Genomic DNA, 72,089 nt, shown 5'->3' with positions numbered 1-72,089 from the left:
TTTTTTTTTTAATTATTATTATTTTTTTTTGAGATGGAGTCTCACTCTGTCGCCCAGGCTGGAGTGCAGTGGCCAGATCTCAGCTCACTGCAAGCTCTGCCTCCCAGGTTTATGCCATCCTCCTGCCTCAGCCTCCCAAGTAGCTGGGACTACAGGCGCCCGCCACCTTGCCCCAGTGTGTCTATTTTTAAAAATATAGCCTCAAATTTGACGTAAACTAGGCAATCTATATTTCTCTAAATAAGACAAAAATGAAACTAAATGTAATTTGATTTTTTTCTGAAAATATCTCTAGCTAGTTTCCTTTGATTGTCTCTTCCTTCTAAACTTGCATTACTGCATTTCAAGTGTGGAATTTACAGAGAATCTAGGCCAGGCGTAGTGGCTCATGCCTGTAATCCCAGCACTTTGGGAGGCCTAGAGAAGCGGATTGCTTGAGCCTAGGAGTTCAAGACTAGCCTGGGCAACATGATGAAACCCCGTCTCTACAAAAAATTACAAAAATTAGCTGGGCACGGTGATGTGCCCCTGTAGCCCATTATTCAGGAGGCTGAGGCAGGAGAATTGCTTGAGCCCAGGAGGCGGAAGTTTTAGTGAGCTGAGACTGCACCTCCACTACTCCAGCCTGGGTGACAGAGTGAGACCCTGTCTCAAAAGTAATTAATTAATTAATTACTAAAGATAATTTATGGAGAGTTTATTTCACAAGCGTTTTCTAGCCCCCCTTTGTTGTTGTTGTTATTTACATATTCTATATCAAAGACCTTCTTTGTTTTTTTTTTGGTTTTTTTTTTGAGATGGAGTCTCGCTCTGTCACACAGGCTAGAGTGCAGTGGCACGATCTAGGCTCACTGCAACATTTGCCTCCTGGGTTCAAGCAATTCTCTTGCCTCAGCCTCCTGAGTAGCTGGGATTACAGGTGCCTGCCACCATGCCCGGCTAATTTTTGTATTTTTAGTAGAGATGGGGTTTCACCATGTTGGCCAGACTGGTCTTGAACTCCTGACCTCAGGTGATCCACCCACCTTGGCCTCTGAAAGTGCTGGGATTTAGATATGCATCTATAGATATAGATATATATTATGTAGCATGGTGGATTTGAGTGGCACTTTTCCAGGTTCTTTCCCAACTAATTTGTAATATCACAAATGTCTAGATCTATATCCTAAGCAACTTTGTTATCCCCTCCACAGTGACAGAATAGCAATGCAAATTCTACAAACTATAAAAGTTCTTGCCAAAACATTTGTTTGAGTTTAAGTTTTTTTTTTTTCCTGATCTTCAGCCAATTCAGACTTATTTTTGATTTTTGTGTTTAAGATGCTGCAATGAACAGGACTCTCAGATTATTGAATGTCATCTTGAAGAGAAAATAAAAACATCTTCACATATAAGGAAATATTTCAGTTGTAACTTAAGGGTTAAGCTGTAAGGTTTTGGCTGGTAAACATAATGGGCTGGCTCAGATTTCAGAATGCTTTGAAATGCATTTATATGATTGAATGAACCTGCAAAAGGGGATTTGCTTCTTGAGGAATTCTATCTTACTGCTATATTAAAGACCTTTTCACTGGATGCATACAGAGCCCCATACAACTTAAAAGTTACTTTGAGCTTTGCAACTGCTTTTGCCAAGAGAATCATTAGCAAAACAACAAAAGTGAGCATATACATAAGAATGCTAAATTTAATCAAGTCTCTAGTGCTTTTTAAACAACCTGGATCATAAATTACTTTTGGTAAAAGCCTAATAACTAATTTGGTTTAGTTAGAACTTATTTAATTGGAAATGATACATGAAGTAATTGAATGTGTCTATTGTGAGTTTTAAATCTTCCGTTTAATTCTTTAATGCAGAATAATTGTATAGCAACAGAAAATACAGTCAGTATCTAAACTCATTGATTCCTTTTCTGCTCAAGGAATGATCTTTCTTATTTTGTAAAAAAAAAAAAAAAAAAAGAAAAAGAAATGGTTGCCATTAAACATTCATCTCCTTGGGGCATATTAAAAATCATTACAAGGCTCAAATGGATGCCATGCTTCTATAAAGCTAGGTCTTTTTATTTTAACTCTAAAGTGGTGTTGTCAAGTTGTTCAGATAACTAGAGAAAATAAAGAGCAGAGGAACTGGAAATTGACTTGAACAACTTAAACTTCCAGCCTTATTTTTAGCTCGAAAGAACAATTTCCAAAGTATTTTTCAAATGCCTTAAAGAAAGTCATTAACTAGAGTGCAGACTTATAAATAAAATGGCTTGTAAATATTAAATCATATATATATATTAAAACTTAATGGTGCTGGGTGTGGTGGCTCACGCCTGTAATCCCAGGACTATGGGAGGCCAAGGCAGGTGGATCACCTCAGGTCAGGAGTTCAAAACCAGCCTGACCAGCGTGGTGAAACCCCATCTCTACTAAAAATATAAAAAAAAATTTGGGTATGGTGGCAGGTGCCTGTAATCCCAGCTACTCAGGAGGCTGAGGCAGGAAAATCGCTTGAACCTGGGAGGCAGAGGTTGCAGTGAGCCAAGATCACACCATTGCACTCCAGCCTGGGCAACAAGAGAGAAACTCTGTCTCCAAAAACAAACAAACAAAAACAAAAAAAACAAACCAACAACAAAAAAATTAATGGCTAGATGAGTTCATGACCATGTTAGAAAGAGTTCATTTCTCAGAATACACAAAAGTCTATGTCATTAGTAGAGTGTCTTGTATTTGGCAATCATGGTCAGTAAATGAGTAGAAAAGCTATCTTATCACTTGAGACTAGTAAAATAGAGAGATATTTTACTCACTGAGCAGACTAAATTGATTTATGGCTTATACTTGCATTGTGATGCAATAAAAGTTATAATAAAATAAAAACTGTTTTTTTATAGATGTATAGATCAAAAGCTATATTGTGGACTATTCATATGCATTGTGGAACCTATTTCTCCCTCCCATACCTTGGAGGATTAATTAATTAATTCTCTTATCAACAAATACGTAATGGGCTTTGTATTAGTCAGGGTTCTCTAGAGCGACAGAACTAATAGGATAGCTATATATATTATATATATACACATGTATATATCTATATATACATCTATCTATAAAGGGGAGCTTATTAAGTATTAACTCACATGATCACAAGGTTCAACAACAGGCCATCTACAAGCTGAAGAGCAAGGAAAGCCAGTCCAAGTTCCAAAACTTAAGAACTTGGGAGTCTGATGTTCCAGGGCAGGAAGCACCCAGTATGGGAGAAAGATGAAAGATGTAGGCTAGGAGGCTAAGCCAGTCTAGTCGTTTCATGTTTTTCTGCCTGCTTTATATTCTAGTTGCTTTGGCAGCTGATTAGATGGTATGGACCAGATTAAGGGTGGGCTTTGGCAACACCCTCACAGACACACCCAGGATCAATACTTTACATCCTTCAATCCAATCAAGTTGACATTCAGTATTTACCATCACCAGTCCACCCCTTGTCAACTTGAACCCATACACTTCTCCTGAGATCATACATAATCTTTAAGTAAAGATAATAATAAGGTCATAATTACTCCTAACATAATACAACTATTCTTTGTACAACCAGAAGTGCACCAATCCCCAACCCAAATACTATTCCATAAAGTTAACAATACTTAAATACTGATGTGAAGTCAATAAATCTTATGTCCCATGATAAAGGAGAAAGGAAATAAAATGAAGATATTTTCTTAGTGCAAGTATATACATGCACAAACATGTTTTTAACAAAAGAAGGAGGAAATATTCATGACAATTACAGTCCTCGTTTCTGCAGCTGGTCACATGGTCATAGCTGTTATTGATTGTTGCGGGAAGTCAGGGACTCCGAACAGAGGGACCAGCTGAAGCCACGGCAGAAGAACATAAATTGTGAAGATTTCATGGACATTTATTAGTTCCCCAAATTAATACTTCTATAATTTTTTATGCCTGTCTTACTGCAATCTTTGAACATAAATTGTGAAGATTTCATGGACACTTATCACTTCCCCAATCAATACCCTTGTGATTTCCTATGCCTGTCTTTACTTTAATCTCTTAATCCCATCATCTTCGTAAACTGAGGAGGATGTATGTCGTCTCAGGACCCGGTGATGATTGTGTTAACTGCACAAATTGTTTGTAGAGCATGTGTTTGAACAATATGAAATCTGGGCACCTTGAAAAAAAGAACAGGATAACAGCAGTGTTCAGGGAACAAGGGAGATAACTTTAAACTCTGACTGCTGGTGAGCTGGGTGGAACAGAGTCATATTTCTCTTCTTTCAAAAGCAAATAGGAGAAATATCCCTGAATTCTTTTTCTCAGCAAGGAACATCCCTGAGAAAGAGAATGCGCCCCTGAGGGTAGGCCTATGAACGACCCCCGTGGGGGTGGCCATCTTTTACGGTTGAAGCTGAAGGGATGAAATAAGCCTTGGTCACCTGTAGTGCTCCCAGGCTTACTAGGATGAGGAAATTCCTGCCTAATAAATTTTGGTCAGGGAGCATCATGGAACATGCCAACATGTGATGTCTCCTCTGGACCCCCAGCTTTAAAATTTATCTCTCTTGTACTCTTTCCCTTTATTTCTGAGACCAGCCAAGACACTTAGGGAAAAAGAAAAGAAGCCACGTTAAATATCAGGGGTGGGGTTTTCCATGATATCTGGTGCCCACAATCATCTTTCTTTTTACCTAAGTGCATGTGGGAACCTGAATCCCTTTGGCAGGTGCGGAGAAACGACATTGGTATGGTCCACAGATACATGTGTTCGACTCCCTGACAACTGGTGAGTAGTCTGTGTATGGTCCGGGTTAACCATGGGTCACACGGAGTATAAAAACTATACCTATCTCTTCTATATTAAACTCCGGTTAAAACAGGAAATGGTTCGAGTGCCCATGGAAAATACGGTCACTCTATTCAGGGCAGTGGTAAAATTCTGTCCTTGGTTTCCTGAAAAAGGAACCTTAGATGTAGACCTGTTAAAACAGGGAAGAGTCCAAGTAACCATGGAAAATATGGTCACTCTATTCAGGGTGGTGGAAAAATACTGTCCTTGGTTTCCTGAAAAAGGAACCATATATGTAAAAGTATGGGATCTTGTTGCAGCATTCCAGGAGCTGGTCTCGACAGGGAATTACGTTCCCGTCACTGTTTGGGGTGGCTGAGCCTTTTTGTGTGCCGTCTTGGTGGCATGCCGATCCTGTGACCCCCTGCAGTTACTGCAGTTTTCTGGGTCTGGTGGCCCTCTGCCTTTTCCTCAGCCTTCCTTTCCCACACGGCCTTTGTTATCTGATCAGCCTCTCCCTTCAGCTACTCTTCCCCCACCTAAGGATGCTGAAAATTCAATGTCTAACTCTGGTGACTTTGGCTTAACGTTACCTGCTAATGATCTTACTTCTTTTCACAAAAAACCGGTACTTGAAGCTGCGGTGGCCACAACTCACACAGCCTGGGACCATATATATGCTAATTCTTCCCTTTCAAACCTTTGCAGCATTTGCCTCTGGGCATCACCTAATGGCTCCGGTACCAAACTACAATTTACCTGTAATTCTACAGTCCCTCCCTGTCCACTTCAGCCCCTCACCCTCCTGTCATTTCAGTTCCTAAACTGGTCACTTTGCTATCCACTCAGCCTGCTTCTCTGTACCCTTCTTCACACATGGACGCCCGTAATCACTAGTATACTTCTGCTTCTTCTACTCCTTCAATTCCCCTTTCTCACACTCTCAACCAGTCTGTGTCGATATGTGCCACTCAATCTTACTTTTTTAAAAAAAATTTAAGGATGCTTATACTCAATATGGTCCTACTTCTCCTTATGTTAAAATGGTATTACAAACTGTTCATACAGAGGTCACTTTACTTCCTTAGGACTGGGACCTTTTGGCAAAAGCTGTTCTGACCCCATCTCAGCATTTACAATTTTGTACTTGGTGGTCAGAAGAGGCTCATTTGCAGGCTGAACTAAATCAGACTAATGGCATTCTGATTACTCAGGCTCAGATCACAGGTTCTGATAGTTTCTCTGAAACTTATGCCCAATTAGGCTTTGATACTCTTACCATAAAACAAGTAACAAACGTGTGTATGAGACCTTGGGATAAATTACATGCCCCAGGCCAAGCTCCTGTTTCTTTTACTACTGTTAAACAAGCTCAATTGCTTTTACTACCTAATATCATTTTAAACAAAGGAGACAAGACACGTGGCCCTGGGATGGGCTCCAGCAGTGAAAAGGCCGCTTATTGGATTAATGTAATTTCTAAACAACAGCCCACCTACACCATACACATTCAAGGAAGAAAGTTTGAAGGCCTAGTAGATACTGGTGCTGATGTTTCTGTTATTTCCTCTAGTTTATGGCCTTCCTCCTGGCTTAAACATCCCGCTAACATGGGACTAGTACGTGTTGGAAAAGCCAAGGAAGTTTATGAGAGCACATTTATCTTGCCTTGCACTGGCCCTGATGGTCAAAAGGGTACAATTCAGCCCTATATCATGCCAATTTCCATTCATCTTTGGGGTGGTGATTTACTGGCACAATGGGGGGCTGAAATTAATATTCCACATAACTCTGATAGTGCTCCCAGTCAGCATATGATGGAAAACATGGGGTTTGATCCTAGGCTCGGTCTTGGTCCAAAGCGTGAAGGGATTACTAAACCCCTCCCAGTTACTGTAAAACAGGGTTGTTTTAGTGGTGGCCACTGCCATGCCTCCTGATCCTATCCCTTTACAATGAAAATCTGACACACCCGTTTGGATTCAACAATGGCCACTTTCTAAAAAAAAAAAAAAACAACTGGAGGCTTTAACTCAATTGGTTTCTGAACAGTTACAACTTGGAAATGTGGAACCTTCTCTTTCCCCTGGAATTCTCCTGTGTTTCTAGTAAAAAAGAAATCAGGCAAGTGGTGGATGGTAACCGATTTAAGGGCCATTAATGCTATAATTAAACCTATGGGAACCATCCAACCCCGCATGCCTGCCCCTGTTTTAATACCTAAAAATTGGCCTCTCATAGTTATTGATCTTAAAGATTGTTTTTTTCATATTGCTTTACATAAATCAGATTGTGAAAAATTTACTTTTACTGTACCGTCTATCAATAATCAGGAGCCTGCAGCTTGTTATCAATGGAAAGTACTTCCTCAGGGAATGCTGAATAGCCCTACAATCTGCCAGCTTTATGTTGGACAAGTGCTTTCACCAGTTTGAGCCCGATTTCCCCAGGCCTATATTCTTCATTATATTGATGATATTTTGATTTCTGCGCCCACTGATAAAGAATTAATTGACCATTATCAAATTTTGAGCTGCCATGTTACAGAGGCTGGATTACACATCGCTTACGATAAAATTCAACAGACCACTCTTGTTCAATATTTAGGAATGGTGATTGATAAACAATGCATTCAACCTCAAAAAGTTCAAATTAGGAGAGATTCTTTAAAAACTTTAAATTGGACAGGCTCAGTGTAGAATACTTCAAATTTCTGGATTTCATCCAAATTTAATTGTAGTTCCTTTAAATCAGCTTGAAGTTCAAGCTGCCTTTCAACATTCCGTACTGTGGCAAATTCACTTGGCTGATTTTATTGGCATTATCGACAATCATTATCCAAAGAACAAATCATTTAATTTTATAAAAATAAATAGCTTGGGTGGTCCCTTGATTAACCAAAGATCAGCCCATTCCTGAGGCCATTACAGTGTTCACTGATGACATCAGTAATGGTAATGCTGTCTATGCAGGTCCTACAAACAAGCTTATTTCTCTTCCCTGCTTTAACAGGTCTACATCTAAGGTTCCTTTTTCAGGAAACCAAGGACAGAATTTTACCACTGCCCTGAATAGAGTGACCGTATTTTCCATGGGCATTTGAACCATTTCCTGTTTTAACCGGAGTTTAATATAGAAGAGATAGGTATAATTTTTATACTCCACGTGACCCATGGTTAACCCGGACCATACACAGACTACTCGCCAGTCATCAGGGAGTTGAACACGTGTATCTGTGGACCATACTGATGTCGTTTCTCCACACCTACCAAAGGGATTCAGGTTCCCACATGCACTTAGGAAAAAAGAAAGATGATGTGGGCACCAGATATCATGGAAAACCTCACCCCCGATATTTAACGTGGGTTCTTTTTGTCTCGGCTGGTCTCAGAAATAAAGGGAAAGAGTACAAGAGAGATAAATTTTAAAGCTGGGTGTGCAGGACAGACATCACATGTCGGCAGGTTCCATGATGCCCCCTGAGCTGTAAAACCAGCAAGTTTTTATTAGCGATTTTCAAAAGGGGAGGGAGTGTACGAACAGAGTGTGGGTCACAGAGATCACGTGCTTCACAAGGTAATAAAATATCACAAAGTAAATGGAGGCAGGGCGAGATCACAGGGCCACAGGATGGGGTGAAATTAAAATTGCTAATGAAGTTTCAGGCACGCATTGTCATTGATAACATCTTATCAGGAGACAGGGTTTGAGAGCAGACAACCTGTCTGACCAAAATTTATTAGGTGGGAATTTCCTCATCCTAATAAGCCTGGCAGCACTACAGGAGAACGGAGTTTATTTCATCCCTTCAGCTTCAACCGTAAAAGACGGCTGCCCCCACGGGGGTCGTTCATAGGCCTACCCTCAGGGGCGCATTCTCTTTCTCAGGGATGTTCCTTGCTGAGAAAAAGAATTCAGGGATATTTCTCCCATTTGCTTTTGAAAGAAGAGAAATATGGCTCTGTTCCACCCAGCTCACCGGCAGTCAGAGTTTAAAGTTATCTCCCTTGTTCCCTGAACACTGCTGTTATCCTGTTCTTTTTTTCAAGGTGCCCAGATTTCATATTGTTCAAACACACATGCTCTACAAACAATTTGTGCAGTTAACACAATCATCACAGGGTCCTGAGGTGACATACATCTTCCTCAGTTTACAAAGATGATGGGATTAAGAGATTAAAGACAGGCATAGGAAATCACAAGGGTATTGATTGGGGAAATGATAAATGTCCATGAAATCTTCACAATTTATGTTCAAAGACTGCAGTAAGACAGACGTAAAAAAATTATAGAAGTATTAATTTGGGGACCTAATAAATGTCCATGAAATCTTCACAATTTATGTTCTTCTGCCGTGGCTTCAGCTGGTCCCTCTGTTCGGGGTCCCTGACTTCCTGCAACAATTGATGACTACCTTCTTCTACCACCATTCTGTATTCCCTTTGCTTTCAGCAAGCACCTCAGCAGGTCATGGTTTTTTTCCTGGTGGAGTGACCCAAACCTTCATTCCTGAAAGGTCTGGGCCATTTGTAGTCCTGCCTGGATTAGACTGTTGTAGTTTCCCATTAACCTTAATCACAGGACATGGTAATACTAAGAGATGCCCTAATGGATCTCCTGTATTCTATGTGTACTCTTCCTTACCTCCATTGGGGAGTAGTAGACAGATTTCATCTTGATAGTCCAGGTCAATCATCCCAACCAACACTGTAACTCCCTTCTTAGCCTGTTGACTAAAAGGTAGGAGGAGCCCAGGCCGGGCATGGGGGCTCACGCCTATAATCCCAGCACTTTGGGAGGCTGAGGTGGGTGGATCACAAGGTGAGGGGATCGAGACCATTCTGGCTAACACGGTGAAACCCCGTCTCTACTAAAAATACAAAAAATCAATATGCACTCACCAAATAGTTACTGAACACTTAACTTTTTAAAAAACAAAACAAAACAACAGAGAAAAATGGAGCCTTGCCCTGTCACCCAGGCTGGAGTGCAATGGCCAGATCTTGGCTCACTGCAACCTCCTCCTCCCGGGTTCAAACCATTCGCCTGCCTCAGCTGCCTGAGTAGCTGGGATTACAGAAGCCTGCCACCATGCCCTGCTAATTTTTGTATTTCTAGCAGAGAAGGGATTTCACCATGTTGGCCAGACTGGTCTCAAACTCTTGACCTCAGGTGGTCCACCCACCTCTGCCTCCCAAAGTGCTGGGATTACAGGCATGAACCATTGCACCAGGCCACACTTTATTAATAATTGCTGTGCCTTGGTGCTAAGGATCAAAACAGAAAATCCTTGCTTTCATGTTTTCAAACTATATAAAGGTAATTATGTTAATTTCCTATTGCTGCTGAAACAAAACACTTTAAATTTAGTGGCTTAAAACAACTCAAGTTTCTTATGTCACAATTCTGTAGGTCAGAAGTTCAGCAAGAGTTGGCTGGTTCCTCTGTTCCTGGTCTCTTAAGGGTGAAATCAAGGTGTCAGCTGACCTGAGCTTTTGTCTGGTACCTCTGGGGAAGAGTGTGCTTTCTGTTTTATTTAGGTTGTTGACAGAATTCAATTCCTTGTGGCTCTGTGGCTGAGGTCTCCATTTCCTTACTGGCTGTCAGCCAGGAGAAGCCTCTCTTGGTTCCCTATGGCCACCTGCATTCCTTGCCAAATTGTTCCTCTCATTATCTTGAATCTCTCTGACTTTTGCTTTGCCACATCTGTACTGCTTTTAAGGATTTATGTGATTAGATTGGGCCCACAGAGATAATCCAGGATTATTTTCCTTTCTTAAAATCTGTAACTTTAATTACATCTGCAAAAGGTCCCTTTTGCCATGTAATGTAGCATATTCACAGGTTCTATGATTTGGGCGTGGGCATTTTCTAGAAGGCCATTCTTCAGCCTACCATGGAGATTATTCTTCCAGAATTATTTTCTGGCATGTCCCTCCCTTAGGTGATCTGGAGAAATATCTTGCACCAATATGGCTTAATTTATTTTGGTTATAACATTAGGTTTTATTTGAACAATAAAGATATTGGCAGTTCTTTTAAAAAGCTATGAACCAGACCAGAAAGGAGTCACTATGGATGTAGAAGAGCTAAAATAAAGAAATCAATAATAAACCTTATAAATAGAATGAGCATAGCAAGTAACTGATACAGGGGCAATGTGATGTCTCTTTTACCCAGCTTCCAAAGAATATAGGGTTGAACAATTACTGTTATTTAGCATTATTTCAAGTATAGATTATTTCCTGAATGCATTAGTCTGCTATTATACACAAGATAATCTCCAATTTTGCATACTACCGAGTTTGTTTGAAATTAAATATAATTCTATTTTCTCTCAAAACTGCCCAACATCAAAATAATCATAAATGGGTTTTATTTTCCATTTTTAACTTATCAAACTAGTAACCTAAATGAAACTAAAAATCAATTCAATAACACAGAATTTATAGAAAGTCTACTATTTGTTGGATGTTATGCTAGATCCAGACAATACAGTTTACCTTACACTCCTTGACTGTAGGAAACTGGTAGGCATATAAACAAATAAATTATAATACTGTGCAGCAAGGGCAATAAGAGAAGTGAGCACAGGTGGAAGGAATGCTTTATTCTATGAGTAGTGAGGTAAGATTTTCCTGGCTGAAGGACAAAAAAATCTTTAGGAGGTCAAGGTGGAAGGGGAGCTAAGCCAACAGCATGACAAAGGCACTAAGTATGAAAAGAAACAGAGTATGTGGGGAAGTACAGGTGTGGCTGGAGGACAGAGAGTGAGAGGCAAGTGGTGAAAGTAAAGGCTGGAAGGTCAGCAGGGTCAGAACCTATCATTCCATTCGGTTTATTCTGTGAAAACGTAGTGCCAGCAAAAGCTTTTTAATTTGGGAAAACACGATAGGACTTGCACTTTTGAAAGATTACCGTGGTTGCACAGAAGAGACTGACTGGGTCAGAGGTTAGTTACAGGCGGGAAAACCAGTTTAGATGATACTGAAGAGCAAGGATGAAAGCCTAAACTAAAGCAGTGGAAATGCGAATGTGGAGCAGAGGAATGATTCAAGAAATTCTGCGGTAAAACTCATCAGACTTCATGATTGATTAAAGGTATGGTGGTAGACAAGGGAGGGAGAGGTAGGGTAAGAATGGAGAAGCAGGAATTGGGAGTTATTTGGAAATTTCTGACATGGGAGGAAAATCTGGCTATTTCATAACACCTGACTAAATTAGGAGATGGAAGAGCATAAGCGGAGAGGGAATGGTGATGCTCTCTCCTTGACCATACTTTAGTTACGCTCCTCTGAGCCCTCTTCCCAACTAGGCCTCATCCTTGGACCACTATTTTAGGCCTGCTGAGTCCAGTTTTAGCAAGAATCTTGCTAAGTCAGTTTAGAGAGTATCCCCTAGCCTTGATAATTGATCATCCCCACCTGCCTTCAGCAAGAATCTTGAAAGTCAGTTTAGCAAGAATATCCCCTACCCCTGATGTCACCTCTTAGTAATTTTCCATGCACTGACCCCTCAGTCTGCTTGCTGGCTATAATTCCTAGCTCTTTTTGTTGTATTAAAACTTGAGGCTGATCTCTCTCCCCGACGGTGATAGTCATGGCACCTATTGCAATAGTTCTAAATGTCTTCCTTGCCATTTTAACAAGTGTCAGAATAATTTTTCTTTAGCATCAAGGAGGAATCTCTTTCAAACACTAAAGCTCCTTACACATGCCTGTAAGGCTTAATTGGTGCATACATCTTTTAACTCTCCTGTAGCTAAATAACATGTCTGGCTTATCCACCGCTATGGTTTACCAGGCATTATGATGTACATAATCCAGACACTGTGTCCCAAGAACATAGCAAGCTGGCTTTCCCTCCTTGATTTAAAAAAATAACAACAAAACTATCAGTGTAACGTCCACTACATTTGACAGGTCAAAGAACTCCCTTCCTTAAGGACTTTACAATAACCTTACAGGAGGCTAAAGCATACATATCCGTGGGTAGTGGGTAAGCCTTGAGAGCACAGTGTAAGTCTTGATAACATTTTGAGGTAGAGAACTAGTAGACACTGATCTGTTTTCCGGACCTCAATGTAATTGCAAGGGCACTTCAAGAGGGTAAGGGGCTATTGCAACTACCCAAATTCGCTATTGTAGCATAAAAGCTTTAATTGACAGCACGTATAGGAATGAAAGGCTGTGTTCTAATGAAACTGTAAAAAGCAGACACAAATATGAATGTCATATAATTGTCATGTGTCGCAAAACATTTTTTTTTTTAACCTTTGAAAAATGTGAAACCCATTTTTAGCTCCCAGCTATATACAGCAGAACCTGCAATGGGCCAGATTTGCCCTGAGGGTTGTAGTTTGCCCCTGTGGTACGCATGAAATGCCAGAATTTTAAAAAGATGTGTTAAGTGTGGGACCATTTGTGGGGCGGTTTATGCTAACTTCCAATACTGTAATATATGTCAAATCGCTTTTGAGTGCCATTTAGTCTGGGTGGCCATGCCCAGGAATGGATACAGAGAAAGGGGCGCGGCGGTGCCGCGCACTACCCTCTAGGAAACTGGTATCGCAGCCCGCAGCTCCTAGGAACTGAGACAGCTTGGGCAGGGGCTTCAGGGACGCGGAGAGGGAGGCTTATCTCTGCCTAAAGAGGATAGCGGCCCCCCAACAAGCAAGCCAGGATACTGCTCCGAGGTCCCGCCCACGAAGGCAAAACGAAGTCCCACCGCTCACACACTCGGGAAATACAATAGGAGCACAGCACGCCCCACCGGCAAGCCACGCCTCGCGCATCACGCACGCACGCACGCACGCACGCATACACGTCTGTCGCTGCTTCCCGCCTTGCGCTCCGTCATGCTCTATTGCGCATACCTCGGGGAGGGGGAAGAACGGAGATTGACAGGGACGCAGAGGCCTGAGCGAGGCGGAAAAACCTCACCCGGGTAGACCCAAACGGCTAGTGCGTCACTTCCGCTGGGGGCGGGGCGGGGCTGAGTAGGTGGTGACCCAGCTGCTGCGCCAGTGTTTGTGTTGGAAGCTCAGCTGATGCAGGCCGGTAGGAGTGGACGTCAATGCCGGGAACGAGCGAGTCGCCGCTGCAGCCCTTGTGACTGCGGCCTGCATCCCGGTAAGTGGCCGCGAGGGGACAAGGGGCGGGACGATAGGAGGCTGGGTGATCGTTCTGGACCCTTGTCCGTTTCTCCGGGTCTTCCTTTCTCTTTCTTTGAAGGGCACTTCCCTAGCGAGAGGGTGGGGAGACGCCAGGCTTTGGGGAGGACCTGGCGCTGGAAGGAGCCCGCGGCTCCTGGAGCTCATTGGTGCTCGGCGCCCTCCGCCCCCGTGGACTTTGCTGCCCCAGAAGCGCAAACTGTTTTTGGTTTCGCCGGTCCCGCCCTGCTCCTCCTGTCCCATCCCCAGGACTCCCTCCCCAATTTCCCAGTCTGTCTGCCTTCCCCTGGACTTTAGTGTTCTCCAGTAGTTAGCTGGTCACTCTCAGGAGGGTTTCCCTACTCTACATCATTCTCGACTGTCATTGTGCACCTGGTGATTCTACTGCCTGATATTTTTTGTCAGCGATTTCTTTCTAACCCCATCCGCATTTGATTCCATCCCTGACCGCTGCTGCTTAAGTAGATTCAGGTGTGTACTTTTTAAAAGGTGAAGGTGTATGAATCACTGTTGCAGTGCTTCCTATCCCTGTGTCATTTCTATCATTATGCTGGAAGGAACCTGCTTTCCACGCCTAATACAATGATAACTTTAAAATGGTGATTCATAGGAAAAACTTCAGAGAGTTGTGACATAAGGGACTGTCATATAATCCTGTTTAAAATACTGTTTGCATTTCCAGTAACAGTTGTATCCTGGTTCTGCAGTCCTAATTGCCGAGAGTTCAAAAATGACAGATGTTTCAGTGTATTAAGAAAATGCTGTTAAACAGTGAAACATTAAGAACTGAGAGCTTAAGGCTTGTGAGGCAGTTGTATCAAGCCCATTGTAGCTATTTTGTTAAATTGCTTATGCAAATTAGTTGTACTTTGAGTATAAGAACATGTTTTTATTTCGTAATTATAATCAACTTTTTCTTAATGTTAATCTCGTTTTTTATTTCTGTATCAGGCCTAAATTAAAATCTTGTAAACGCCCTTTCAATGAGTGATGTTGAAGGAAAGGGTCAGTTTCACTAGTTTAGATATTCACTTGTTTCACATGCAAAGTTGTTACAAGAACAACCTGTACTTTGAGTTGTTTTTTTACCCCAGTTAGAGGGGTTGTGCTGAAGCTGCATATTGCTTCAGTCGAGGAATATATATTTGTAAAAAGGTCAGAGTTAGAACGCTTAGCCATAGACACCTTCCTGTCCTGCCATTTTTTGTTGTTGTTGTTGGGAGTCTCTCTCTGTCACCCAGGCTGGAGTGTCCTGGCGCCATCTCGACTCACTGCAAGGTTCAAAGGATTCTCTTGCTTCAGCCTCCCGAGTAGCTGGGATTTACAGGCGTGCGCAACCACACCCGGCTAATTTTTTTAAGTAGAGACGGGTTTCGCCATGTTGACCAGGCTGGTCTCAAACTCCTGGCCTCAAGTGATCACCCGCCTCGGCCTCCCAAAGTGCTGGGATTACAGGTGTGAGCCACCGCGCCTGGCCGATCATTTCTTAGTTCTTATTTTTTTCTGCAGTACTCGCATATTTTATTCTGTTCCTTATCCGTTACTTGAAAAAAATTGGTCCTGTCTTGGTTTCCAGTGTCCTGATTTTTTCAGGGTGGCTTTTCTCCTGTTTTGTTTCCTTTAGAGTGTTTCTTCCTCCTCTTAGCTCTGGGTGGCACTCAAGCCTCTACCCCTGTCGCTCTCTCTAAACTACAGTTTCATATTTGAAACCCAGGTATACTTAAATAGGCATGTGAATATATTGAAATGTTATGGAAAATATAGTTTGTGTTGCAAATACATATTTTTCAAGGAAAAAGAGCTTTTCTCAGGTTCTCTAATCCCAAAATAGTCATGTATTATTACTGTAAACTATCATCTGATAAATCCATTTAATGTTGTGGTTTCTGCTGCCACTGTGCTGGCAATTCCACACGTAAATCCACAGTCTATGTACATTTCCATTTGAATGTCCCACTGTTACTTCATCCTGTGAATCCAAAAGAAAACGTGTTTTTCTCTCGTATTAAATTGGCCCCTTCACAGTTTTTGCATATTCGCAAATGGCACTCTTCGTATTTTTCAGATTTGAAACCTTAGAGCTCTCTTAACACTTCCCTCTCTTTACCCCATTCTTGGCTGTCAAGTCCTGTGTTTTGTTGTTTTCAATTTTTTCCCTTGCTTTCAAAGTGTTCAGAGTGGCTCTCTTCCCCACACTAGTACTTGCTGGGTGAGGTGTCAGAGCCCCAGCATTAGAAAGTGGTCAGCTTGGGATAGTAGGGTAGTAAGAAAAATTTACCAACAACAGTATAGGGTTGAAAAGGAAAGTGTTATTAGATAGAAAGAGTGCTGCAGAAGAGTGCAGTAAGGCGCCTCAGCAAGAGAGGACAGCTCACTGCAGTGGCTTTTCTTCTTAGGGGTATTTATGGACCTTACAGCAGAAGCTGAAGGGTAACTTGGACCATATTAGCCACGTAGGTCATGATCAGTGATTACATTTGTAGACATTTTGGTGCTTTGATATCAGCAAAGGTTGCACAATGAGTTTTGACAAGCATACATTCTGGACATGTATGGAAATTCTAGTTACTTATATGTTTCTGGGAAAGAATCTTGGTACCAGATGCTGGCTTTAGCCAACAGAGAAGTCTAATTATTTCTAAATTCCTCAGATAAGGAGTTGTCCCTCTGGATGGTCTGCTCAATGGCCACCAGGGCATCTTTGCTCTCCTCAGTACTGTTACCTTCAGACTGTTGTCACCCTTTTGCCTGTGTTATATTAATAATTAAGTGATATCCTCTGTAAATTCATTCTTTCCATCCTTAGCTGGGCCTCCACCTAATAATTCCCTTAATTCCTCTAGTTAAAACTCCATTCCCTTCTCTAGTGATTGGTCCAAGCCTCTCCGTTTTATTCGTACCTCCCTTGTATTTATACTACATCTATTCTTCCTTGCTCTTTTTTCAGTTGTTGGTAGCGTCTCACTTTACATTCTTCTTCCTATGTTTTTGCGATCTAACTTCTGGCTGAATGTACTCTCAAAACACTTATCTTGCATTTACTAATGTTGTGATTTGGGGGCAATTCAATTAAACTTACTGATTTTGTTGGTCATCTTTGTTTTGTAATTTTTGCTTGGTAGTTGTCGTTTCTGAGAAAGGTGTATTAAATCTCTCATTATGATTATGAAGTTGTCTAATCTTGTAATGGTTCCCATATTTTGGCCTTTTGTACTATATTTTAATGCCAAGTTGATAGGTGGTTTCATAAATTCATCATATTGGAAAGAAACAATGCAAAATTCTGCCATAGTCTAGTCTCCATTTCCTGCCTGAATTTTGGGGTCTGTGACCCCAAAATATCTGAGACAGGTCTCAATCAATCTAGAAAATTTTGTCGAATTTAAGGACGCACCCGTGACACAGCCTCAGGAGGTCCCACTGACATGTGCCCAAGGTGGTCAAATGCCACTTGCCTCTATACATTTTAGTGAGACATAATGCATCAATCAGTCACATTGGTTTGATTTGGAAGGGGACGGGGCTTCCAGGTCATATAAAAATTTTCTGTTTGGCAGTTGGTTGAATGAGTTGCTATCAGTGGAAAGGAATGTCTGGGTTACCATAAGGAGGTGTGGAGACCAAGGTTTTATGATGTGGATGAAGCCTCCAGGTAGCAGGCTTCAGAGAGAATAGATTGTGAATGTTTTTTCTTTTTTCTTTTTTTTTTTTTTTTTTTTGAGAGGGAGTCTCGCTGTGTCGCCCAGGCTGGAGTGCAGTGGCACTATCTCAGCTCACTGCAATCTTCGTCTCCCGGGTTCAAGTGATTCTTCTGCCTCAGCCTCCCTAGTAGCTGGGACTACAGGCATGTGCCACTACGCCTGGTTAATTTTTGTATTATTAGTAGAGACGGGGTTTCACCATATTGGCCAGGCTGGTCTTGAACTCCTGACCTCGTCATCCACCCACCTCAGCCTCCCAAAGTGCTGAGAGTACAGGCGTGAGCCACCGCACCCGGCCTGTAAATATTTCTTACCAGACTTAAGATCTGTGTTGATGTGAATGCTGGAGGGGTATGATGAGGCACATCCAACCCCCTTTCCATCATGGCTGAACTAGATTTTCAGGTTAACTCTGGAATGCCCTTGGCCAAGAGGAGGGGTCCATTCAGATGTTGAGGAGAGCCGTAGAATTTTATTTTTGGTTTGGTTCATCTTTATCCTTCTTTTTTTCCTCTTACTTGCCTTTAATCATCTTGTAGTTCTTGCTGTTCCAAGGCTCATATTTGTCTCCAAATTGTTGGTGGTTTTTTCTCTCTGACTAGAATGCTGTTTTCCCAGATTTTCTTAATAATTTTCTTTCTTGCTTCTTTCAGGTTTCCACTAAAATGTCAGCTCAGTTCTGATCACACCATAAAATAGCGCTCTGTGCCCTTCTTCCCCTCCCCCCTGCTTTATTTTAATTCATGGCACTTCTCAGCCTGACTTTATCCATTCCGTTCCTTATTTGTTTTATTTCTCAGTAGATTGTCTTCTCCTCCAAGGTCTACATGATTACCTGAGGTTTAATAAGTAAATGGATCATTCCTTTATTGCTATGCAGTGTCTCCTTTTTATCCATAATTAATGCCTTTCCCTTATGTTTACCTTCAAAGGCTTTTCATTTTCTGATGGGTAGTTTCGGTCTGGTATAACATTTTTCCCAGTCCTGTATTTTCAGCCTTCTGTTACAGGTGTGTTTGTAGCTAGCACATAGCTGGAGTTTTCATTTCTGAGATTTTGCTCTCCTTGTTTATTCTGGGTACAGTTCTCTTTTTGACTCTTTATTTTTGTTCTTTCTGTTTCGCCTTTGAACATTTTAGACCTTAATTGTTTTATATTTCTGAATCTTAGTTACACATTTGTTTTCTGGCTATATTTGCTGATCCTCTCTGCAGGCGATGGTGCATTTCTTTGCATGTTTTGTAAGTTCAGTGAGTTCATTTTCTGTGGTGGTTGCTTGGAGTGGGATCCCATTGCCCATAGGGTATCTGCACCTTGAGGATAGTATGACTGCAGTTCCAGACCCGTGGGTCCTCTTAAACCTGGAAATTTTTTACTATTGACTTTGAGCATGGCTTTATTATTTTATAAAATTATTTTTTATTTTTTAAATTGCCAGATAAAGGTGTATGTATTTACGGTGTGCAACATGATTTTTTAAGTATTATTTTCATTGTGGACTAACTAAATCTAACATATGCATTACCTCACACAGTTATTTTTCTGGTTTAATTTTACATTTTCTTGGTATTCTTCAAGTTGAGCATGGATTTTTTTTAAAAAATTATGTATAATATTTGTATATATTTATAGGGTAGATGTGATATTTTGATACATGCGTACAATGTGAAATGATCAAATCAGGGTATTTAGGATATGCATCACCTTGAACATTTATTTTTTCTTGGGAATATTTCAAATCTTGTAGCTATTTTGAAATAACACAATATGTTATTGTTAACTATAGTCCCCCTACTTTACTATTCAAATAGTATAACTCATTACTTCTTTTTTTTGTTTTGTTTTTTTGAGGTGGAGTCTCGCTCTGTCGCCCAAGCTGGAGTGCAGTGACTGTGATCTCGGCTCACTGCAAGCTCCACCTCCCAGGTTGACGCCATTCTCCTGCCTCAGTCTCCCAAGTAGCTGGGACTACGAGCGTCCGCCACCTCGCCGGGCTAATTTTTTGTATATTTAGTAGAGACGGAGTATGACCATGTTAGCCCGCATGGTCTCGATCTCCTGACGTCATGATCTGCCCGCCTCGGCCTCCCAAAGTACTGGGATTACAGGCGTGAGCCACCGTGCGCGGCCTATAATTCATTACTTCTAAGTGTATGTTTGTACCTATTAACCATCCTCTCTTATCCCCTCCCTTCCAGCCCCCAACTCTCCCTCACACACACTGTTCCTAGCCTCTGGTAACTATCATTCTACTCTCTGTCTCCACGAGATCCAATTTTTTTGGCTCCTACATATAAGTGAAAACAGAGCATGGCTTTTTATCCGCAAGTATTTTACCTTAAGTGTTTTTGTGTCATTGGGGCTGCAGAGCTTTTATGTTAACTTGACTTATCTTATTGTTGCAAGTCCCAAGGAGTTTGGAAGAGCCTTGTGGGAATCAAGGGAAAATGTCCCCTTCCACCTCTGCCAGTTTGCTGAAAATCAGCTGACAGAAACAGATTACTAAGAGAAATGGCATACAAATTTATTAATGTGCACAGCTGAGAATCGCAATGATTACTTAAATATCCCAGTGGGGCCCACATACTTACATAGCTGTCTTCAGAGGGGAAGGAAAGATGGGGAATAGAGGTAATTCTGTTGAGCGGCAATAACTGATCACTAGGGCGAAGGAATGGACAGGGGGTTGGAAGGACAGAGATGAATTTGTATTCTCTTTGAAAACTGAATGAGCCTAAGAGACAGACTTTATCTTGTTAAAGTGTCATTTGGGTGTGGTTATATTCTTCAGTCTTCCAGTCTTCTTTTCTGCAGCAGATAATAAAATTGTTTTCCCGTCTCCCTGAGGAGGAGACGGGAAAACAATTATTCTCCTTGGGGAATCTGTCTGGTCTTTTTGTAGATAGGGGAAAAGTCTCTTCTAGCATCTGTTGATCTCTGATGGGGCTTTAATTCAAAATACTTATACCAGGCAGCCATATTTTGTGGTAGAATTCCCTGGGCTCCTTCAGCCTGGAAGACAAGACAGGCTTTACTTTTTTTTCTCTCTCTTCCATATAAAATTCTAAATGGCACATGCAATTTAGAAGGAAGAATTTTACTTCAGGCTGTTATCTTCTGGACAATTGGAATAGGTTCTCAGTTCCATCTTTCTCAGCATCATCTACCTCTCTCTCAATCTCTCTAGGTCCTGCAGTAAAACTAGACTATATGCAATCTCTGCACATACTATATGTGCTTTCTTCCATGCTTTCTTCTGTTTGCTTCTGTGTGTAGTTTTGTTTGTTTTAGAGGTGGGGACTCTGTGGCTCAGACTTCTGGGCTCAAGTAATCCTCCCACCTCAGCCTCCTGAGTAGCTAGGACTACAGGCGTGTGCCACCATGCCCAGCTAATTTGTTTTATTATTATTATTTTTTTGAGACAAGGTTTCACCATTTACCTGGGCTGGTCTCAAACTCCTGGCTGTGTTTGTTTTGTTTACGGTTATTTAGAATTCTCTCCTTTCCTTCTCATCTTTACACATGATGAATTCCTTTTTAACTTTGGCCAGTTTTTAACCTCTTTTTTTCTTAAACTTCCCTCGATTTTATCTCAATTTGTCTTTCATTCACATGGTACCTTCTGTTACAGTGCTTTAAATATTTTACTTTTTCTAATTACAAAATAAAACCTCATTATAAATAATTCAAACAGTAGAAAAGTAAAAAGTAAAAACCGTTCTCATTCCCTTTTGGCCCCATGCCTTAGGTCATAAGAATAAACAGATGCTTATCCTTTCAGAATCAATTTGTGTATGTATATGTGTGCCCATAAGATTTCAACTACATATGTAGATTTTCATTTTTTAATATATGTGTGTGTGTGTATATATATTCATGTGTGTATAGCATATATAGAACTGCAGATTGCTTTTTTAAAAAAAGACTTTTTTTAGAACAGTTTTTAGGTTCACAGGAAAATTGAGAGGAAGGTACAGACATTTCCATAAACCCCCTACCCCAGTACACGCATAGCCACCTCCATTATTGGCATCACTCACCAGAGTGGTACAGGTATTATAATTGATGAGCCTGCATTCACACACAGTCCCCCAAGTTCATAGGGTACATTTGGGTTCATTCCTGGTGGTGTACATTCTGTGGGTTTAAACAAATGTTTAATTATATTTATCCATTATTATGATACTATACAGAGGATTTTTAGGGCAGTAAAAATACTATCCTCTGTCCCCTACCTATTTATTCCTTCTATACTCTGCTTTTGGCAACCACTGATCTTTTTACTGTCTTCATAGTTTTGCCTTTCTAGAGTGTTATATAGCTGGAATCATACTTCTATGGTCTGAATGTTTGTGCCTCTCAAAATTCATGTGGAAATCATAACCGCTAAGGTGATGGTATTAAGAGGTAGGCCTTTGGGAGGTGATTAGGTCAGGAGAGTGTAGTCCTTAGGAATGGGATTAGTGCCCTTCTAAAAGACAACCCATAGAGCTAGTTAGTACTTTCTACCATGTGAGGACACAGTAAGAAGACAGCCATCTGTGAACCAGTAAGTGGGCCTTCAGCAGATACCAAATCTGCTAATACTGATCTTGGACTTCCCAGTCTCCAGAACTGTGGGAAATTTTGTGAGAAATAAATTTCTATTGTTTATAAGCTACCTAAGCCAGGCATGTGTACCTATAGTCCCCGCTACTTGGGAGGCTAAGGCAGGTGGATTGCATGAGTCCAGGAGTTCAAGGAGGTAGTGAGCTATGATCATGCATGCCACTGCACTGCAGCCTGGGTGACAGAGTGAGACCCTGTCTCTATAAAACATGCACAGATACCCCATTTTATATATGGGGTATCTCCCATATGTAAGCTCCCCAGTTTATGGGATTTCGTTGCAGGAGCCTGAACAGACTAAGACACAGTATGTAGCCTTTTTCAGATTGGCAGTTTTCACTTGTAATATGCATTTCAGGTTTCTCGCAGTCTTTTTATGGCTTGATAGCTCATGTCTTTGTAGCACTGAACAATTTTCCATTGTCTACACATACCATATATTGATATGCCACAGGTTATCCATTCACTTACTAAAATACATCTTGTTGTTTTGAAATTTTGGCAATTATGAATAAGGCTTCTATAAACATCCATGTGCAGATTTTATTATGGACATAGTCTCAGCTCCTTTGGGTAAATATCAAGGAGTACCATTGCTGGGTCATATGTTAAGAGTATGTTTAATTTTGCAAGAAACTACCGAACTATCTTTCAGAGTGACTGTACCATTTTGTGTTTCTTCAGCAATGAGTAAGAGTTCCTTTTGCTTTACATCCTCACCAGCATTTAGTGTTCTCAGTGTTCTGTATTCTGGCCAGTCTAATAGGTATGTTGTAGTATCATGGTTATTTTACTTTGCATTTTCCTGATGACATATGATGTGGTACAACTTCTAATATGTTTATTTGTTTCTATATATCTCCTTTGATGAGGTGTGTGTTACAGCCTTTGGCACATTTGTAATTGAGTTTGTTTTCTTCTTGTTGAGCTTTAAGAGTTCTTTAAATATTATGGATGACAGGTCTTTATCAGATATGTCTGTTGAAAATATTTTTTCCTAGTCTCTGCCTCGTTGTCTTATTCTCTTGACATTGACCTTCACAGAGCAGAAGGTTTTGGTTTTTTTTGTTTTTTTTTTGAGACAAAGCCTGGCTCTTATTGCCCAGGCTGGAGTGCAAGTGGCACAATCTTGGCTCGCTGCAACCTCTGCCTCCTGGATTCACGTGATTCTCCTGCCTCAGCCTCCCGAGTAGCTGAGATTACAGACGTGCACCACCATGCACAGCTTATTTTTTGTATTTTTAGTAGAGACGGGGTTTCACCATGTTGACCAGGCTGGTCTTGAACTCCTGACCTCGTGATCTGCCTGCCTCAGCCTCCCAAAGTGCTGGGATTACAAGTGTGAGCCACCACGCCTGGCCAGAAGTTTTTAATATTAATGAAGTCCACCTTATCAATTTTTTCTTTCATGAATCATGCATTTGATATTATCTCAAAGTCATTGCCATTCCTAAGATCATCTAAGTTTTCTCCTACGTTACATTCTAGTTTTATACATTTGCATTTTACATTTAGATCTGTGATCTGTTTTGAGTTAATTTTTTTGATAGGTATAAAGTCTGTGTCTAGATTAATTTGCATGCGGATGTCCAGTTGTCTTTTGTTAAGAAGACTATTTTTGCTCCATTGTATTACCTTTGCTTTTTTGTGAAAGATCAATCAACTGTATTTAATTGGGTCTGTTTCTGGATTCTTTATTCTGTTCCATTGATCTATTTGTCTTTTACCAATACCACATTTTTAAATTGGATTATTCTTTTCTTATTTGTATGTATTCTTTTTATATAGTGGTTAAGAACCCCTTCTATGTTAGATGCTATAGTTTCTTCTAGCCTGACTTACTTGATTTAATGAGCACTTATTACTTAGGTAGTGAAATCTTTTTCACATATCTGTTAGCAGCTCTAGACTGGAAGTTTTGTTTCATATCCTGTAACTGTGTGACTTCAGCATCTAGCACCATGTCTGTTATAGATTAAGTATTCTATAAATCGTTTGCAATGAATGATGTATAAGACCTGACCTTTTTCTTCAAGGAATAGTGTCTTCAAGTCTAGTGTCACATAAAGTAGTCCAGAATTGAACAGTGAGGAAGGGAAAAAAAAAAGCGGAGTATCTGAATTGCATATTAAATTATGCGTTGTAGGAAAACTTACCTATTGGGAAACTTCTCTAAATTAGTTCTTTTCCCTAAACATTCTATTCCTCATTTTCTTTTTTTATTTACCTCTATACTGAAAGTGAATTATTTTATATTAGCTTAAAAATGAATTTTCTATCAGCTATAATGGCAATATTTTATCTGCTTTTTTTGATATAGCTTGCTGAATTTAGTCCAAATAGTCTTGTATTTTCTATTATACCCAATTTCAATTTTTAACGTGAATTCTAATTTTTTTTTTCTTGCCATTTCAGGTAAGACCATGAATTATGGCATTTCTTAAATGAAGCACTCAAGAAGTGAGAGAATGTCATAGAAAATAAATGATTTTTAAGTTATGTCTATTAATCTGACTGTAGATATATATATTTACCTCCTTAGTAATGCAAGAAGTGTTTGTGGGAAGCAGAGAAGCAAGCAACTGCATTTCTTGTTCTCACCTAAGCATTGCTGGAGGATAAGCCACATCAGTCTACAAAGAGGTTTTCATACAAACATAATAAGATGTAAATGGACCAAAAGTGAAGCACATTCTTGCAGTAAGCACTGTTACTCTCCAAGCAACCATGGTTTACATATTGGAATTTTGAAACTTAGCACTTCTGCTCCCAAGGGACTTACAAAAGTGAACATTTGTATGTCCCGTATTAAAAGTACTTTGAACTCTGTTTCAAAGGCTATTTTTGGCAATCGAAATGAAATGATTTCACGTTTAGCTCAATTTAAGCCAAGTTCCCAAATATTAAGAAAAGTATCAGATAGTGGCTGGTTAAAACAGAAAAACATTAAACAAGCCATCAAATCTCTGAAAAAATATAGTGACAAATCAGCAGAAAAGAGTCCTTTTCCAGAAGAGAAAAGTCACATTATAGACAAAGAAGAAAATAGAGGTAAACGCAGTCTTTTTCATTACACAAATATTATAACCACAAAATTTGGAGAGTCATTCTACTTTTTATCAAATCATATTAATTCATACTTCAAACGTAAGGAAAAAATGTCTCAAGAAAAGGAAAATGAACATTTCCAGGACAAATCAAAACTTGAAGATAAAGAGGTGGAAGAGGGGAAATTAAGTTCTCCAGATCCTGGCATCCTGGCTTACAAGCCAGGCTCAGAATCTTTAGATACTGTGGACAAGCCTACAAGTCCTTCTGCAATACCTGATGTTCTTCCAATTTCAACTAAACAAAGTATTGCTAACTTACTTTCTCGTCCCACTGAAGGTGTACAAGCTTTAGTAGGTGGTTATATTGGCGGACTTGTCCCCAAATTAAAGTATGATTCTAAGAGTCAGTCAGAAGAACAGGAAGAGCCTGCTAAAACTGATCAGGCTGTGAGCAGAGACAGAAATGCAGAGGAGAAAAAGCGTTTATCTCTTCAGCGAGAAAAGGCAAGTTGTTCAGTGTGCTTTTTGGTTCTATTACTTTTTGTCAAATTTATAAGTTTTATTTCCTAGTGAGAACTAAGAAACTTGAATTGTTCTTTAGAGCAGTTTTGTATTCTAATCATATATATTTAATATGTCTTTGTAGATTATCGCAAGGGTGAGTATTGATAACAGGACCCGGGCATTAGTTCAGGCATTAAGAAGAACAACTGACCCAAAACTCTGCATTACTAGGGTTGAAGAACTGACTTTCCATCTTCTAGAATTTCCTGAAGGAAAAGGAGTGGCTGTCAAGGTAATTTCTAATTTATTTAATCTGGTTTTGTCTTGGAATAAAAATACTAAAAAATCTTCTAAAATGGAGAAGGCAAAGCCGTTCATTTTTCTATTTGAATTTTGTGGTTTTTATTATACATGTGATGTATATTCAGTAATTACCCTATTTATTTTGTGACATACATTATGCTAATCATTTTATTTTGTTAGCACCAATATGTATACATGAAATTAAACATTTATAAAATAGAAAATAATCAGTGTATTAGTTGAATTGCCTAACAGCTGCCAGAGTTTTCTTCAGAGCAATGTAAATATTTATACTATGTAACTATTCTTTTAAGCTAGGAGACATAATTCATATGTAAGTCTGTTTTTATTTCATGGTCCTTTCATATTTGAAAGTCTAAAAATTTTAATGACCTTACTCATAATTGAATTAGTAATTATATTAAGTAAAACAATGAGCTTTTCTTTGCCTCAGTTTTTCAATTATAAAATAATGAGGATAATTTAGACCCATTTATATGGACTGTTTTCAAAGCAGTACTATAAAATATGACCAATGTGATTAAGTCTCTTTACATCTATATTATTGAGATTATTTGTAATATTTCATGAAAAATTTGAAAATGTAATGATAGATATTGCTTAAATTTCATTAGAAATCTCTTAGTGCTTATTTTTAGCTTGCCATTCAGAAAATTGTTTTAATTTAGATCATATTTATTTGACTTTTTAACAATTATCTTGCTGAAGAATTGTCTTTGAATAATGTACCCATCCTTAATTGTGTATTGTATAACACATACATTATTATAGTTAGCTTCAGTATTTTATGGTCCTACAATTTAGGATTATATTTTATATTTATATAATCTCTTGCATAAAAGATAAGATTCTCAAATATACATATGCTTTTAAGTATATTTCACATTTCAGTGATACACTGAAAGCAAAGGTTTTTAAATAGAATTACATACTGGCTTAGTCCATTTCGGCTGTCATAATAAAATACCTTAGCCTGGGTAATTTATATAAAACAGAAATTTATTTCTCATAGTTCAAAATGAGAACTGGGCAGTCCAAAATCAAGGCACCAACAATTTGATGAGAGTCCCGTTCCTCCTAGACAGCAGCTTCTCATGGCCTACTTACATGGCAGAAGGGCAAGGGGGCTCACTTCAACCTCTTTTACAAGGCCAGTTGTACTACTGATGGATTTCTGAGTAGTTTTCAGTTGTAGTTTATTATTAAATAGTCTTGCTAATTGAAACTCTGAGCACTCTTTTATCTTGCATAACATCCCAAATCTAAGGACCTTTCAATACTATGAACAAATGTGATGGGAATGTATACCCAGATCAGTTATGAATAAAAGTCTAGTCAGTCTGAAAAAACTTGTCACCCTTCCCTTAAATAATCATCTGAAAAACAGTGAACTGGACAAGTTGCGTAAAACATGTCAGCATGTACGCTCTAGTGTGAACTTTTCCAGCTAAACTTTTTGTTATTATCAAGAGTTGAGCTTTTTAAAAATGATAGAATTTTTATAAAACATCTGTATGAATTTTACTTTTTTATGTGTCTGCCATACTTATGGTAGCTAAATACAGTGAATTATGTCTGATATGTAATGCCCTAAAAAAAAATGAGTTACTTATTTTGTATGCTACATTTATGGCAGTCACATTTAGGGAATTGTCTGTAATAATTTTTTGCACTGTTTGTGATGAAGGTGGTCTCCTTTCATTATGTTTTTTAATTAAAAAGAAGAACTTTGACCATTTAGAAAGAAGGCAGCACAAAGCATCGTAGGGAATTAGAAGAAAGAAAAGATAAGAAAATAAAAATAATATATTTTTACTACCCTCAGATTGCCACTGTAATGTATTAGAGTTTATTTGTGTTCATTGGATTAAGCTGCCTTAAGCTCTAATAGCAAACAACACCAAAATCTCAGTGACTTAACAAAACAGTTTTATTTCTGGCTCATGCAAAGTCAACTGTGAATTTGGGTGACTCTTTGGCACAGTGAACCTCAGTGTGGTGGTTACTAAGATCCTGTCCTGTTGTCTGTATTTTAATTAAGTCTTCCTCTATGATTTCTATGGCAAGGAAAGAATATTTCAGCAGAAGTTGCCACAGGTTTCTTCTACTCGCAGTCTGTTTATCCTTTCTGATTGCATGGGCCTGAAAAGTACAACCTTCTGTATGCTTGGAAGGGGAAGCAAACTGGGTGTTGGTGAACATTAGTAATGTCTGCCACAGTATTCCTTCAGAAATTATTCTATGCACATATATACCAAAATAAACTCATTCTGTATATGTTGTTTATAATCTGGTTTTTTAGCATATAATGTATACTTTTCTATATCAGTAAATGTTCTTTATCCTGTACCCAGTTTGAAAATGTTCTTTATGTAACTGATTAGATCCAAATAAGGGCCCAGTCTAGATCACACATTGCATCTGACTATTTCTCCAAGTCACTTAAAATATAATGCAGTCCTTCAGCCACACCTTCTTCACCTGCACCTTTAAAACTGACTTAATTCAAGACATCAGGCTGGTTAACAGGCAGAATGACTCACTTTCTGGATATACTTGCCTTCTTTCTCAATGTTACCTGAAGTGTTCCTCTTTCCTTTTCATTTCCTGAACGTTGGAATTTAAATATAATGGCTTGATTGAGTTAAACATTTTGTTGTTAGAGCACATTGTAGGTAATGTCATGTGCCTCATAATGTATCACATCAAGACACACATGACAATTAGTTGAACAACCATTAGTAATGCTAAGGATGACCACCGGGTTAAGGTGATGACAATCTGCTTCTCATTGGACAGTTGTGCTAGTAGTAGTATCTCATCAACCATTAACCTAATCATTTCCAGAACTAATAATTTCATTAGAGTTGCAGAATGACCAATGTCTAATTCTGTTACTCCTACATTATAATTGACATTCTTCTGTAAAGTACAGCCTTCCTTCATCAACTGAAGCTATTTGGGTATTCTCAAAGGCAAATTTTACAGGAAAGGAAAGAGAAATGCTTAATTTCCTTGTATTTAGTTACCAGTTTTCAAAATAAGGTGTTGCTTTAATAGCTGCCTCAGTGATTAAGTGAATTTTTTTTACACCTTTAAAATAATATTATGGACTCCTTGTTTTTCTAAGTTAAATGTGTTTCTTTTTCTTTTTTTGGGAGACAGAGTCTCTGTCACCCAGGCTGGAATGCAGTGCCACAGTCTTCACTCACTGGAACTTCTGCCTCCCAGGTTCAGCCCAGCTCAGCCTCCTGAGTAGCTGGGACCACAGGCATGTGCCACCACACCCAACTAATTTTTGTATTTTTTGTAGACAGAGGGTCTCACCATGTTGCCCAGGTTGGCCTCGAATTCTTGGGCTCAGGCAATCTGCCTGCTTTGCCCGCGGTACTGAGATTATAGGTGTAAGCCACCTCACCCAGCTTCTTTCTTTCTTTCTTTCTTTCTTTCTTTCTTTCTTTTTTTTTTTTTTTTTTGAGATGGAGTCTCGCTCTGTCGCCAGGCTGGAGTGCAGTGGTGCGATCTCGGCTCACTGCAACCTCCGCCTGCTGGGTTCAAGGGATTCTCCTGCCTCAACATCCCAAGTAGCTGGGACTACAAGTGCCCGCCACCATGCTCAGCTAATTTTTGTATTTTTAGTAGAGATGGGGTTTCACCATGTTGGCCAGGCTGGTCTCAATCTCCTGACCTCAGATGATCCACCTGCCTCGGTGTCCCAAAGTGCTGGGTTTACAGGTGTGAGCCACCGCTCCCGGCCTCGCCCACCCTGTTTCTATGTTCTATTTTCTCCCCCTCTCGGTTTTAAAATGCTGAATTTGTCACAAGGATTCATACATCCTTTGGGTTTATTAAAAAGCTTTTTATAAAAATTTTATATATAGAAAACAACACAAATCATAAGTTTACAGCTCCATGATTTTTCACACATGAAATACATCTATATAACCACTACCCTGAATGAGAAACAATCTTATGAACACTCCAAACACTGTCCCCAAAAAGGTTGATCAGTTTTTCAGAATTCTAGCAGCATAATTTAGTTGTGCCTCTTTTTGCATGTTATATGAATGATAAGCATGTGTTCTTACATGTCTGGTTTTTTTTCACTCCATATTATGTTTGTGAGAACCTTCTATATTGTTGGGTATACTTTTCATTTTTCCCTCTACTGCTAGACATTTGGATGGTTTGCAGTTTGGGAATATTTAGGAGTAGTACCTCTGGGTTATATGTTTTGGAAAACACAGGTCTTCGTTTCTTTGGGGTATATACCTAAGAGTACTATTGCTGCTCACAGAGTGAGCATATTTGTATCAGTAGTAGATACTGCCAAATGGTTTTGCATAGTGCTGGTGCCAATTTATTCTTTCACCAGAATTATATGAGGCCTCTGTGTTCTACTTTCTCTCCAACACTTTATTTTGTAATCTTTTTTCGAGACTGAGTGTTGCTCTGTCGTCCAGGCTGGAGTGCAGTGGTGCGTTCTCGGCTTGCTGCAACCTCCACCTCCTGGGTTCAAGCAGTTCTCCTGCCTCAGCCTCCCTAGTAGCTGGGATTACAGGCACCCACCAGCACACCCGGCTAATTTTTGGATTTTTAGTAGAGACGGGGTTTCACATGTTGGTCAGGCAGGTCTTGAACACCTGACGTCAAGTAATCTGCCCGCTTTGGCCTCCCAAAGTGTTGGGATTATAGCCGTGAGCCACCACACCCAACCTTTTTAAATCTTTTCAATTTGAGCAGGTTTTTTGGGTGTTAAGTGATATTAAATTGTGGTTTTAATTTTTTATTTCATTGATAGCTATGACATTCAACATCTTTTCCATGGTTTATTGGCCGTGTTTATACTTCCTTGTGAAGTACCTATTCCAGATCTTGCCTGTTCTTCCGTTGGGTTGACCAACTTTTTCTTCATTATTTGTAGAATTTAAAAAGTATATTATGGTTGTAACTCACTTGTCATGTGTGGTGTGTATATGTATGTCTTACAAATACGTTCTCCTATTCTGTGGCTGACCTTTTCACTCTTGTGTTTTTTGATAAACAGATATTCTTAATTTTTTCTAATTTTTATATATATATATATTTTTTTTTGAGACGGAATCTCGCCCTGTCGCCCAAGCTAGAGTGCAATGGCGCAATCTGGGCTCACTGCAAGCTCCGCCTCCCAGGTTCACGCCATTCTCTTGCCTCAGCCTCCCGAGTAGCTGGGACTACAGGCGCCCACCACCAAGCCCGGCTAATTTTTTTGCATTTTTTTAGTAGCGACAGGTTTCACCAGGTTAGCCAGCATGGTCTTGATCTCCTGGCCTCGTGATCCGCCTGTCTCCGCCTCCCAAAGTGCTGGGTTTAGAGGCGTGAGCCACCGTGCCCAGTCAATACTTTTCTTTATGGTTAGTATTTTGTGTCCTGTTTAATAAATCTTTGCCTATCCTAAAGTCATAAAAGTATTTTTGGCCAGGCGCCATGGCTCAGGCCTGTAATCCCAGCACTGTGGGAGGCTGAGGTAGGCGGCTGAGGTGGGTGGATCATGAGGTCAAGAGATCAAGACCATCCTGGCCAACATGGTGAAACCTCATCTCTACTAAAAATACAAAAATTAGCTGGGCTTGCTGGTGTGCACCTGTAGTCCCAGCTGCTTGGGAGACTGAGGCAGGAGAATGGCTTGAACCCGGGAGGCGAAGGTTGCAGTGAGCCGAGATTGCGCCACTGCACTCCAGCCAGGGCGACAGAGCAAGATTCTGTCTCAAAAAAAAATATATATATATATATATACACACACACATAAATTTTCCTGTGTTTTCTTCTGAAACCTTGTTTTGCCTTTTACTCTTATATCTACTATTCATCTAGAATAGATTTGGTTGTGTGGTGTGTGGCAGAAGTCCTGACTTTTAAAAAATACACTTATCCAGTTGACTCAGCACCATTTATTGAAAAGACCTTTATCATAAATGAGATGTATATATGGATCTGTTTCTAGACACAGTATTTTTTATTTATTTATTTTTTGAAATGGAGTTTCGCTCTTGTTGCCTAGGCTGGAGTGCAGTGGCGCGATCTTGGCTCACCACAACCTCCGCCTCCCAGGTTCAAACGATTCTGTTGCCTCAGCCTCCCTAGTACCTGGGATTACAGGCATGCGCCACCATGCCCAGTTAATTTTGTATTTTTAGTAGAGATGGTTTTCTCCATGTTGGTCAGGCTGGTCTTGAACTCCCGACCTCAGGTGATGCACCCACCTCGGCTTCCTAAAGTGCTGGGATTACAGGTGTGAGTCACCATGCCCCACCAGATACAGTATTTTGTTCCACTGGTATATTTGTCTATCGTTGCTCTAATAGTACACTGGCTAAATTTTTGCAGCTTTATAAACTTAATATTAGGTAGTATAAATCCTCCAACCTTGTTCTTCTTAATATTGTTGGCTTGGCTATTCTTGACATGTTATATTTCTATATGAATTTTAGGATCAGCTTATCTACAAAAAAAATTTTAAAAGAGAAAAACATGGTGGGATTGCAGTGAATATATGGAACAATTTAGGGTGAATTGGGTCTTTGTTGAGTTTCCAAGCCATGACATCTTTTTGTGGTTATTCTAATATGAACATCAATTCTTGGTTTTTGTCATTCGGTACTGGATTCACATGCTTTATAGTTTTTCTGGACGCTGGAGATTGTAAATTTGAAAAATTGCATAGGCTGTAGATTATATCAAATTATATATTTTTCCAGGGTTTATTTGTTCTTCTGTTTAGCATTTGAGTGGAGCACAGATAGCCTTAATTGAGTTAGGGTCAAATCTGGATCAAGGCTGTATTACAGTTTGGGTAAGACCTCTCTTTTGCCCTGATTTTAGGGCATATTCTTCCGGGGCTTTCAGTTGAGAGCCTGGTGTGTTCACTTAACCACCACCTCATTGGGTCCTAAAATCTCAAGAATACAAAGCCTTCCACTCTGATTTTCAGAGGTCTTCAGCTTACCTTTCGCCTTTCACACCTCCTGATTTTAGAATTCAGCAGATGTCGTGAGGTAAAGCTAGCCATGTGTTTGAAGCCCTTCAGGTCTTCTATTTTTTTTTCACTCCAAACCCCTTAGATGCTAAGTGATCAGCTGGTTTCTCTGTCGTTTATTTGGGGCCCTCTGTCTGATTCAGACTCAATTTTTTCATCCTTTACTTTTTCCTGGAATCAGCAAATGCCTCCAGGGAAGAAAAGCTATAGTTTACCAGCTCACTTCCTAGCAATTACTCCTTCTCCAGATTCTTGGCTCCATCTGTTCTTGTTGCTTCAGCAGCTCTCTGTCTGATGCCTTTAAACAGATGGTGCTTTTCTTGTATTTCATCAAGATTTTCTTGTTCTTAATGGGAGCATTGATCTCTAACACAGTGTTTCATCTTAACCGGAACTGGAAATTTGCATTATTCTCCACCATTGCTCAAGTTCCTCTAGTGGGGCCTCACAGCTCAACATTAGGGGAAAAAATATTGAGAAAGAATTTAGAGTATTTCAGATTGATTGATCATAAAAAGGAAACAAAATGAGTGATACCTAGGAAAGTTATTTGATTTACAGGTTACACAGCAGAATTATAGCTGCCACTCAGCCATTCCATTAAACCTGGGGTACTGACTATATAAGATGCTTCTGTGTACAGAAGCTAGAGAATCTTTGGTAAGCAACATAGAACTCTAGGATTTAAGCTCTTGTCTGTGATCAACAATATGATGTTGAGTGCTTAGAATCTTGAAGTCTCAGGTTTATTTAAACTGATTATTTAATTGTAGTAGCCTGTTTTTACCTTCTTACCTCCGTTTTATTTGTTAACATTTGTTCTTATTCCTTTATGAGGCACCCTTGAATCCCCTATGCAATGTATATAAGATGGTTCATTTTTTCTTTTTAATAACAGTTTAACTTCTAGTAGTTACTATGAATCAGTTTTAGACTCCTAATCTCAGGATTTGTACAAAGTATTATACAAAATTTATAATGTTAACCTTTTGTTGTAATACTTTGTGAATTTCTATAATTAAATTATATTTTCTTTAGTTAAGTATTACACCTTTTAATGAAAATATTTGAATAGAGGTTAATTTTTGTCCCAATATTAAAACAAATATAATCTAGATAATTGACATTAATATATCAAAAACTAATCTGTCTTATAAGATTACTGAGAAAGTAATCTATATTATAAGATTCCTGAGAAAGTAATGAACACTGTCACCTTGATTGTCATGTGATGAACTGCAGGTATTGGTTAATAATAATCATACATTTTCAGTCTTGATTTGACAAAAGCAATAAAGTATATTTTCTCTCAATATAGGAAAGAATTATTCCATATTTATTACGACTGAGACAAACTAAGGATGAAACTCTTCAGGCTGCAGTTAGAGAAATTTTGGCCCTAATTGGCTACGTGGATCCAGTGAAAGGGAGAGGAATCCGAATTCTCTCAATTGATGGTGGAGGAACAAGGTAAGGCTAGGAACATGATTCTTTTTTCTTTTTTTTTTTTGAGATGGAGTTTCCCTCTGTTGACCAGGCTGGAGTGCAGTGGCACAATCTCAGCTCATTGCAACCTCCGCCTCCCAGGTTCAAGTGATTCTCCTGCCTCACCCTCTCAATTAGCTGTGATTACAGGCTCCCGCCACCACACCCAGCTAATTTTTGTAGTTTTAGTAGAGATGGGGTTTCCCCATTTTGGCCAGGCTGGTCTCGAACTCCTGAGGTCAGGTGATCTGCCTGCCTTGGCCTCCCAAAGTGCTAGGATTATAGGCACGAGCCACCACACACAGCTGGAACATGGTTCTTAAAAACTACAGATTCAATTCAGCTTTAGGAATTAAAAAAAATGATTTGATATATCATTATAAAATCAAATTTTTTAAATAAAACATGAAATTGTTTTAATTAATCTAAGTGCTACTCTGACATATACTTCAATTCTTTGGTTTGATTTAGTATTTTTATTTTCATATTTTATTTTATTTTATTTTAGTATTTCTATTTTTATATTTGGCCTTTTTAGACCTTTTTGGTAGTGTAGAAGCTTATCAACCATTATTCTCATAAAATCTTGACAGTGTTTTATAATTTTAGCTTTCTTTTATTATTTTATTTTATCTTTTTGGAGATAGAGTCTTGCTCTGTTGCCCAGGCTGGAGTGCAGTGGCGCAATCTCATATCACTGCCACCTCTGCCTCCCAAGTTCAAGCAATTCTCCTGTCTCAGCCTCCCAAGTAGCTGGGATTATAGGTGTCCGCCACCATGCCTGGCTAATTTTTTGTATTGTTAGTAGAGACGTGGTTTCACCATGTTGTCTAGGCTGGTCTTGAACTCCTAACCTCAGATAAACCACCTGCCTCAGCCCCCCAAAGTGCTGGGATTACAGGCGTGAGCCACCGCGCCCAGCCAGCTTTCTTTTATTACACTTATCTTACCCATATATATCCACTAGTCACTTAATAAAGTGATGGTTGCAAAATGAGGCTATATTAACTTCCTGACTTCTGATGTCTTCACTTGGAGATGCCAGTTCTGGTGCTATATAAGAAATAAAGTCATTCTTTGTTCAGAAGGAGATAGTTTCACTATTAAGCTCTATTTTTACTACTGGCAATCCATCCATGCTTCCTACTCAAGTCTTTGTTTATCTAGTTCCTTCCAACTTGTTGGTTAGATTTTTTGGCTTGGTTTTTCAAACCTTTTCCCCAAAATCTTCTAGCTCATTCTCTAGTTCCCTGCCATCCCTACTGTTACCTCATAATTCATAGTACATGCCCTGCCTATTGTTCTTAGCTTTAACTTACCTCCCTGGTTTTGCTTTTTGGTATACCCAACTTGCCAACCACTCTTCTGTATGTTCAAGTACTACCCTGTATCTTTTTGTTAAATTCCTTGGTTCTCTATTCACCCGAGTCCTTTATACTTTAACATCAATATGAAGGAAGGAGTAAATAATGAGAGAAGGAAGCTAACCTCAGATGGTGGCAGTGGAAGGCAGGAGGAAGGAAAAACATACCAGTAACTTTTTTTGAGATGGAGTTTTGCTCTTGTTGCCCAGGCTGGAGTGCAGTGACATGATCTCGGCTCACTGCAACCTCCACCTCCCAGGTTCAAGTGATCAATTCCCCCGCTGCAGCCTCCCAAGTAGCTGGGATTATAGGCATTAACTACCACACCCGGCTACTTTTGTATTTTTAGTAGAGACAGGGTTTCACCATGTTGGCAATTCTGGTCTCAAGCTCCTGACCTCAGGTAATCCACCCACCTCAGCCTCGCAAAGTGCTGGGATTACAGGTATGAGCTACCACGCCCAGCCAATACCAGTAACTTTTAAGAAACATGGAGACAGGATATGGTAGACATAGGTCAAGATCACTCTAAGTGTAAACCTGTGTGTGACTGGGACAGAATTGCAGGGAATCTCAACAGATTGGTGTTGAGGAAAGACACTTTTTTCTTGAACATATTTAATGTAAGATTATATCCATACAGAAGTGCTCAGTTGTCAAAAGCCCACTGAAGAGAGAACAATCTTAAAAGATCTTAGAGGATGTTTCTTAAGAAAGTGAATAATGTTAAGAAGGTGTATGTCATTCATGTGATATAGATACAGTGATAACTGGAGAGATTATTCTAGTTCATAGAATTGGTTCCAAATGGTGACAAATAAGGAAAATGGCAGTTAAATGAGTAGAAGCATTTCACTAAGGAGCAGAAGGAATCCTCTCTGCCATTAAGTTCAGGGGAATTGCGACAGGTAGTGTCATTCATTGAGTCAGCTAACAGACATTGGGTGCCTACTATGTTGTAAGCCCTGATTTAGATCCTGGGGACGGTGAGCAAACAAAACAATACAGTGTTTGCATTGTAGAGGAGGAAAAAGACAACAAATAGAAAAACAAAAATATGTTATTCTGGGTGCTATGGAGAAAAATAAAGCAAAGTAAAGGGATAGAGAGGAAGAGTACTATTTTAAAGAATGCTCAGGACCAAGACTTCTTTTTAAAGAAGTTATATTTATGTAGAGATAGGAAGGAAGAAAATTAAAGAACATTCAGATGTCTGTTTAAGATCAGACAAGCATGATGAAAAAGAAGTTTGTATCCAATAAATAGTTTATCTTGTAGAATAAGAGTTGTATTAGTCATATAAGGAGGAAATCAGTGTGAGGTAATTTGGGAAAATCTAGGGGTGGGTTAGGATGAAGTTAGGTTTAGATTTGTAATTCTCCACTGGAGATGATTTTGCCCCCTAAAGGACATTTGGCAGTATCTGGAGACATTTTTGGTTGTCATAACTAGGGCACTGCCAATTTCATCTAGTTTGAAGAGGACAGTTGTGACTAAACATGATACAGTGCACAGGACAGCCCCGCAAAACAAGGGTTATCCAACCCAGAATGTCAGCAGTGCTGCTGTTGAGAAAACTTGGTTTAGGGGAATATGGGAAAGCAGCCTGAATGGGAGGTTTGTGTGAAAAGCAGTAATGTATGAGGGCTTGAGAGAAAAAATAAAAAACCCTGTCTTTTACTTCTTTGGTATAAGAGAACCTACAGTGGTAGGCATAGACAGCTGTGCAACTGTGGCAGATATATATGTATTTACATTCATTCAGAATTTATGAACACAACATTTTAAATAGTTAATTTTCCCAATTATACGAGTAGTTAGAAAAACCTGAGAGAGAAAAAAATCCCTAAAACCATAGCTCACAACTCTAAGATTATTTTAGTATTTTGATTAATTTTCTTCTAATATTTTTCTTTGTGAACATATATGTGCCTATTTTATTTCCTTTTTGTGATAATAGAGGTCATTGTTAAATATATTGTATCCATTACATTTAATTCATCATCTTGCCTTGAATTAATAATGTATCTCTTTCATAAGACATCTTCTTAACTCTCCTCAAATCCACATAATTTGTTGTATTTAAAAGATCAGCATCTTTGGTTTTCTACTTTAATCTTACAGAATTTTCTAGTTACTTCCTGTTAACATTATCAAGGCACAATTTGACACTCTAAATTTTTTGGTGCCTAACTACCTTTGTGTTCCAGGACTTACCTACCCCCTACCTTGTGTTGGCAATAGAGCTTTTCATCGTTTTTTTGTATTCTCCCACTGTTAAAAATTGTCATGATACACACATGAGAGTTTGCATGGTACGTACACCCTCAATTGGTCTATATCTCCTAAGCTTTTTCATCGTTTCGCGTTCCTTCGTGAAGCTATTAACTGCTGTTGGCAAGGATTCAGAAATGAGCAAAGTCAGCAACATTAATTAATATACCATTAATGTAGAGGGTTATCCTAAAGTTATTGAAAGTTTTTAAAAATGAATAAAGAAAAGGGAGCTTAAAAATCTGACTGGTGGCCAGGCGCGGTGGCTCGCGCCTGTAATCCTAGCACTTTGGGAGGCCGAGGTGGGTGGATCATGAGGTCAGGAGATCGAGACCATCCTGGCTAACACGGTGAAACCCTGTCTCTACTAAAAATAAAAAAAAATTTAAAAAATTAGCTAGGCGTGGTGGCGGGCGCCTGTAGTCCCAGCTACTCGGGAGGCTGAGGCAGGAGAATGGTGTGAACCCAGGAGGTGGCACTTGCAGGGAGTCCAGTGAGCCACTGCACTCCAGCCTGGGCAGTCTCAAAAAAAAAAAAAAAAAAAAAAAAAAAATCTGGTGAAATATGTAAGTTAAAAATGTATAGAGTCATAGCTGACCAACTATATTAGTAAGAGAAGAAACCAAGGTATGGCATTCCAAAACCAGTGAGTGAGTTTTTAAGTGTTTTCCAGAGTTGTTTGTTTTTTTTCAATTTTATATTGGCATATCTTTGTATTCTTCTTTAGTTGTTTGTTGGTTTTTGGCATTCTTAAGAAGTGTATTTGGGCAGATTTCTTCTTCTTTTTACTTTTTTTTTCTGTAGAAATGGGGTCTCGCTGTATTGTTCAGCTGGTCTTGAACTCCTGGCCTCAAGTGATCCTCTTACCTCAGCCTCCCAAAGCTCTGGGATTACAGGAAAGAGCCACTGCCTGACCAGATTTATTCTTACTTAAAGAGATACTGTTTTGCAGAAGGATGGGTTCAGTGAAAAAACAAGAGAGAGACACTAGTATAAATTTTAAAATGTGCTGCCATAGTGTAGGTTTTGTATCATTTAGATATTAGATTTTCAAAAGTAATCCTAAAAATTTGGACAGGCAATTTTTACTGATTCTGATTTATATTTTTAATTTTCATGTTAGCATATAAACTACAAAAGCAATTATTAGATTGTTTTATTCAACGACTTAAATTATTTTTTCTTTAAACAGGAATTGTCATTTTGCCTTTAATCTTTTCTATAGGGGCGTGGTTGCTCTCCAGACCCTACGAAAATTAGTTGAACTTACTCAGAAGCCAGTTCATCAGCTCTTTGATTACATTTGTGGTGTAAGCACAGGTAATTATTATATGGAAGTGGTGCATTCTGGCAGTACATTAAGGAAGAGAACATTAAGTACTTATGTTTAAGATCATAGTCCTTTGCCTCCTCTAGCCCTCTCTCCATACCCCAAAATTTTCTCCTCCCGTTTCTCTTTTGTTCATGGTTATGCCATTTAGGCACACTAGGTGGCAGTGTGTCCTGCCAATTATAGCTAGATATGGAATCAGCTGTTTAAAAGGACGTCCAAGAGTACCTAATATCTTTAATTACATTGGTTCCTAGGACTAACTTGAAGGAGAATCGCTTAGTGACTTGGTGAGTTGTCAAATATACCATATTTTAAGACTAAAACTAAGTAATTTATTGATGTTAGAAAGAACGTGAGTTATCTACCATATCTTTTATATAATTTAATGTAAAACAACACATTTGTAAATATTTTTAAATTATTATTTTCATTATTTAATCCTTTTTGAGCATTCATTTAATCCTTTTTGAGACCTAGTAAATTCCTTTACATTTGTTAACCCAGTACAAGAGACATGAATTTTAGTTTTTCTTATTACTCCCATTTTACACGTGAAAAAAATGGGGCTCTGAGAAGGAAAGTCATTTGTCCCAGGTGACATAGCTAGAAAGTATCAACTCTAAATTTAAGCCAAAACTATGATTCAGGAGATCTTATCAGCATAAGGGCTATAACTTAACACTGATAAAAACTAAGAATTCTTTTTTCCAGGTGCCATATTAGCTTTCATGTTGGGGTTGTTTCATATGCCCTTGGATGAATGTGAGGAACTTTATCGAAAATTAGGATCAGATGTATTTTCACAAAATGTCATTGTTGGAACAGTCAAAATGAGTTGGAGCCATGCATTTTATGACAGTCAAGCATGGGAAAACATTCTTAGGTAAGTTACAATTACTCTTTTTAAATGTTCTAATTATATAGGTAGTATGTGCATATTATAATTTCAAAAATAAGAATATTAAATTATATTCTTGCATAATTTGAAAAACATCAAGAATATTAAATTATTCTACTAATTACAGATAACCACTGTCAGTATTTTGGTGAATCATAGTTTAATAATTGTTTTGGGGGATTCGTGTGTGTGAGATTTGCATGTAAAAGTTACAATTGCCTTTTTTTAAAAATATGAGATATTTGCATCCTGTTGTTTTTACTTAACATATTAAATGTGTCTCAAGTCATTCTAAAATATTCAGTTATTTTTATTTTTATTTATTTTTTGACACACGCTGTCACTCCCGTTGCCCAGGGTAGAGTACAGTGGTACTGTCTTGGCTCACTGCAGCCTCAACTTCCCAGGCTCAAGTGATCCTCCCACCTCAGCCTCCCAAGTAGCTGGGACCACATGTGTGTACCACCATGCCCAGCTAATTTTTTCTATTTTTAGTAGAAACAAGATTTCACCGTGTTGCTCAGGCTCCTAACCTCAAGTGATCCGCCTGCCTCCCAAAGTGTATATAAGCATACAATATAAGCATAAAATCATCCACAATCCTATTATTCAGAGCTGTAGACTTTAATATATTTCCTTCTAGTTTTTTATTAGACCATAAACATTTTGTATAGCTGAGATTAGATTGTAGTTGTAAATTTGTATCCTTTTCCTTTTTCCAAACATTCTTAAAATCTCCTGACATATTTTTAAAGACTACACTATACTCCAGAGTGGGATGTTACATTTTCTTAATCATTTCCATTTAGGATTTTTATGGACATTTAGGACATTTATGTTCCTAATTTTTTGGGATTATGAACGATGCTGTCATAGAAAACTTTAAATTTCTTCTCACTTTTCAGAATATATCAGTAGGTCACTATATAAGAAGCATATTTATTGGGTCTAATGTTGATGTCTTCTTAAAATAATTATTACATAGGAAATAGAAAATATATCAAGAAAACAATAAAAATAATTTATAATCCCACTAAGAACAAAAGCACTATTAACATGGTGGTGTATTTTTTCCTGTAATTTCTTACAGATAGACAAGTGTATATGCGTGTACTTGTGAGTGTAGGTGTATCCATCCTCTTTACAAAATTCAGATAATGCACATGTAGTCTTGAGTCCTGCGTTTTCACTTAGCATTTTATCACAGATGATTTCCTATGTCAGTTAATATGTTTTGAAACATATATTAATGGTTCTTCACCATTTTATGGATGTACTATTTTTTATTTAACAAATCCTCTTTTAGAAAAAGATAAGGTAATTTTCTAGAAGTAAAATTGTGGGTCAGAGGATGTGCGTGTTTTAACAATCTTGATACATTCATAGCTGAATTTGTTCTTCAATACAGTGGTTTTAGCTTACTCATCCAGCAACATCAACATGTATTTCTGTTTCATGAAATACTCGTGAACACCAGACACTTAATGTTTAAAATGACATTAGTTTGAGAGATTTTGAAACTCATGTTTCAATTTGTATCACTTTCATTATTGATGAGTTTGAACTTAGTTTTGGTTTTTGATGGCTTTTTATTATTTTTTTTGTGAATTTTGAGGGCATAATTTTTGCCTCTTTTCTCATGGGATATTCCTCAATGTGTTGTAAATATATTAACCATATATTGAAAAAGTGCTTTCTAATTAATAATTTTTTAATGTAGAGCATTGAAACATCTTCATTTAGCCAAATCTTTTCCTTTAAAGATTTTTAACTTTTATGTTTGTAAGTCTTTCCTACAATCCTACTACTGGGTATATACCCAAAGGAAAATAATTCATTCCATCAAAAAGACACATGCACTCATGTGTTCATCATAGCACTGTTCACAATGGCAGATACAAGGAATAAACCCAGGTGCCCATCAACAGTGGATTGGATAAAGAAAATGTGGTACATATACATTGTGGAATACTATGCAGCTATAAAAAAAAATGAAATCATGTCCTTTGCAGCAACATGGTTGGCACCGGAGGCCATTATAATAAGCAACCTAACACGAAAACATAAAGCCAAATACCACATGTTCTTTCTTACAAGTGAGAGCTAAACGTTGAATGTACATGAACATATAGATGGGAACAGTTGACGTTGGAAACCATTAGACGGGAGGGAGAGTGGGGTGTGAGCTGAAGAACCACTTGTTGGGTATCATGCTTACTGCCTAGGTGATAGGATTGTTGGGACCCCAAGCCTCAGTGACACACAGTTTACCCATTAACAAACCTGCATACATACTCTTTATACTAAAAGTTTAAATTAAAAAAAAAAAATAAGTCTTTTCTACCTTGAAGGTAGGTAAATATTTGTATTATTTCCTAGTTGTAAAGTTTTCAGTTTATATGTAATTCTGAAGTTACCTAAAACTTATTGTGATATATGTTGTAAGGTAATCAAGCTGTTTTTTTTTTAATCAAATGTTAATCCAAATGTCCCAGCTCCCTTTACCAAGTGTTTTTTTTTTTTTTTTAACTGATTCGAAACATCACCTTTATCATATTTGAAATTCTTATCTATATTAGAATCTATGTTCAAGTTTTTGGTTTCTCTATGGATTTATTTTTGTACAAATTCTGCAAATTTAGTTGTTGAACCTTTGCATAATATTTTTATAATGATATAGCATAGCAAATCTTTTCTCCTTATTCTTCTTTTACACAATTTTCATTTAATATTCAAAGTTAATCTTAGGCTACTTTTATCACATAAAAAAAATATTCCACTGATATTTGGATGGAAATTACATGGAACGTATCACTTATTTTGTGGAACATTGACATCTTTCCAATCGTGGAATCTTCCCATCCATTATCATTGTATGTTACTTATTTTCACATCTTTTGTGTCTATTAGAAAATATAGTTCACCATCCTGGCTAACAGGGTGAAACCACATCTCTACTAAAAATACAAAAAAAAAAATTAGCCGGGCATGGGGGCGGGCATCTGTAGTCCCAGCTACTCCGGAGGCTGAGGCAGGAGAATGGCATGAACCCAGGAGGTGGAGCTTGCAGTGAGCCGAGATCACAGCACTGCACTCCAGCCTGGGCAACAGAGTGAGACTCCATCTCAAAAAAAAAAAAAAGAAAAAAAAAATATATATAAAAAATTAATATCTATCCCAGATTCATTTGATCAATACTTTTTATTAAGATTATTTAATGAAAATTTAAAAATTTATTCTAAAACCAGTTTCTCTACTATGAAATTTTTTTCCTTTTGTTACTTATGAGAGTATCTTTGCATATTTGTGTATTGCTGTCTCATTTTTACTCTTCTAGAAACTTCTTTATTTTTAATCCTAACACTGATAAATTTTATCAGTGTGGTTGTTTTTCTTTCTCTGCTTTTTCAAATTCAGCCTTTGCTGCAGAATAAGCCACTCCAAAACTTAGTGGCTTAAAGCAATGATTATTTAGTCTCATGACTCTGTGGTTTGACTGGGTGTTTCTTCTGTTCTTGACTGAGCTCACTTGGTGACTCAGCTAATGGGCCTGGGAAGTCTCTCTCTCCACCTGGTCATTCTTACCCAAGCTTTGTCTCATCATTGTGGTTTCAGAGTTCCCAGAGGGCAAGCCCCAGTGGATAAGCACTTATCAAGCCTCAGTTTAATGGCATGTTTGCTGAGGTCACATGGACTGAAAGCCACGCCAACCGAGAGTCTGTAGGAAGAGACTATATACAACGACATGGATACCAGGACTATGATTCACTGGGTGCCATTATTGTTAATATTCTTCTCTACCTACCTTCTGACCTTTTTTGTCATAGCATTTTTTTTCCCTCATTGTTTATTGAGAGGATTTTTTTTTTTCCTGTGATAATTTTGTGTTATTTTAAGGGAACTATTTTATGGCATCAGTAGAATCTAGGCATGTTGATTTTTTTTTTTCATATTTTGGCATCTCAGAAATAAACAATTACCATTACTTTCTTTACAAATTTATATTCATAAGTTAATTCACTGAAACCTTTTTAGCTTTTGATAAAATCAAGATTTAAACAAAAATATAAATAAATAAATATGAACTTTGCCAAAAAGTGTGAAAGCAGCATGCTCCTAGGATTTCTCATGTAATTTTACAGTAAGAATTCTATGAAAAGACAAAGAACCTTAAAAAGATAAAATGCATGGATCTTCATGTGGTAGAGATCTATAGATAAGGTTGGGGAAGACAAAAGATCTTGTCGATTTTGGAAAGTACTTTACATTGATATTTATTAAAGCTTATAAAGGGTAGATCACTAAGCAGTTTGTAAATATTCTTTTTATGAAATTCACTAATATTCTAGTTGAGAAACATGAGTATTGTTTGAAAAACACATTAGAAAATGGTTTTACTCATGAGGAAGGTTGGTGAAACCATACATAGCCTTTGTATTCAATATAGGGAAAATACATAATTTTTAAGTCTGGAAAAGTCTGCATTGAAATAAAATTCTCTTACTATGGAATTGCAAAAATTGCTGCCCAAGGACAATTTCTGTAATGTCATAGTAATTCAAATGCCAACTCTGATGATTTTCAAAGCAGTTTTCTTGATGACATTGGCTCTTACCAACTAAAACAAGCTTCAAGTCTCATTGTCCTCACCTGGTTACTCTAACTAGCCCATGCATACTTCTGCAGTCTTATCTCAACACAGCTCCTTTATCCTATTGGCAGGACCCTGAAAACAACAGATTTCTTTTGCCTTTGTGCCTTTAATCTGTATACATCCTAGCTTTAAATATGTTGCCTTGAAGTCTTTCAGTGTCTTCCTCAAGCTAATTTCCTGCATCTTTTCCAGTTACTGTCCCTCTATTGGTTGCTCCACTTCAGAACTATAGATACTTGCAGTTTGAATCAGAGGTTGATAAATAACTGCATATTGTTTCATGTTCATTAATGGGATTATAAGCCTCCTAGAGGAGAGTCTTACATTTTTTTCCCTCATAGCACTTTGACGAAGCCATGGACAAACAATAATTGCATACTGTATGTTTCCTGGTTGTTAGGAGATAAAGTCATTTTGATATAACTTATTTTTTCTCCTTTAATAAAGGGATAGAATGGGATCTGCACTGATGATTGAAACAGCAAGAAACCCCACATGTCCCAAGGTAAGCTTAGAGTCTCTTAAATATAACACCTAGTTCCATCTGAAGGTCTGGTGAAAGCACTTGTCCTGAGGGCCCTTTTATTTTATTTTATTTTATTTTTTTATTTTTTGAGACGGAATTTCACTCTTATTGCCTGGCTGGAGTGCAATAGCGCAATCTTGGCTCACCGTCTCCCATGTTCAAGTGATTCTTCTGCCTCAGCCTCCCGAGTAGCTGGGATTACCGGCATGTGCCACCACACCTGGCTAATTTTTTTGTATTTTTAGTAGAGATGGGGTTTCTCCATGTTGGTCAGGCTGGTCTCAAACTCCCAACCTCAGGTAATCTGCCCACCTCGGCCTCCCGAAGTGCTGGGATTACAGGCATGAGCCACTGTGCCCGGCCCTGAGGGCCCTTTTATTAAGGTATTATAGATTAATTAATTCTTTATATATTGAGTCATTCTATGAAGAGATAGGATATGATCCTTATACCTTTTCTAAATCCAGTAAGACTATAACAGAAATGGAAGAACATGAAAGTCAGACTGAAAATAAGGAAAAATTATTTCATCATAATTTAAAAAATCAAATTTAGTGATTTAAGGAACATTATGACATTTCTTACCCTAGATTTTTAAAGAGAAATTTTATATGCCTCTTAGATACATATAATACAATCATGCATCACTTAATGGGAATACATTCTCAGAAGTGTGTCATTAGGTGATTTTGTCATTGTGCAAGTATTATAGAGTATACCTAGACATGCTTAGATGGTATAGCCCATTACACATGTAGACTACATGGTGTAGCCTATAGCTCCTAGGCTATAAACCTGTACAGCAGGTGACTATACTGAATACTGTAGGCAATTGTGGCACAATGGTAAGAATACTTACGTATCTACAGATGTACAAATATCTAAATAAAAAATATCTATAGAAAAGATACAGTAAAAAATACAGCATAGAAGCCCCTTTATAGTCTTATGGGACCACTGTTGTATATGCGGTCCATCATTGACCAAAACATTGATATGCAGTGCATGACTATATTAGATTATATTGTTATACAAATTGAATCCCCAGTAAAATTTTAATGTCACTTAGATGTGTCTCAGTGTGACACTTCATTTATTTATTTGTTTGAAACCCGATGATCTGAGTATTGCTTGAGTTCTGTTTAATTTACTTGTTTAAAGAATAGAATTTATGTGCCTAGAAATTTCATGCAGCTTGTATTTATTCTCAGATAACAAACTGTAACCATGAAAAATCAAACAAGTGCAGCTCCTTCTACTGCTCTTTATGGCATACTCATACTTTGATTCATTCTGCAAGTATTAATTATGCACCCACTGCTAGGCACTTTGGATTCATTTGTGGGCAAATGCAGACATGGGGTTTATAGCTCTGTAGGGCAGCAAAGGTATTAATGAAATAATCACAAAGATGACATGTCGTAGTTTCCCTGAAATACATAAGTGCTATGGAGCATAAAAGCGGTTTTCTGAAAGCATATTTTTAAAGGGACGTGAGGGACAGCTACTTTAAGGAAGTGAGATTTGAGATGTCAGTGTGAAGGCCATTGAGTAGGAGCATTCCTGGCAAAGGGAATGGCCTGTGCAGGAAGAGTCATAGAGAATTCCACTAAATGATAGAGTTCTTGAAGACTAGTGCCTCAGAATCCGAGGGCCGCACGTGAGATGAGGCTGGAGCAGTAGGCCAATTAGATCAGACGCAGAGCCTCAGAGGCTGTGATGAAGAGATGACTTAGCTCTTTTGGAGAGGACACTAGGGTGCACTCTATGCCTCTTGCTTGTTCCCCTGTATCTCCAAGGCTCCTTGTTTGTTTGCTTGGTTTAAATCATAGAAGTTGTCAGTTTTGAATAAAATTTATGGAGAACTTTAGCCATCTTAAGAAGTAAATAATCATGATAAATGGAGAGCCACTCATATGTTTTCTTAATCCAGCCATATTTATATTCCAATTATAGAAAGACTCTGGATTTTAGGGTATGGCCAATGCCTATCCATAGTGGCCTAGAGACAGACTTGGATTACTCACAGGAATTTGGCATGTGACCTTTGTTTATTAAATATCAAAACAATTGGCAGGACTTGGCATAGGACACTAACTTTTGCCTCATCAATACCTGTCAGCCTCTTAAGTTTGTATTACAGATCATTAACAAAACAGCACATTTCATGTCAATTTAACCAACAATGATAAAATTTGAGACCTGAGATGGTTGACATTATAGTTTTTTAATAAACATCACCCAACTACCAGGTTTTAATAATTGTGACCTGAAAGCATTGATTGTGTAGTGTTACATTTCAGTTTTATTGAAGTCAGAATACTTTCATAGAGCACAGAAACAAAGACTAATTTGTAAGTGATATTATGAAAATAGTGTACTTATCTTGAAGCAGTTTTTTTTTGTTTGTTTTGAGACAGAGTCCCACTCTGTCACCCAGGCTGGAGTGCAGTGATGCGATCTCAGCTCACTACAACCTCCACCTCCTGGGCAAGCGATTCTCCTGCCTCAGCCTCCCGAGTAGCTGGAAGGTGCCGCCATCATGTCCAGCTAATTTTGTCTTTTTAGTTGAGATGGGGTTTCACCATTTTGGGCAGGCTGCTCTTGAACTCCTTACCTAAAGTGATCCACCTTCCTCGGCCTCCCAAAGTGCTGGGATTACTGGTGTGAGCCACTGCACCCAGCCTTTAAGCAGTTTTTATTCATTACTACTGTTTTGTCAATTATTAAGTAAAAGTCTAGAAATGTTTGCCTTTTTGAATATTTTTTAAATCAAATTGAATGGTGGTCAAATAAATCTCTTATTATTATTCTCTTATAATAAATTTCTCAGAATTGCTTCAGCCTTTATATCTATTATCCCACAAAGAAATGCCTGTTTAAAAGATCTGATTCTCTTTTTTCAACATTATAGTTGTGTTACACATATTTATTTGATAGAGTTGTAGATTGTTCATTCATACTACTAAATAGTATTTAATTTTTACAGATCCCAAATATATTACTGTTAACGATGGAATTGTTCACCTTTTTATTTACTAGGTAGCTGCTGTAAGTACCATAGTAAATAGAGGGATAACACCCAAAGCTTTTGTGTTCAGAAACTATGGTCATTTTCCTGGAAACAACTCTCATTATTTGGGAGGCTGTCAGTATAAAATGTGGCAGGCCATTAGAGCCTCATCTGCTGCTCCAGGCTACTTTGCAGAATATGCATTGGGAAATGATCTTCATCAAGTAAGTTGACTTGTATGTCTTATCTTTTAAAATTTTACATGATTAAAAGAATCAGCACGTATTAAATGTCATTGATCTTCAGAAGGATCAACCTAGGAGACTTTCTTCTTTGTGTCTTCATATGTCAGAAGAGGAACAATTTAGGATATTTTTATTTGCTGTTTTTCTTAACAAGCCTCTGACATGCAAACACATTTTGGGAAAATCTTTGTGTGTTATATAGTGTGATTTGTAGCCCATTATGATAATTTTGATGGAAAAGTGAGAGTATGTATGATTAGCTTTCCAAACATGATAAAAATTAAAACTGATATACACTCCCTGAAAATGCAGAACCCAGTCTGTTTGACAGTTTGGGTGGCCATAGTTTGAAGAAAGGGATACAGTAAAATAATAATAAATACTCATTAAGTTAGCTGTGTGCCAGACACTTATTTAGTGCTGTGCATGCATTATCTCATTCAATCCTTGCTACTTATGAGGTAGAATTATTTCCATTTTACAAACAAGGAATTCGCACCTTAGGAAAAGTTAAGTAACTGGACTAGCATCACAGCTGTTAAGTTACAGGGTTAGGATATTGTCTGTAATTATACTCTTTATTTGTAAAGTTGAATATTATTTCTGGAAATTCTTTTTATGTTATGTAAACTCATTTACACTTTTTGTCTGTCAAGTTTTTCCAACTCTTTATGGAAATCTTAATTCATAACTTACACTAAATGCTAATAAAGCTTTAGAGCTGATACTTTGAAAGCTTGTATTTTTATATGTGCTTAATGTTTTATATTATGTCTCATTTAAAGGAGTAGAATGAGAGGAATCTTGATGTTTTTCTGTAGTCCCTAAAGTATGTCTACTCTCTTTATTTGGTCAGATATCTGTTGAGAAAAAAATCTTACACTGTTGACAGGGATATTCAGGTAGCATTCAAAAACTCATACATAGATCTATATAAACAACATGTCAACAATATAAACTTCAAAACTTTCAAATGGATCATTTAAATGTAAATGTCAATATTATAACTAAAACATTTTTATCAATTTTATCTCATTTTGATACAATAGCTTATATATATTTTTAAATGTTATGGTCAGCTATTCCCATTTTCTTTTTAATCTTTAAGTAATATAATATTTGTAGCTAAGAGATTAAAATAGGATTCCTTTGTCTTTGGAGTCAGTTCAAACCATTTCTTACTTTGCAGAATCAGTCATTGTTGAATTATGTAAGGCACTTCCCCTTCTTGCCTTTCTTCTCTTTCTTCCACCCCCTCAGGCAGAAAGTACTGGCTGCTGAGATTCTGATAGTGATTTCAGGACTTAATGGTCAAAATAAAATTTTTATTTTAATATGTGGCTTACTATTTTTAACAGCGATTTCCCCCTATTCGTATGTACTGTGTCATAAATTGAGAAATAATTTAGACAGTGTATGTAAAATACAGTAGGATTTCTAAGTTATAACCTTAATATAGTGCTACAAACTTTCAGTTATGCCAATTAGTGAAAGTCTCAAATACTAAATAATTACATTTGGGGATCATGTGTTTTCCACATTTCAAAAGAAGTTATCTCATTTGCTCTTTATTCTTTACCTAAGAAAAAGTAGTTCTAAAGTTTAACTCAGTACTGTTGAATATATATACCAAAGTAATTCAGCGGTTCCTTTTCCATTTCAGATAGATTAGTGATATTTCTGTTCATGCTTAGACATTTTTATATTGATGACCGTAATCCTTCAACTTATTTTGAGCCACAGATTAAAATAACTTCTTAAGGTTATTTGAATAAATAAATGTTATTTATAATTTACATAAATTTTTATGTAAAGCATATAGCCACATGGGCAAAAAATGTACTTTCATATAAATAAATAAGCTTCAGAAACATTGGCACATTTAATTAATAAAAGTATTCAAATGGAATCTGGAGCCCAAGAAACCTACTTAAGGAAATATTTTTCTTACTGTATATTCTCTTCCAAGACTTGAAGAAGAAATGGGGTACTTTTCCCTTCAAATGACAACTCAGAAGATTGATGGGAATATTTTAAGGTGTGAATGATCTTGGTTGCTTAAACAAAGAAAATATTCAAGCGAAGTCCTAATTCTTTCTAACCATTCAGAAGTTTTGCTAAGTTTAAAGTATGGTACTTACTACAACCTTCTCATCCTAAATTCTTTTAATAATTATATTCAATTATTACCAGTCTTATTTTGAAAATCCCTTTTAGCTGTCACATCTGACATATGTTTTAATGTAGTTACTTTGTATCCATTGTAGTAGAAGTTAATTAATATTCTATTTGAGCAATTATTGAAAGTAGTGATATAATTAAGAGTTATGAGTAGGTGAATGGGGAGATTTCATTTGCCTTTGACTATAAGAAGAAGAGTATTACAAAATTTATAAGGTTCATTAGAAGTCCTAGAAAATTATAAAGTGAGAAGAATTCTTTGTGAGTAGCTCCCAATCTCTCCCCATCTGCCCAAGTAGTAGCATAATATGTACATGGAAGTACTACTTTTTACACAAAATTATTCTATCTCTCTTTCCATCTCCACCTTCAAAATTAAATTGTTCATTCCTGTCTTTGGAGAAAGAATCTAATAAATTAGTTTACACTAGAGGTTTTGATGACCATTCTGATACACATATTATTCCTACCAGGCTTTATTTACATCATAAAAGTTTTTGTTCAGAGCTTAGGATACATGAACATAAATAAATTATGAAATTTTTGTTTAAACATTGCAGGTAAGGAGTGTTTTTAGCAGAAAGAACCTCGCTGACACCTGCTAAATTATGCCTATACCAAACCACAATTAATAATTTTCATTATAAATGGACAGAAATGTAGCGAGTGCTTACTCAGTGTCAGGCACTGTGCTAGCTGGGAAGGATATAAAGATTTTTAACCATAGTTGGCATATTGTTTGTGCTTCCTGGATCCTGCCCTCAAATAGTTCAGACAAAAGAATGTAAACCCAGTTATAGAATAAGGTGAAAATTTAACCATCAACATATGTACAGGATTAAGAAGTACTATAGAGGTGATTTATTCTGTCAGGGTCAGCTTAACAAAGAAGTTGTCATCTGACTTGATGTATAAAAATTGGGTCATTGATTAGGGATAGAAAATGGGATAAGGAAGGGAAAATGGGGAGTGATTCCTCAATGGTTACAGAGTATGGGTGATAAAAATGTTTTGGAAATAGATTGTAGTGTCAAGATACAGTGGCTTACACCTGTAATCCCAGCACTTTGGGAGGTCGAGGCTAGAGGATCGCTTGAGCTCAGGAGTTTAAGACCAGCCTGCTGCAACATAGTGAGACCCTGTCTCTACCAAAAAAAGAAAAAAATATTAACAGGATGTGGTAGTCCACACCTGTAGTCCCAGCTGCTCTGGAGGCTGAGGTGTGAGGATCACCTTAAGCCCAGGAGTTAAAGGTTACAGTGAATGCCACTGCTATCCAGCCAGGACAACAGAGCAAGACCCTGCCTCAAAAAAAAGTAGATAGTGGTGATGTTCACAAAACATTATATAATTAATGCCACTTAATTGTACCCTTAAAAATCATTTAAATGACCAATTTTGTGTTATATTAATTTACCACAATAAAAAGCAAATTTTAAAAGAAACTAAGAAAAAAAGTCAGAATAAGATAATAAAAAGGCGTATCGACGTTGTCCAACGCTTACTTTCTGGTACGTGTTCTGACTTTGGATTTGAAGTGATTAAATATACATTAAAAGCAATAAAATGTATTTGTAAATTTTAGGCTATTAAGCACATGTATAGTATACTGCAGTTCAAACACAATCTGTGTGTTCCTCTAAGAGATAATAAGTAAATTATTCAATCAAGTCATTTATCAAGTCGATTTTACTTTGGCAGTTAGCAGTATGCCTGGCACATGCCATCTATAAAAAAATAACTGTAAATATGAATACTTGAATGAATGGAAAGGCTACAGGAACTACCACAGACCCAACATTAGCCCAATGACGTATGGATAGAATAGGCATCTGAAAAGAGGAGGCTAACTATAAAACAGAGCTTAAGAGTTAGTGTGCCTCACCACTAGATTAGAGTGAGCCCAGAAACCTTAACTGCTGCACTGTTTTGATAAAACGTGAGTAAAGTTTAAGGAACAGAAATTTACTTTGAAAAATGGTTAGCGAAACTACAGGAAACCTGCCAGTTTTTTGATTTGGGATTGATTTTGCAGTTATCGTTTCTTGCTAAAATTTGTTTGCCTCTTCATCTTTTCCCTTTTTTGTCTTTTCTGATCATCCTTATATAGGCTTTTATATAATGAAAATGTGTTTCATCTAAAATACCTACTTGATTAGAAGTTACACAGGGTATAACAAGTATAGAATTTAAGATTTAAATGGTTTAGTAAAAAAATAATGTTTTCTGCCAAATTAGAATTTAAATGTTACCTCTATCACAGGATAGGTATCATTCTAATAATCTGTTAATTGAAAACAAAGGAAAAAGTTGAAAGGATTAAATTCAAATTTGTACATGAGAAAGCCTTTAGGAAATAGCTTAATTATTACCACCTGCATTGAAGGAATCTAGATTTTTACAAAGTTCAGCAATACAAATATAAATACCTATCCAATTTATTACTTTCAACACATGTATAAAGATAGCTAAATTTAAAACTAGTTCTTTTCAACTGGTGAATGGATAAACTATGGTATATTCAAATAATGAAATATTACTCAGCAATAAAAAGGAGTGAATTACTGACATTCACAGAGACATAGATGAATCTCACAAGCATTCTGCTAAGTGAAAGAAACCAGTCCCAAAAAACTTATGCTATATGATTCCATTCATTTTGATAACAAAGTTCAATGTGTGACCTTGAAGAGTAGTTGGATGAATAGGTTTTTGGAGTAAATGTGGCAACAAACCACCCATGCTAAAATGGAGAATAGAGCAAGCAATAAAAAGATGTGGCAAACTGCTTTTCTGAACGTCAACATAGCCCTGTGTATCCCAGTTATCTCAAGGGTATCACAAAGCTACACATTGGTGATAAATGGTGATAAATGACATTTGCCATAATAAAGGTCCATTAGCCTCAGGCTGGTTATTCTATAACTAAAGAGCCAGTTAACTTTCTCTGGAAAGTGTTGTTAGTATTTAGGAACATTTCTATATATTGATAGCTGCCTCCTAATGTAAGCTTATTGATCCAACCAGAGTATTATTTGAGACACAGGTTTTTGAGAAAGTTGTTTTGTAATGCCATAAATGAAGACTTACCATAATCTATGGTTTGCAAAATACTGCCACTCCCCCTAAAATAACTGAGCATAAATTTGTGAAAAGATGAGGAGTGTTCTTCACATTCCATGAGAAATTTTAGTAACAATAGTATACTTCATTAGTAGGGCAAAATCCTACATGATGTTTTTAATGGGACCTTCAAGCCAGAGCACTAATGGTGGGGTAGATGATTTTCCACAAAGAAAACTACTTGGGAGAATTGATTATATTCCTATATACAAGCAGAGAATAATTGGAAATCAAAATTGTAACAAAAGCAGTATAGTTTACAGTAGATCCAAAAAATTAAGTACTTAGGTATAAATCTAACAAAACATAGAGAATCTGTATGTTGAAAACAGAAGATGAAAGAAATAAAAGAAGACCTAAAGAAATGGAAAGGCATACCATGATTGAAAGATGCTACATGGTAAAGATGTGAGTTATTCCTGAAGTGATCTATAAATATAATGCAATGCCAATCAAAACTCTAGTAGGACTTTTCAAAAATTATACAGTCAGATTCTAAAATTTATATGGAAGGGCAGAGGAATGAGAATAGTTTAAACAATTTTATTATTTATTTATTTATTTATTTAGAGACAGAGTCTCGCTCTGGCACCCAGGCACAATCTCAGCTCACTGCAACCTCCACCTCCCAGGTTCAATTGATTCTGTTGCCTCAGCCTCCGGAGTAGCTGGGACTACAGATGCGCACCACCACCCCCAGCTGATTGTTTGTATTTTTAGTAGAGACAAGGTTTCACTATGTTGTCCAGGCTGGTCTTGAACTCCTGGGCTCAGGCAATCCGCCTGCCTCGGCTCCCCAAAGTACTAGGATTACAGGCATGAGCCACTGCACCTGGCCTAAACAATTTTAAAAGAATAAAAAGTTTCAAGGAATCACACTGCTCAATTTAAAAACTTACTCTAGAGGTACAGTAGTCATGGCTACTGTATCAGTGTGGTATTTGCATAAAGATATATATAGATAAATGGAATTAAATAGAGAGTTCGGAAATAGATCATACATATATGGCCATTTGATCTTTGACAAAGATACAAAAGCAATTCAATGGAGAAAGGATAGTCTTTTCAGCAAAAATTGTGTTGAAACAATTGGTCATCTTTCTCTCTCCCTCTCTTTTCCCCTAACTCCCCACCACACACACAAACACACCCCAGAAACCGTGACCTAAACCTCGCACATTATACAAAGATAATTCATAATGGATCACAGTTCTAAATGTAAAACAAAAACTGTGAAACTTTTAGAAGAAAAACTTGGTGACCTGGGTTAGGTGAAGACTTCTTACAATTATACTGAAATCATCATACATGAAATTAAAAAATTGAAATTGAAATTTTGAGGCTGGACTTGAACTCCTGGACTCTAGTGATTCTCCTGCCTCGGCCTCCCAAAATGCTGAGATCACAGGCATGAAACACCATGCTCAGCGTATTTTTCTAGATTTTAAATACAATATACTGTTGATGATGTAATATATTTTCATATGGTTCTACAGTATATTTTATTATAGTTTGACCATAATTTTATCTACTTTTATGCGAGTACATTTTTATAGTGCTCTATCAGCATATTTTATTAATACCTTTGTTTCCTTTTGAATTCTTCAAAATAATCTTGATTATTGATAAATACTTAGAAATACAAAGTTTTGTCTATGTTGTTTACATTGTATCTGCATTATAATGAATGTGATCCATTGAAATTGTATTGTTAATAGAATTTCAACTAACTTAGAATTATTTGGTTATATTTGACTTGTGAGAGAAGAACTAATTTTAATTGTTTGGTAGAACCACAGTTCTTTCTGTTAGGCTTTAAGTAGAACCTGTATTAACCACTAAATAAGATAATGTGTCTTTGAAAAGTAATTCAGTTCATTTCAATATTTTTTAGCAAAATATGCAAAGCAACTAAGAAGTTCAAAGAACTTTCATAATAGGAAAGGAAAACTTAATAAGAAGTTTCTTTATGAGGCCAATGAGTCTTCACATGAATTTTTTTGCAGCTGTAGTCTATAAATAAAGAAATGTACTTTTAAGGAACCTCTTAGTTTTAAATAATTTATTTAGCTTATTACATAGTTCAGCTTTTCCTGTGAGTCAGTTTTAAGAGTTTCTTTTTTTAACTTGTATTTTGCAGGATGGAGGTTTGCTTCTGAATAACCCTTCGGCTTTAGCTATGCATGAGTGTAAATGTCTTTGGCCAGATGTCCCGTTAGAGTGCATAGTATCCCTGGGCACCGGACGTTATGAGAGTGATGTGAGAAATACGGTAACACACACAAGCCTGAAAACCAAACTTTCTAATGTTATCAACAGTGCTACAGATACAGAAGGTTAGTCTTGTTTACTGTTTAAAATACTTCAACTTCTAGCATTCTAGCAGTTTTTTGGTGGCATATGTTGGTCCTAACTGCAAAGGCATATGATATGTCTGTATTGTGGGTTTAGGAAGGATATGGGAGCAAACATTTTGTTGTTTTCCTTTCTTGCTTGTTTCTTGTTAGGTGACTAGAACAGAGACTGTTTTCCATTTGAAAGCTAGTGCTCCCTTTGCCCACTTACTGTTGGAGAAGTGCCTGAAGCTGGATAGCACAACATTTTGTTGGAGACTCTGAAGCCAGTTAAGAAAGGGAAAAGCAACAAAAGGAGTCAGATTGGTTCAAACATATACATGATAGCAAAGATTTAGAGTAAAGGGCATTCGATTATTTAATACTGTGAAGGCAAACTGGAATGAGAATGTGCTCTGCTTTTACTCTTGCTGCCCCTATAGTTTAGTCTTCATACAGAGGCCAAAGTCATCCTTTTAAAATGCAAATTAGGCTGGGCACAATGGCTCATACCAGTAATCCCAGCACTTTGGGAGGCCGAGGCGGTTGGATTACTTGAAGTCAGGAGTTCGAGACCAGCCTGATCAATGTGGTAAAACCCTGTCTCTACTAAAAATACAAAAAATTAGCCAGGCATGGTGGTGTGCACCTGTAATCTCAGCTCCTTGGGAGGCTGAGGCAGGAGAATCACTTGAGCCTTGGAGGCAGAGGTTGCAGTGAGCCAAGATCGTGCCACTGTACTCCAGCCTGGGCTACAAAGCAAGACTCCGTCTCAAAAAAAAAAAAAAAAAGTCTGTCTCCTTCTTAAAACCCTCTTTCAAGTACCTTCTCTGAAGTGTGTCCAACCACCCTTTAATTCTTGCTGGTCACCAAACTTGCTAAGCACTCTCCTACCTCAGGACCTCTGTAGTTGCTGTACTCTCTGTCTATAAGGCTATTTCCCCAGATAGGCACTTGACCCTTATTTCATTCAGGTCTCAGTTGAAATGTCAGAGGGACCTCAGAGAAACCTTTCCTGACTGCTTTTCCATCTTCCTTATCATCTCGCTCTAATTTCTTAGCCTGCTTCTTTTTTTCTTTCTCTTACAGCATTTATCTCATTATAATTATATATGATATATTTGATTGTTTACTTATCCTTCTGTCCCACAAGAATGCAAGGCAAGAATGTATCCAGTTTACTTTGACTTATCCAGTTTGCTGTTGACTCCAGTGCCTGGCATATAGTAGGCATTCTGTGAGCGTATGTTGAATTTCTGGTTTTGGCCTTGAGGTGTTTGTGTGTGTGTGTTTTTCTTAGAAACAGGATCTCACTTTGTTGCCCAGGCTGGAATGCAGTGACAGTCATAGCTCACTGCAGCCTCAAACTCCTGGGCTCAAACAGTCCTCCCGCCTTAGCCTCCTGAGTAGCTGGGACTACAGGTGCATACCACTGCACCCAGCTAATTTTTTAGACCTTTTTTTGTAGAGATGGGGTCTCCCTCTGTTGCCCAGGCTGGTCTTGAGCTCCTGGCTTTAAGTGATCCTCCTGCCTTGGCCTTCCAAAGTGCTAGGATTACTAGCATGGGCCACCGGGCCTTGCCTTGAGGTTTAGCTTTCCTCATTTTACTATTTTGTTTTTAGTTATTGGGTGAAACGTTTTATTAAATTTAAAAAAAATATTAACACTTAACGGCTCCTTGTATTTGAACCTCATTCTTTTCATATCAGCATATTATTGGCCAAGTCATTAACATAAGTGAGAATCTTAAAATCCCCACTGAGGACTTTTATTCATTGAATGAAAACCCAAAAAAAGCTCATATGCTAGATTTTTCACTATCTGAAATTTTGTTGCCAGATCAGTGAAATACTCTTTTTTTCCCAGCTTTATTGAGGTCAGACTGACATAAAAATTGTATATATTTAAGTTGTACAACAAATTGTTTTATTATAAGTATACCTTGTATAATGATTCCCATAATCCAGCTAATAACCTTATCTGTCACCTGACATAGTTACTATTTTGTGTGTGCCTGGTAAGAACACTTAAGATTTACTCCCCTAGCAAATTTCAAGTAAACAATACATAATACATTGTTATTAGCTATAGTTACCATGCTGTACGTCAGATCTCTAATAGGTAGTCATAACTGAAAATTTGTACCCTTTGACCAACATCTCCCCATTTCTCCCACTCCCCAGTGTCTGGCAACCACCATTCTCCTCTCTTTTTTTAATTTCAACTATTTTAGATTCCACATAAAAGTGTTACCATGCACTACTCGTTTTCCTGTGTCTAGCTTAGTCCCCTTAGCAGAATATCTTCCAGGTTCATCCCTGTTGTCGCAAGTGGCAGGATTTCCTTCTTTTTTATGGCAGAATAGGATTCTTGTGTGTGTATATACTGTCATTTCTTTATCCATTCATCCATGGACACAGATTGTTTTCATATCTTGGCTATTATGAGTAATGCAGTGAACATGGGTGTGCAGCTCTTCCTTCAAGATAACGATTTCATTTCCTTCAGATATATACCTGGAGTGGGATTACTGGATCATATGGTAGTTCTCTTTTTAATTTTTTGAGGAACCTCCATACTGTTTTCCATAGTGGCTGTAGCAATTTACATTCCCATAAACAGTTTACAAGGGTTTCCTTTTCCCCACGTCCTTGCCAACACCTATTATCTCTTGTCTTTTTGATAACAGCCAACCTAACAGGTGTAAGGTGCGATCTCATTGTGGTTTTTGATTCACATTTCCCTGATGGCTCAATAAAATATCCTTACCATAAGCCATTTGCTGAGACAAGTGACTTTAGTCGGGCAGTCTCATAAGAGTTAAGTCTGTACTTTTTGCAAACCATGTAATGGGCTTATTTAGAATTTTCAAGAAACATGAAATGTTGCCTCAGTGTACCTGCACTCTAGTTAGAGACAAATGAGTAAAAATTTAATAAAGTCAGTTAACTTTGAAAAAGATATAACAAGAATTATATTGAAACATGTACTTACTGATACTAAATTGCTCTTGGCCTACAAAAACAACAATTTCATAGGGTTTAATATGTGGTGAATTGCTAAATAAATGGTAAATGATTGTAAGTGATTAAGACTATGAATTAAGAAGAGGAATGAGAAAACTTGATTGGTATAGACAGCTTATAAGATGTAAAGTAGACTTGATGTGGGTCTTAAAGGATATATAGGATTTGGACATTTTAAAAGAGAGTGAAGACTTCCTCTTCTGGACATCATAAAATATTAGGGACCAGATATTTCCTCTCACCTTAAACAACTAGAAAAGTAGACAGAACAATGGTTTTCAGACATTAGATAACAGGTAACATAAGACAGTGATCTCTGAAAGGAGAATGAATGAGGTCATCACTGTTAATGTCCAGTTTGCTGCCTGAAAAGAGTTTCTATACTATAGCATAGGGAGGGGGCACCAGAAAAGTAGGGCAGTCTCTTAGAGTTGGAGAAACAAAGTTTGTAGTTCAAGGAGGTCAAGGAAAGTAAAATTTGTGGGCTATGTGCAAGATCTGAACAGTGAAAACTACCAAACATTACTGAGATAAATTAAAGACCTAAATAAATAAATAGATATACTGTGTTTGTGAATTGGAAATCTCAGTATTGTTAAGGTATCACATCACAAATTGATCTATAGATTCAATACAATTCCTGTCAAAATCCAAGCAGGCTTTTGAGGGATAGAGATTAACAAGCTGATTGTAAAATGTATATGGATATGCAAAGGACCCAGGATAGTGGTCTCCAACCTCTTTGGTCCCAAGGACTGGTTTCGTGGAAGATAGTTTTTCCACGGATCGGGGTGGGGAGGGGAGGGATGGTTTTGGGATAATTCAAGCACATTACATTTATTGTATGCTTTATTTCTAGTATTACATTGTAATATATAATGAAATAAGTATACAGCTCACCATAATGTAGAATTGGGAGCCCCGAGCTTGTTTTCCTGCAACCAGATGGTCTCATCTAGGGGTGATGGGAGACAGTGGCAGATCATCAGGCATTAGATTCACATAAGGAGCACACAACCTAGATCCCTTGCATACTCAGTTCACAATAGGGTTTGCACTCCTATGAGAATCTCATGCCACCACTGATCTGACAGGAGGTGGAGCTGAGGCTGTAATACAAGCGATGGGGAGTGACTGTAAATACAGATGAAGCTTTGCTTACTGGCCCTGCCACTCACCCCCTGCTGTGCAGCCCAGGGGTTGGGGACCCCTGACCTAGAATATCTGACACAATTTTGGAAAAAAGAAAAAGTTGGAGGACTTACATCTGCTGATTTAAAGACTGTAAAACTACATTAAGCAAGGAACTGTGGTGGTTGAATATAGACATATAAATCAATGGTATGTAATAGTCCAGAAATTGATTTATACATGTAAACTCAAAAGACTTTTTACAGAGGTGTTAAGGTAACTCAGTGGGAAAGGACAGACTTTTCAACAAATGGTCCAGGATGATTAGATACTTATATCCACAGCGTTGACCTTTATCCCTTTGCACCATACACAGAAGTAACTTGGAATGCATCACAGTCATTCATGGCTACTATGCAGAAATACAATTGATTTTTTTCTATTGACCTTATATAACTTCAAACTTGCTGAACTCACCTATTCTAGTAGCTTTTTATAGCTTTCTTAAAATTGTCAACATAGGCAACCAGGTTATCTGTAGAGTTTTACTTCTTCCTTTTTAATCTACATGCCCTTCATTTCCTTTTAATGCCTTACGGCACTGTAAAGGACCCTCCAGTACAATGCTGACTGGAAGTTGTGAGCCTAGACATCTTACCCTGTTCCTGATCTTAGATGGAAACCTGAATCTAAGAGCTGAAACTATAAAACTTATAGAAGAATATGCTGGAGAAAACTTTAATGACCTTGGGTAGGTAAGATTTTTTAGATAGGACATAGAAAATATGAACCAGAGAGGAAAGAAAGAGATAAATTAGACTTTGAATTGTAAATTCTGCTCTTTAAAAGATACTTTTTATGAAATGAAAAGGCAAGTCATACACTAAGAGAAAATATTGGTAAAACATGTATCTGACCCATCATGAGGTATAAATTTATAATCAGATTCAAAATATATAGAGAATTCTCATATATGTGTATATATGTATATATACGTGTGTATATATAAAAAATATAGGCCGGGTATGGTGGTTCACACCTGTAATCCCAGCACTTTGGGTGGATCAGTTGAGCCCAGAAGTTTGAGAGCAGCCTGGTCAATATAGTGAGATCCCATCTCTATAGAAAAATAAAAAACTATCTGGGCATGGTGGCACACACCTGTAGTCCCAGCTACTTGGGAGGCCAAGGCAGGAGGATCACTTGAGCCCAGGAGGTGGAGGTTGCAGTGAGCCATGATTGCATCACTGTCATATATATAGGACACAGTGATCTCAGTGAAAAAATGGGCAAAAGATTTGAACAGACACTTCATTGAAGAAGATATACAAATGACTAATAAGTACATGAAAACCTTCTCAACATAATTAGTCATTATGGAAATGAAAATTAAACCACAAGATAACACTACCTCTGCAATGCAAAACTTAAGACTTGACATACTAACTTTGGGCAAAGATGTAGAGCAGTGAGAACTCTAATATATTAGCGGTTGGAATACAAAAATGGAAGACAGTGTGGCAGGTTTTTTTTTTTTTTTTTTTTTTAAATAAGCATACCCTTTACCATATGAACCAGCAATTTTATTCCTGGGTTTTTGCCCAAGGGAAATGCAATCATGTGCACATGAAGACTTATGTGTAAATGTTTATAATAGGGTTATTTCTAGTAGCTAAAAACTGAAGAGAGCCAGACCAGAACTGCAGAGAACAAATTGTGTTGTATCTATACAATGGAACACTATTTAGCAATGAAAAGAAAGGAACTACTGATTTATGCTACAACATGGATGAATCTCAGAAGTATTTTGCCATGTAAAAGAAGGTAGATACTTGTGATTCTGTTTGTATGAAATTCTAGAAAAGGGAAAGCTGGCACCAATTATAAAGAGGCTTAAAGGAAATTTTACAGTGATGGAAATGGCTATGTCATGATTATTGTGCTTACACAAGTGTATACATTTGTCAAAACTTGTCAAACTGTACAGTTAAAATTGGTGAATTGCACTGGATGTAAATGATATGTCAATGAAGATGATCCCAAAAAATTAAAAACAACAAAAAAAGGAAGATTGGAAAGGGCATTTCAGCAGTGGTGAACGGTATGACCAAAAGCATAGAGAGAATAGAACAAGTAAACTAATTTCACAGAATAATGTGTTTTGGAAGATGAATTTTATCTTGTAGTTTTACCCATTACTATGGATTACTTCTACTGTTAGTTTGAATAATGAAATTAGTGAATCTTTGTAATGTGCCTAAAAAGAAGATAATTTTAAATAAAGATAAGTTAACAGTTCATTGCTCACTTTATCCCCTCTTTTCTTCTCCCCCTATCCTTTTCTTTTTTGCTTTAACAGAAGTCCATATAATGCTTGATGGCCTGTTACCTCCTGACACCTATTTTAGATTCAATCCTGTAATGTGTGAAAACATACCTCTAGATGAAAGTCGAAATGAAAAGCTGGATCAGCTGCAGTTGGAAGGGTTGAAATACATAGAGAGAAATGAACAAAAAATGAAAAAAGTTGCAAAAATATTAAGTCAAGAAAAAACAACTCTGCAGAAAATTAATGATTGGATAAAATTAAAAACTGATATGTATGAAGGCCTTCCATTCTTTTCAAAATTGTGATGAGTATATGCATATGGTCTCATAAATGAAGCCCTGTTCAGAAGATCCACCACATTCAATAAGGAATTGTGGGATTCGACATGAGTTAACTTTGAAATACTTATGAATTCTGGAGAATCCTGAAAAAGATGGTGCTTCGACCAGCTTGCACAGTACAGAGAATATTCTTGGTTACAGAATTCATATGGGAACTAGACTTTTAAGATGTTAATAATTAACTAAGCTTTAGTAACCTTACTGTGCTAGTTGGTTTTAGTAGATGTTGGTGTTATATTGTTTGATGTTTGAAAATTTATTAATATATGTGCCGAACAAGAAACCGAAAGCTATATTGTACTTTGTGTTTTTACTTTAGTCCTCATAATCATGTTAAATTTATGTGATCATTGATTTTATTTCATATGGAAAAGCTAATTTCTTCTTAAATTTACGTTACCTAATCTCACTAGCTATGTTCTCCAATCCACACTGCCTTTATTGTAATATCGTCTAAATAGATGCAGAAAATGGAATTTTCTCAATTAAAGTATTTTCCATTTGAAATATGAAAGAACCAGATACAGTTTTCTATTCAAATATGTTTATTTTAACATTGGTTAAAAAAGGTGAAGTTCCTGTCAACCATTTTTTAATCCCTAAAATTTCAAGATAATGCTGTATTAACTTTTCCAGATCTAACACTAGCTTATTCTTCCCTGTTATAAAATGGTTTGAACTTACTGAGAAAATATTCCTATCATTAACAAAAATAAACTATTTAAATAATCTGTTAAAAGGCTAATGTCATTTTAAAATTAATTTTTGTTCATAATGTAGCTCCCCTTTAGCCTTTGAATACACCTGGCAGCAGTATGCTTAAAAATTACAAGTTAGGGCATGGCATGGTAGCTCACACCTGTAATCCCAGCACTTTGGGAGGCCGAGGCAGGCAGATCACCTGACGTCAGGAGTCCAAGACCAGCCTGGCCAACACGGTGAAACCCCGTCTCTAATACAAATACAAATATTAGCCAGACATGGTGGCGCACAACTATAGTCCCAGCTACTTGGGAGGCTAAGGCAGGAGAATGGCTTGAACCTGAGAGACGGAGGTTTCAGTGAGCCGAGATAGTGCCAGTGCACTCCAGCCTGGGCAACAGAGCAAGACTCTGTCTCAAAAAAAAAAAAAAAAAGAAGTTACCTTTCTTTTAACTCCTTTGAACTGTCTGGATTTCACAGAAGTTGATAAGATGCACTTACATGGAACATTGTTTATGCCAAACAAATTCATCTTTGTTGTATCTATTTGCCACATAAATCCTTACATGGAATATTTAGATTTCTCAAGAAAAATGAAACAAAGGTAAGTGCCGCTTGTTTTAGACATATAAACCAAAGCTAGACCCGGTTGCCCAGATAGTCATACTGCTTCTTTGCAACGTCAGTTCACAGAGGCTGTGAGATGTGTTTCAAGGAGTGGAGTTGAGAGTCTGGATGCTAATCCTGTTTTTGCTGCAAGAACCCTTCTGTTTGTGACCTTGAGGAAGACAAATGTCTGTAGACTTTGCGTATCCCATTTGTAAAATGAGGAAAGCTAGCTGTAAAATTTTCTAACATCTGAGTTATATCAACTTTAGATATAGTATAAAATAGGAAACTACCAATGATTTCTAAAGATAATATAAAATAGTCCTTTCAGACCACAAATATTACATAATAACATGCAGCTAAGAACTTGTAAATGCAAGAAAAATACAAATAATTGGAAATCAGAATATTTCTGGGAATTCTTTGTAATAAAGCAAATTTCAAGCACGATAAAGTAATATTTATGCATATTTACATGTTTGCACCTCATCATGAGGTCAGTCTAGTCTTAAACTGATATAGTTCATCTGTCTTAAAGCTGAAGTTAACTATTTCCCTTATTTGTGCTTGACTTATTTCTTTCTTAAATAATGCATTACACAAGTGAACTCTGGCCATGGCTTCTTTTTTTTTTTTTTTTCTTTTTTTTTTCTTTTTTTTAAGTTTCCCATGTATACAACTCAGTCCTTTTTGTACTGACACCTAATATAAGCCATGTAGCATGGCGCCTACATATGCGCCGTGCCATCCCTATTTCTTTAGCTCTTTTCACTCTCGAACAAAAGGCAAACCCAGATGTGTGGTGCACCAGTTTTCAGCCGTTCTTGTCCTCATTTGTATTTGAAACTGGTTATCTGAAGAACTGTAATTCACCTGAGATAACCCTCATTTTATAACAAGGCCAGTGCTTGCTTTATCCAAAGGAACCCAAAAAGTAAATTCTGCAAATAATACAGAACAGCAATAGGAAGAGATGTGAAAAAGAATTTTCAGTCTTATACAGGTAAAATATTTGCCCTTTTCAAAAAGGCAAAGAGGAAGAATGGTCTATTTTATAAATATAAAAAATTCCTCAACTCATGTCTTCAAAATATAGAATAAAAATTGTTTCAATGCTCAGGTTTTCCTGAGTGTCCCAGAAGTCTTATTTCTATAGTAAATGGTGTACTGGTAATATTTCAGTTCCATTCTTGTTGCAGATACTATTCTTTATTAAAAATAGTACTTCACAGCCAGGGACAGTGGCTCAACCTGTAATCCCAGCACTTTTGGAGGCACAGGCAGGCGGATCACTTGAGGTCCGGAGTTCGAGACCAGCCTGACCAAGATGGTGAAATCTCTACTAAAAATACAAAAATTAGGCCGGGCACGGTGGCTCACGCCTGTAATCCCAGCACTTTGGGAGGCTGAGGTGGGTGGATCACCTGAGGTAAGGAGTTTGAGACCAGCCTGACCAACATGGTGAAACTCCGTCTCTACTAAAAATACAAAAAAATCAGCTGGGTGTGGTGGTGGGTGCCTGTAATCCCAGCTATTCAGGATGCTGAGGCAGGAGAATCGCTTGAACCTGGGAGGCAGAGATTGCAGTGAGCCGAGATCACGCTATTGCACTGCAGCCTGGGCAAAAAGAGTGAAACTGTCTCCAAAAAAAAAAAAAAAAAAAAAAATGGGCATGCTCCTGTAATCCCAGCTACTCGGGAGACTGATGCTGGATAATTGCTTGAACCCGGGAGGCGGAGGTTGCAGTGATCCGAGATCGCACCACGCACCACTGCACTCCAGCCTGGGCGACACAGTGGGACACAGTCTCAAAAAAAAAAAAAAAAAAAACTTCAGATACAGTTGTCCCTAGAGGCATTTGGGCTAGATGGGATTTCCCCTAGAGGGTGGAGAGAGCCGGGCCTGGGTTATAATTACACTATGCACTACTTCCTCCTAAGCCACATTTTTTTTTTTTTTTTTTTTTTTTTTATTGAGATGGAGTTTTGCTCTTCTTGCCCAGGCTGGAGTGCAATGGCACGATCTCGGCTCATTGAAACTTCCACCTCCGGGTTCAAGCGATACTCCTGCCTCAGCCTTCCGAGTAGCTGGGATTCCGAGTACCTAGGGCCACCACGCCTGGCTAATTTTTTTGTATTTTTAATAGAAACGGGGTTTCTCCATGTTGGTGAGGCTGGTCTCGAACTCCCGATCTCAGGTGATCTGCCTGCCTCACCCTCCCAAAGTGCTGTGATTGCAGTCATGAGCCACTGAGCCGGGCCTGAAAGGAATCTTTTGAGGGGAAAGGGAGTCACAAAAGTATGCAGTCTGAGGGCATAAAGGGGAATCTTACAACTTTGTTTTGGTGGTAGAAGGGAGGGGCTCCCTTTGAGCTTTTTTTCCCCCAGCAACTAGTAACAGCTGAGCTGCTGATTACTGGGGTAGCTAGGATCTCTGAAGTTTGAAGTTCAGAATTGTACATAACCCGCTATGCCCTAGAAATGGTCCTAGTCACACTTTTGAATGTTTCACAAGCGTCCGTGCCAGTAATGTGACTGGAACATAGATAACATTTGAGTGCTTGCTGAGTACCAGGAACTGAGCTCAGCAAGTTACATTAAATTGTCACAATAAGCCTACAAGGTGAATAGCAGTATTATCCCTTTGTTAGAAAAAGTTGCCCAAGATAATTACAGCTAGAGAGCGATAGAGCTAGGACCAGTCCATTGTCTTAGCCAGAACTCTTCCTATCTCTCTTTCCTGGAATGTCCTTTGGTGGAATGTTGTGAAGTGACTTCAAATCCAGTTTACTAAACTGAATCTGTGAAATTTGGGGTTTAATCAGTGAAGAAATGTACTTGTCTCAGTAAATGTCCTCTCAGTCTTCGTAACTTCAGAGGGTTTTTTTTTTTTTTTTTGGAAAAAAATTATTATAACATCAAATTATGTGAATACTCCTCTTTATCTCTTCATTTAATAACACAGTGGTCTTACCCATCTCCTGGAAAGTTTGCAAATCTGGGAGTGGGGAGAAGGGAGATTGTCTGGGGGAATCACCAGCATTTAGTACTCCAGGAGACAGATAATAAATAAATGGGATACACTGGGCATTGGACAGCCCCTCGTAATGAATAATTCTTCCACCCAAAATACCAACATTTCTCCCTTTTAGAAACTCTGAGCTACTCATCCATAAAATGCAAGTAATGAATTTCTTCCATGAGAAATTGAAGGTATACTTTGCCCAGTTAGGGTGCATAAACCATTTGTAAAATTCCATTCCAGATCAATCCCAGCTGAATTATTTTTGCATTCATTGCTCCTTTTCCTTTTTTTTTTTTTTTTTTTTTTTTGCCAAGTTTAAATACAATCAAACTGTTCACTTAATCTCACTTTTTTGGAACAAATCTATGGCAATTACTCTTCCCTGACTAGGAAATAGGAAGGAGGGGATCACATTTAAAAAAACAGTTTGTTCTGTTCCTGGCAGGAGCTATCTACCATCCAAAAAAGATTCATAGAGTACAGATGTCCCTGGGCTAAACTGTTGGCTGTGTTGGTCCAAGGGTTTGATCAATGTCTCTCTCAGAAGTCACACTGATTGCTTTGTTTATTATAACCTTTATTCAGCTTGATGCGAGTGGATTGAAATTCATTACACTTCACAGATATGCATTATTAGCTTGGATAATTATTTTGATAAAGTGTTGACTGTAACGTTGACTTATCTTCATGATAAAAATCTTTAACATTCTTAATATAGATTCATTCCTTGCCTCTGAACAATATAAATTTTGAGATGGTATTTTAAGGACTTCGGTCTGATTGAATAGCAACAGGTTATATGGTCCAAAATGGTTGAATGTTCCAGTAATAGTTGTAGCTAACATTTATTGCCATTTATCTTCACAACAACCTTACGAGGCAGGTACCATCATTATTCCTATTTTATATAGTAGCACTGAGATGATAGCGAGAAAAGTCATATTTCTCGACTGCTTCCTCAATATCAATGGAAAATCATAAACCATATCATTAACATATCTATATAGCAATCTTTCAAAAATTTTCTAGAATTACAAATACTTTAATATCCTTTCAGATATTGTAATGTAATCTACATCACATTTAAATAATTTATGTGTACTACTTAGGCAATTTTCAAAGATCAAACCAAGATAATGTACCCATCTAATAGAATATAAAATAGTTAACAAGTGCTACTTGGTAGTGCTCTTTTTTTTTTTAACTTTTAGGTGTGGGGGTACATTTGAAGGCTTTGTTACATAGCTAAACTCATGTCAGTTGGGTTTCTTGTACAGATTATTTCATCACCCTGGTATTAAGACCAGTACCCAATAATTTATCTTTTCTCTTCCTCTCCCTCCTCCCACCCTTCCCCATCAAGTAGACTCTAAGTGTCTGTTGTTTCCTTCTTTGTGTTCATAAGTTCTCATCATTTAGCTCCCACTTATAAGTGATAATGTGGTTTTCTGTTCCTGCATTAGCTTGCTAAGGATAATGGTCTCCAGCTCCATCCATGTTCCCACAAAAGACATGATCTCGTTCTCTTTTAGGCTGCATAGTATTCCATGGTGTGTATGTACCACATTTTTATTTATCCAGTCTGTCATTGGTAGGCATTTAGGTTGATTCCATGTCTTTGCTCCTGTGAGTAGGGTGGCACTCTTTCTTATAGCAGACACTACTACTGACTATGTTTGTAAAAGATAAAGTGATTAACAACAATCCAAAATTCTGTCCAATTATCTGAGAAGAAAAGAAGGTTATATCATCTTATATTGCACAGTATGCCCAACATGCCTTGGTCTAGAAAAGTATTTAAAGTAGTATTTTAATTAAGTTGGCTATCAAAGTAATTTTAAAAGAACGTGAATGCAATTAAAAATAGTCCATACCTTGACCAAGCAACATAATACTAAAAAGGAAAAAAAGAAGCCACCAAACGTCTTGTGGCAAGTTCTGTGTCGTCTATATGAATACACATTCACCTGTAGGAATCTTGAAAAAGCAAGTGTCTTTCATTCTGTTTTGTACATTTGGATCACATTTTTGAAAATGTTGTAGGAGAACAGTCATTGTGCTTTTGTATTTATGGTAATTATGAACACCCTAGGGAATTCTTAATCAAAAGTTTTTCAAATTGAAAAAGGTAAACAAAGTCAGTGTACTTTATATCACACTCTGCCTTTCAGATTTGGTCTTGAGAACACAAGTTTTTGAAAATAATGCCAGTAGAATTGAGAGTTATTTAAAACTACAATTTTTTTTTTCTATTTTTTAATCATTGAAACCCCAGTCTTGTAAATCGCAGGTGCTGTTATTTTGCTAGTTTTGAATGAACACGTTTGGTATCAGGATGCAGTTAATCCATACACATCTAAACATGCCCTTATGCTTCCATTTCCTATGTTGAATTATGTGAAAAAAAATGCCCAAAGCTGACACTCAAAAACTGTAGAAGTGGTAGAACTCTAGACGATGTTAGTATATAATGCAAATATCTGGTTTTTATATGCATATAGAGTGTTACAAGAATATACATACTTCAAAGGTCTTGATGAAGTTTAGATAGTATAGAATTTTGTAATATGGTTTTTTACCATTCTCATTTTTTGAGCATGGGAAAGTAGCTATGTCCTAATCTGGTATGTGTCTGCAATAGCACCCAGGAAAGAACCGCGACATCTGGTTCATCACAAGCGTAATCAAGCTCAAGTGAGATTAAGAGCTCAACTCCAACCCTCTTTTGAGTAATTTTCACAACCAAAAAGTTACTTTAAAATATATATATATATATATCTTGTATGCACCAGAATGTTAAGCCTTTCAATCATTTGAAAACACCTGCAAAAGTCACAAACTCAATATTAAAACATGCACCTGAAACTATTGTATTTGCTTTTTTCTGAAGTTTGAGAGCAAAAGGAGGGAAAGTCCTCATTGGGCAGTAAATAATTGAAATTGCATAGTTTTCTTTGTTTTATCTAACTATATTATGCATTCCCAACTCAATTTGCCATATGCTGCTTAGAAATACCTCACAGCTTGTGGCGTGCTGCTATTATAGACACATTGTAAGTCCTTAATATTTTTCTTAAGTTAGGCTTAACTGAATCATCTGCCTTACACAATTATAGGGAAATGGGAGAAATGCAAATGCTTTAAAATGTACTTTTTGAAAGAATTTATTTTCAAGATACAAAATGGGGCTTCTCCCTTGTGCTGGTAAGTAGAATCACAACTGGGACCTTTTTCCTGAGTGTGAGCTGGGAGACCTTCTAAACAATAGAAATTGCACATTTCCTTTCGCCTAATGCCTAAGGTAAATTTCATTCATACTGTTTGGTGTCATAGGCGGACTCAGTATGGGCCTTCTGGGCACAGAATAAAAGGTTTCTTTTGCCTGAGAATGAGCTTTGAATAATCTTTTTGACCAACATCTGCTAATTCTATAGCAGATGGGTTTGTCGTACAGATTATTTCATCACCCAGGTATTAAGCCCAGTACCCAATAACTATCTTTTCTGCTCCCCTCCCTCCTCCCACCCTCCCCCATCAAGTAGACCTCAGTGTCTGTTGTTTCTTTGTGTTCATAAGTTCTCATCATTCGGTTCCCACTTATATAAAGTGATAACATATGGTATTTCATTTTCTGTTCCTGTGTTAGTTTGCTAAGGATAATAGCCTGCAGCTCCATCCATGTTCCCGCAAAAGACATGATCTCTTTTTTTTTTATGGCTGCATAGGATTCCTTCTAATTTGGAATCTTCATTTTGTCAGATTGAATATTTTTATTGGGCTCTAACAAACTTACTCTCACAACAACTACATTCCCTTATGAGGGCAGAGCCCTCATGACCTAGATACCCCTCATTTGCACCCCTCTCCCATTGCATTGGGAATTATTTCCAAGACATGAAGTTTGGGGGACCATTCAAACCACGGCACAAATGGAACAAAATGGATTTCATTGTTGTCCAGTTTTGTATCTAGTTTCTCTAAAGTCCCTCAACAGAGCGCACAGGAGGTAACAAGTTTTGTGTTAAATATTTAAAAGGTATATTTTCTGTCTTATCTTGACAAACATATAATCATAAAGACCTGGAAGTCCAGGTTTGAATTGAGAATTCTCAGACTCTTCAGAATTCTGTGCTGGAATATGGTGACATGGAAACAGCCAGTCCATGGCCCACCCGACTTAGTCCTGAACTTTCAAAAGCTTCAAGCAAACTTGGGTGAACTTTCCAACCCACAAGCAAGTTATATCAACATCCTGCAAACCATCCCCACACCCTTGCATCAGCTGTCTATGAGGCTTTCTGTTGTGTATACCAGCAGAGCAGCCCACT

The 72,089-nt window shown here is 37.6% G+C and overlaps 1 protein-coding gene across 7 annotated transcripts; it reads left to right on the top strand.

The window, feature by feature from the left end:
• Positions 1-11,791: 11,791 nt before the first annotated feature.
• Positions 11,792-65,345, top strand: PNPLA8 (patatin like phospholipase domain containing 8). Of its 7 annotated transcripts, XM_025378306.1 has the most exons (12): positions 12,679-13,926; positions 18,472-18,517; positions 21,964-22,075; positions 24,692-25,830; positions 25,973-26,122; positions 34,488-34,639; positions 39,518-39,612; positions 40,337-40,508; positions 45,625-45,682; positions 48,746-48,940; positions 56,406-56,601; positions 63,116-64,161. In XM_025378306.1, the coding sequence occupies exons 4-12, from the start codon at positions 24,775-24,777 to the stop codon at positions 63,388-63,390; spliced, it is 2,349 nt and encodes a 782-aa protein (XP_025234091.1). In that variant the 5' UTR covers positions 12,679-13,926; positions 18,472-18,517; positions 21,964-22,075; positions 24,692-24,774; the 3' UTR covers positions 63,391-64,161. The 7 variants fall into 7 exon arrangements, with proteins under 7 accessions (XP_025234095.1, XP_025234091.1, XP_025234089.1 ...); XM_025378310.1 differs by lacking the exons at positions 12,679-13,926; positions 21,964-22,075 and adding an exon at positions 11,792-11,896 and having other exon boundaries at positions 24,819-25,830; XM_025378304.1 differs by lacking the exon at positions 21,964-22,075.
• Positions 65,346-72,089: the final 6,744 nt, after the last annotated feature.

Source organism: Theropithecus gelada, chromosome 3 (assembly GCF_003255815.1).
Source record: "Theropithecus gelada isolate Dixy chromosome 3, Tgel_1.0, whole genome shotgun sequence".
Lineage (NCBI taxonomy): Eukaryota > Metazoa > Chordata > Mammalia > Primates > Cercopithecidae > Theropithecus > Theropithecus gelada.
This window is presented reverse-complemented; position numbering and strand designations above follow the sequence as displayed.

What these genes read in the sequence shown, in the direction of transcription:
- PNPLA8 (XM_025378303.1), top strand. Translation starts at nt 13,845, where the DNA reads ATGCAGGCCGGTAGGAGTGGACGTCAATGCCGGGAACGAGCGAGTCGC. An exon ending in TATCTCTTCAGCGAGAAAAG is followed by an intron (nt 25,831 to 25,972) that starts GCAAGTTGTTCA and finishes ATGTCTTTGTAG; the next exon opens with ATTATCGCAAGGGTGAGTAT. An exon ending in CATTTGTGGTGTAAGCACAG is followed by an intron (nt 39,613 to 40,336) that starts GTAATTATTATA and finishes TCTTTTTTCCAG; the next exon opens with GTGCCATATTAGCTTTCATG.